Source organism: Eurosta solidaginis, chromosome 4, assembly GCF_040869045.1.
Source record: "Eurosta solidaginis isolate ZX-2024a chromosome 4, ASM4086904v1, whole genome shotgun sequence".
Lineage (NCBI taxonomy): Eukaryota > Metazoa > Arthropoda > Insecta > Diptera > Tephritidae > Eurosta > Eurosta solidaginis.
Window position 1 is genome coordinate 179913017 of NC_090322.1, and position 72089 is coordinate 179985105.

A 72089-nucleotide genomic window follows, 5' to 3' on the forward strand; every position below is an offset into this window, starting at 1 on the left:
AAATTTTTTCTTCATGCAAAATCGTGCATTCAATTATACGTACTACATACATGCATAAGGACACACAAATATTTGCTAACTTATGTATATTTGCAATCAATTAAATTGGAAACAACATACTTACGCAATCATTATTCAGTCCTTCAAAAATATGTCAGTTAATGTAATTTTCTGTTTAATTTCATATAAATCAATATTTAGTTATACTCATAGTTATACTGCTGGTTATAGTTATATTGAGACCTTTTTTGTATAAATTTAGTACAGAGATCGTTAGCAAGTGAAGAAATAATTCGCGCTCACTGCACACATATTGCTATCCTCTTTTGTTTTGTAAACGCTGAATAATGAGAGGACATTTCAAAAAATTTTACAATCAAACGCGCATAGTTTTGTTTAATCTAAGAAATATATTTTTTATATATATTTCTTAAATTTTTTTTTCAAGTGCAAGCAAACGAATACTAATTTCATAGCATATTTGCAAATTGTTTTTTGAGTGTTAACAAACTTACGTGCATACATCTTACCTCGTTGCACGTTGACGAACGACTAATCCACCACCACAATGACGATTTTACTCTTGCCAATACAGCCATAGCTAAAATTTTTGTGACCACTGACTTAGCCACGATGTGGACGCTGGTTATCAAAACCTTACCAACCAATCGTTTGACGGGAGACCCGTTAAACTTACGTTCTACGCAGAGGACGTTGCAATTGACACAAGTGGAAAGTATTTTCCCACAATTAGCTCTTCGATGAATTGGACGCTTCAGGATATACACACCTCTACATCTAATGTCGGGTTGAACGCCAATGTGGAGAAGACTGATATGTTCGAATTTACTAAGAGGCACAAGATCCCAAATTGGACTATGCCTAAGTTCGAAGAGATGACCCTGCAAGAGAAACCCTGCACAAAATATCTAGGAATCATTCTATATATTAAGCTATCGTGGAAACTCAACGTGGAGAAGAGAGTGAGGAAGGCCTCGACGGCACTTTATTCGTGTAACAGAATGCTGTAGTGTACGCGAGGCTTATTGCCCTATCTCTCTCATCGCCTATTTACAGCGATTATAAAGCCTATCCTATACTATAGAGTCCTTGTTTGGTGGGCAACTACACAAAAAAGAACCTACCTCAAACAATTTGAGCGGGTATGCAAACTGTCAATGCTTAGCATTACGGGAACCCTGAAAACAACCCTACCAGTTCACTGTATACCTTGCTGCACATTCCAACTGCGGATCTGGTGGCAAAGAACATAGCGTTAACAACTGCAACGAGGCTCAATACCTCGGGGCAGCTTGAGTGCGGACCATACGGCCATAGTAGTAGAGCGTCATCAATTAAAGGACGAACAGACTACCTAATACCGTCTCTGCACTTTGAATAGGTTCTTAGAGCCACAATAGAGGTGGATCATTGACGTAAGTGTGCCCAAATGGCGAAATAGGTGCTACCAGATACAAATTATTTCGGGCTATTTGAGAAGAGCATCATCGGTTTCATATTGCTAAGATCTGATACCCCGAAGTTATTGTTTTATTATCGGATTTTATCGGTAACAAATTATTATGGTCTAGCTACAACAACATGGCCTAGCTATCGATTTCTTATCACCTTTTTATTTACGAGTTATAGGTTTGTCATTAATTTTATATATCTGTTTCAAAACAAACCAATGAGTCATCGATAACAGACATTCGATAACACGCCAAATAGATAACACTCCGAAAAAAATTATAACTTTTCGACATTAAATGGATAATTTTTTGGTTACATTCGATTCGATAACATATTAATAGCACGCCATCCGATTTCGGTACCGGCTTCGATTTTGACTTCTAAGCTATGTAATTCATTAACATTATGTCTGTATTTATTTATTTATTTATTTATTTATTGATTTATTTATTTATTTCCGAAAAGTCAATAACAACACCGGTTCTTACTGACTAAAACAAATTAACAATATTACTACAAAACAGAGTCAAGTAAGTTAAGGAAAATAGATTTAGAAAAAGAAAAATCAAGCGTAATTTAATTAGAGATCTCACTGAACTCGCGCAGAGCACGCAATATAGGAGCATTTCGCGCATAGTTGGTGGACGTATGTTTAATATAAAATGGATAATAAAACCGTAGAAGCCTAGTTGGTATAAGAAAGTTAAGAGAACACAGCAAGGATGGACAGTCAATGTCACCAGTAACAATTCCATAACTCAGAGACAAAGCAAGCGTCGTCCTTCTAATCTCTAGGGATTGTAAATTAATAAGCAGCAGACGGAAGGTATAGGAAGGGATTGGGTCGGAGAATTGTAGATATCTAAGAAAAAACTTGAGAAAAACCTTTTGTACTCGTTCAATTCTGTCAATTGCCAACTTATGGTAAAGGCTGCATGACCTCCAAATAAAGGCCGCACAATTCGCGTTGAGTTTTGATCCATTAATTTAAAAGTAGTGTTTAAATTTGTTTAACTAATTTTTTTATTTGGCACACCGAAATGAAAACCACTTACAATTTTATTCATATTTCACAATTCAAATACGTACATGTATGTATTTATACAACAACTTCTGGAGCTGAATATGTGGTGTGGAATGGGGAAGCAAAGAAGAAAAGAAATAAGAATTACGAATAGTGGTTTCTGATCATCTGTGTTGAATCAAAATCCGCACTTCATGTTTGCTACTGTGGTAACAGATGTCACGGCAACAAGTTGCTATGGAATATTAAGAGCCAACAACCATATGTCAGCTTCAGCATAATCGTAAATCCGCGTAGCTTTGTTACCTCATATGTGGTATGCACAAAACTTCATGCAAATTTATGTGCATATGTAGAGATAAGTATCTAAACATGTATATATACGCAGGTTGCTCATCGGAAAGAGGGAGTAATACCTTTTCAAATAAAGTTAGCTCAAATATGTGTTAGTATTTGAAACCATAGGCTGCAGTGATTTTGGGGAGACTTTAAGAGAATATTATACTCAAATATCTGTACTGCTTTGTTGATTTGAAAACATTAGGTAGAACTGAATTCGAGACATTTGAAAAATGCAGTACTATGGTGGAGACGGTGAGGGAGTGGGAGAAGGAACGGCAAGGAAAAAGGGAGAGGGAAAGGGCGAGGGGAGGGAGATTGAGAGTGAGAGGAAAAAGAAGAGGAAGGGTAAAAGCAAGTGGAAGATGAAGGAAGGGGGGGAGGATTGAGAGGGAGAGTGAAAGCGAAAGGGTGAAGAAGAAGGAGGGGGTGATCTTATAGTTAAACTTTATAAAAAGTCCAGAGCTTCTACAATTATACCAATGTTGTAACTTATTATACAGAAAAACTTGATATACGACCTGCCGACAAAATGACACTGATACGCGATGTATTATATGTAGGTCCATCTGTTGCTTCGGCGGGTTATATTTCTAATAACACTGCTCGCAGATAGAAGAATCACCACTACCCTCCTTTGCTGTTGGGCCAAGTGCTCCCATTCGAAGAATGTACGTCCTACCACACCATCGTATAAATTTCCGAAGTACAGACAAAATTTTCGACCTTACCCATTACGTGGAGACATTGGCAGAAGTAACCATGTACGGCTAGAAAATAGGTCAGGTAAAGGTCAAATCCTTCATGTGCTCGCTTTCACGATGGGTTCACTTCAGGAATTAGTTCCCTGGTCCACTTTTAAGTGGTTCTGTTGCACAACGGTTGTTGCCAGCATCGAATGGATTGTTCTTGCGCTTGTGTGACAACACCAGCTCTACCCGCTTCAGACTCAGACACAGAGGAACCTTATGCATCAGGTCAAATACATATATCGCTCGCAATCAAATTGGGAAAGCATTCCTGAAAATATCGTCCCATACAAACAGTTGGAGTGTTCATGTGAATCACGTATATTCCTACAATAATGATATATTATAATTAATTATTTTTACATAAAAGCTGGTACAGAGAGGATTGGAAACACGTCCTTTCCAACCGTCCGATAAGAGTGGCTCATTCCGCTGAGCTGCTAGCTTTTGGGTTGACCGGAATCAAATGCATTCCGACAGCATAAATAATAAAATTGTGTAATCATACGTTTTGGAGTAGGGCAGGATTGAGAACACGTCCTTCCAACCTCCCAATGAGATAACTCCAATACTCGCCCGTTGGGACAACCAGATCCGGTGCTGATCGGAATCTCATGCATTCCGACACTCCAAACACTAGAAATCCTATTATTATTAAAATGTATTTAAAATTTATAATAATCTAAGTTTTTGGCTCAAAACGCCGTAATAATAAATAAATAATAATAATAATATTGCTTTACTTTCCCTAGCTAGACGATACATCGGTATGGTTTCCTCGACAACCAGAAAAGTTTCTGCCAACATCGTGCGAGAAGTCTAAGCCATTTGTAGTGCCTCTATTCTCGAGGTACATCCGAAATAAATAATATAGAATCCTAGGGTGATGCAAGGCCTAATTTTCATCTACCAGGTAATCTCATAAGATTTATAGCAAATATTGCAGTACCTTGAACGTGCTTTCTATTGTCTCACGCATGTTGCTAATCCTGGCAGTCGCATTTCGGTATTGTTTCAAGATTGTTTCAGTATTTAATTGGGATCATTGCTTGACTGTTACGGGATTGAATCGGGGTTGTTTTAAAATCACATTTGAATTGATTTCAGGTTAATCTCGTGGTTTTTTCGGTACTGTTTTGTGATTGTTTTCAAGCTCCTTTAAAAATTTCTTCGGAACTGTTTTTGGAATTCATTCATCAACACATTCTCACAAAACAGGGTTTAACTAACTAACGAACTAAGAACAACAAAAAAAGCGCCTAGGAATTGTGCACACCAAATTTCTTTAAGCGCAACTGAAAACAATGAATTAAGACGATCGAACATTTATAATTCCAAAAAAGTATTAAGACGTCCTGCTGTGCCTCTTGTCACTCGCCATAGATTGTGTGTCACACATTTTTACATACATATATGTACCTTAATCAAAATATTCAACAACAGGGAGCACATGCGCCGGCTTTGTCACAAAGTTCACTCAATTTTCACTTATTTAAAAAACAAAATAAAATAAAAAACAATAGAAAGTTATAATAAAATGTGGATAAGTTAAAATTTATTCGTGACAACTTTTCCTATTCATCGTTCAGGCTTTAAAATTAAATGCTACACCATGTAGAGCTAGCAACTTTTTTATTAAATCTTTATTCATGTAGTGAGGCTAAGCTAGATGCCATAAAGTTAATCCAGTCTAGTTTCTTGTGATTTAAATGCTCCAAAAATATTCCATTACTATAGTGCAAATCATCATCAAACACTGCGAATACCCCCTTTCAAAATAATCTCAAAATAAAATGAAATCTTTATGGAAAAAATCCAAAAATGAACCGGCGATAGTCTTGAGGTGCGGTTCAAATACCCATCGGGGAAAAAGTTTTATGAAATTGGCCATAAATGATATTAAAATACTTAAAAAAATATCTCGAAAGGCCTTTAAAAAAAATCTTGAAACGGCCCCAACGCATACAAAACGATCTCGAAAACAACCCTGAAATTATACGGAGATAGTCCCGAAATGGTCATGAAATAGCCCCGGTTATAATACTACGAAAATAGCCAATTTTTGAAGGTGCTCTCAAAGTAATCTCGCATAACATAACATCTAAAGGTATGTTAGAACGTAAGAAATCCATGTAAAAAATCTGAAAAGGGAGAAGCATACATCCACGAAGCTTGTACCTGAAAAGTACGAATAAGATTGGGCGAGATTATGGGAAGGAAAAAGCTGCACACGAACGACTAAGAAGAAAATGCATGATCCAAGCGCGGGGCTGCTAATCGTCGAAGATCATGTGCAGGTCTTAAAAGCTATGGCTGACACAGTTACTTTATTTCTTATTATTATTTAAAAGAGGAAACTTTAGGCTTATGGCGAGTATTTTGACTGAACAATGTGTACTGGCAAGTCATGCTTTCAAAATTGGCCAATTTAGTGATAACAGATGTATAAAGTGCATGTTGGAGAAGGAAACGATTCAGCTATTAGAAATGATACAACTATCAGATCTAGAAACAGCAAGTGGCATAAGTCCTAGACACACATGTAGTAAATTTCATCATGATATCTTCAACGACTGCCAAATTACAGCTTGCAAAACTTTTAAATAACCTTCTTTTAAAAGTGGGCGGTTCCACGCCCATTGTCCAAAATTTTTCTAATTTTCTATTTTGCGTCATAAGGTCAACGCACCTACCAAGTTTCATCGCTTTATCCGTCTTTGGTAATGAATTATCGCACTTTCTCGGTTTCTCGAAATTTTCGATATCGAAAAAGTGGACGTGGTTGTAGTCCAATTTCGTTCATTTTAAATAGCGACCTGAGATGAGCGCCCAGGAATCTACATACCAAATTTCATCAAGATACCTCAACATTTACTCAAGTTAACGTGTTTACAGATGGACGGACAGACGGACGGACGGACGGACATGGCTAAATGAATTTCTTTTTTCACCCAGATCATTTTGATATATAGAAGTCTATATCTATATCGATTAGTTTATGCCGTTACGGATTACCGTTATGCGAACAAAGTTAGTATACTCTGTGAGCTCTGCTCAGCTGAGTATAAATATAGCTTGTCGTTCTCTCAGTGGGCCTAAATAAACTGAATTTCCCTAAAATTACTGTTTTGGGAAAAATTGCCTATTGCTACTGGGTATACAAGGTTAACTTCTACCAAAGCTTAGATTTACGACCTACTTACTTACTTACACTCGTATTTTATTTAATTTTTTCTTTATGAAACTTTGTCGGCTATTTAAAGGCTTGTGTGCTTTTTTTCTTGTGACAATCAATGAAGCAGCAAAAAAGTGTGGTCGCATAAATGAATACACTTCCGTAAGGATATATAATAATTTATGTTTGTGTGCTATAAAGTGTATCCCCACCTACTAAATTGAAAAGATTTAAGACTTCGAATTATCCGCCAACCGATTTGCCCTCATCAATTGGCGCTTACATTATGCAACTTTCACTTAACTTTAAACAGAAGTTAGGCGCTATATATCTCAACTTTCTTTTCCCACCTTTTTTTATTCTGTACCATCTGTTGGCGGTATTGTTGCCTCTAAGCGGCCGCTCATTTCACATTTAGAAAGCAATTGTCGATTATTTTTTAACCACTTTTTCTTTATTAACAAGTTTAGTAAGTTTTAAGTTAGACAACTATTTATGATTCTTTTAAAGAGCAGTTGTGCTTTAATGCTCATATTGTCATTTGAGTCAATTTTGCTAAATTTCCTACAGACTTCCACATTTCTTCTGAAAGTACGCAGCGCTACCGAACAGGCAATTGTGCTGTTCTAAGGGCGATATAAAAATGCTCCGCAAACAACAGGAGCAGATATAGTAAACTTAGCCTATAATTCCTATACGGTGGACCGCATCGTTATTTTTCTCTTCAGTTAAGCAAATCATCTCACACTAGAAAATTTTCAAGGATTTCACTTTGAACATCCAACTTTCATACTTTTTTGCTACAATTGTTAGATATACTCAGCTGAGCAGAGCACACAGAGTATATTAATTTTGTTCGCATAACGGCACCCCGTAACGGCATAAACTAATCGAGATAGATATAGACTTCTATATATCAAAATGATGTGGGCGAAAGAAGAAATTAATTTAGCCATATCCGTCCATCCGTCCGTAAACACGATAACGTGAGTAAATTTTGGGGTATCTTAATAGAAATGGGTTCCTGGGCACTCTTCTCAGATCGCTATTTAAAATGAACGAAATCGGACTACAATCGCGACCACTTTTTCGATATCGAAAATTTCGAAAAACAGAAAGAGTGCACTAATTCATTACCAAAGACGAATAAAGCAATGAAACTTGGCAGGTGGGTTGGCCTTATGACGCGGAATAGAAAGTTAGTCAAATTTGGGACAATGGGCGTGGCACCGCCCACTTTTAAAAGAAGGTAATTTAAAAGTTTTGTAAGCTTTACTTTGGCAGTCGTTGAAGATATCCTATTACTATATGCGTTCTAAATAAAAATTTGCAAAATCGGATAACAAAGACGCCCAGTTTTGAAAAAAAACAAAATTTTTAAGTCAAATTTTAACAAAAAATTGAATTTTTTACAGTATATAAGTATATTATGTCAACATTCAACTCCAGTAATGATATGGTCCAACAAGATACAAAAAATAAAAGAAAATTTCAAAATGGGCGTGGCTTCCCCCTTTTAATTTGTTTAGAATACTTTTAATGTCATAAGTCGAACAAAAATTCACCAATCCTTGAGCAATTTGACATATGATGGTATATGACGATGGCCGTTTTGTGTGAAAATGGGCGAAATCGGTTGAAGCCCCGCCCAGTTTGTGGGCGAAATTCGACTATGACCACGCCCACTTTTTCGATATCGAAAATTTCGAAAATCAAAAAATGCCATGATTCTTTACCAAATACAAAAAAGGGATAAGTTATGGTGATTAGATTGGTTTTTTGACGCAAAATATAAATTTACAAAAAAACTTTGTAAAATGCGTGTGACACCTACCTACCATATTAAGTAGAAGAAAATGAAAAAGGGCGAAATCAAAAGCCCTTGGGATCATGGCAGGAATACTGTTCGTGGAATTACATATATAAATAAATTAGCGGTACCCGACAGATGATGTTCTGGCTCACCCTGGTCGCCATATTGGTCGATATCTCGAAAACGCCTTTACATATACAACTAAGGGGCACTCCCTTTTAAAACCCTCATTAATACCTTTAATTTTATACCTTTATCGTACAAACACATTCCAGGGTTACCCTAGGTTGATTTTCCTACATGGTGACTTTCCCTAATTTGATGAAGGAAATCGTTCCAAAAAACGTCACCTTGGTCTACAATTTGGTCGATATTTCCCAAACGTATGTGATATGGGATTAAAAACCGCTTATAAACCATCTACGAAACCCTATGAAACCAACGCAGCTATAATTATACTCAGATTAGCAGAGCTCACAGAGTATATTAATTTTGATCGCATAACGGTATTTTGTAACGGTATAAACTAATCGAGATAAATTGAGACTTTCATATATCCAAATTAAAAAAATACATTATTGGCATACGGCTCATAATTTTCACGTTATAGGAGTCATATATGAGTCTTTTATGATTATAGGTTTAGACTTTCTCGAGGCACATATTTCTCACATATTTCGGACTCATAATTAGGAGCGCTTCGAAAATATTTCAGGGGTGATTTACAAAAAAAAAATTATAAAGAAATGCAAATTTAACCAAATTTTCATATTTAAAAAAAAAATATTCAAATAAAACGAATTGATAACTGAAGACAGATACCACAGGCAAGTTGCTCCACTTTTTAGTATTACCATTTATGTGTATCAATGAAAAAGACAATTTTGCCTCCAAAGCTCTCAGCTGAGTATGTAATGTTCGGTTACACCTGAGCTTAGCCTTCCTTACTTGTTTTTGTTATGGTTTTGAATTTAAAAAATACTTAGAAGAAGTTTTAAAAGACTTAGTCAATAATATTTTGCAAGTCTTGAAACAAAGTATCTGCACGTGGCAGAGATAGTAAAACAAATTCTTTACATTACTTACTTACTTAATTGGCGCTTAACCATCTAAACGGTTATGGCCGTCCAACAAGGCGCGCCAGTCGCTCCTTCGCTCCGCCAACCGGCGCCAATTGGTCACACCAAAGGAGTTTAAATCGTTTTCCACCTGGTCCTTCCAACGGAGTGGGGGGCCGCCCTCTACCTCTGCTTCCATAGGCGGGTTCCGATAGAAACACTTTCTTGAACGGAGCATCATCTTTCATTCGCATAACATGGCCTAGCCAGCGCAGCCGCTGCGTTTTAATTCGCTGGACTATGTTGATGTCTGCGTATAGCTCGTACAGCTCATCATTAAATCTTCTTCGGTACTCGCCATCGCCAACGCGTAGAGGTCCATAAATATTTCGAAGAACTTTTCTCTCGAACACTCCCAAAGCCGCTTCATCTGCTGTTGTCATGGTCCATGCTTTTGCCCCATATAGCAGGACGGGTACGATAAGTGACTTGTAGAGTATGATTTTCGTTCGCCGAGAGAGGACTTTACTTTTCAATTGCCTACCTAGTCCAAAGTAGCATTTATTGGCAAGATTGATTCTTCGCTGGATTTCAGTGCTGATGTTGTTGCTAGTGTTGATGCTGGTTCCGAAGCGAAGTCTTTTACTATTTCGAAATTATGGATGCCAACAGTAGCGTGGTTGCCAAGGCGCATATGCGCTGACTCTTTGCTGGATGACAGCAGGTACTTCGTTTTGTCCACATTCACCATCAAACCCATCTTTACCGCTTCTTTTTCCAGTTTGGAGTAAGCAGAACTAACAGCACGGGTGTTTAGGCCGATGATATCAATGTCATCAGCATATGCCAGTAATTGCACGCTTTTGCAGAATATTGTTCCAGTGCGGTTAAGTTCTGCAGCTAGTATAATTTTCTCCAGCATCAAATTAAAGAAATTGCACGATAGGGGGTCACCCTGTCTGAAACCTCGTTTAGTTTCGAATGGCTCGGAGAGGTCCTTCCCAATTCTGACTGAGCTGATGGTGTTGCTCAACGTTATTTTGCACAGCCGTATAAGTTTTGCGGGGAAACCAAATTCAGACATAGCGGCATATAGGCAGCTCCTTTTCTTGCTGTCGAAGGCGGCTTTAAAGTCGACGAAGAGATGATGTGTGTCGATTCTTTTTTCACGGGTTTTTTCCAAGATTTGGCGCATTGTGAAAATCTGGTCGATGGTAGATTTACCAGGTCTGAAGCCGCACTGATAAGGTCCAATCAGCCGGTTCACAATGGGCTTCAATCTTTCGCACAATACACTTGAAAGGACCTTATATGCGATATCAAATTCTTTATATAACATTTTAAAATTTTCCCATGCTTCTCGAAAACGGCATAGAAATAAGATTAAAATTCAGCACAACTTTTAAATACGCACAAGTACGGTTGGCCGATGTGATTTCATTAAGCAGGTGCAGGAGGACGGAACATACGTATCGAAGCATGAAGCTATCATTTTTCAATACTATTTGCATTTGTTTAAATATAACTTTTTTAATTTCTTCCTATTTATGCTGTCAGCATAGATTTGTAGGACAAAAAAAGTTTTTTGTTACTGCAGAGTTCCCAAATAACTCTCAACAAATTACACATATCTCTGTTATTTTGAGAGCACCTAATTTCGATCTTTCAGTAATTTCTTTTGAATTCACTGGCCTTGATAAATCGGCGAAAATTTGTACCACTTTAGATTTATTTAGATTTATTTATTAAGTCTATGGTTTAGAAACCCTACGGACTAAAACGTACATAGGTTATTAATTATATTAAAAATAGTATATACAAAGTTTTTCTTTAAATTCATTGCGATTTACAAATATATCAAATTTTTTTCTCTGCATAACAAATTAAATTCCGATAGCAGTCTGATAACACTGGTCGACGGCCAAAATTGACCAGAGACGACGTTATGAAATTCGTATGAAAAACCACCCCCTGATTTCAAAAATCGAGCTCATTTTTGATTCTATGGTACCGTTTTTGAGATATTTGCAATTAACCGTTATTCGAAGAAACCAAAATTAAATTAATTACGTATATCTCACGAACGGGTGAAGCAATTGCAAAAAAGTTTACAGAATCAGAAAGAAAATTTGTATAAATGCATCATATATTGTTCTTTGCTCAACCAGATAGTTTTCGAGATATTACCTTATCATTTCAGATTTTTGTTTTTTTTTTTTATGGTAAAATATAAAAAAAATTACTTTTTGCGAGGGCAGCATTCCAAAACCACAACTTTTTTACAGATATTTTTTCTTTGTGTAAAGCTCTGTTTAATTAGAAAAAAGACAAGCTATCACTGAAAAAAATCGATGAAAAACTATGTAAGTTATAAGCGATCAAATAACAAGTAAGGAAGGTTAAGTTCGGGTGTAACCGAACATTACATACTCAGTTGAGAACTATGGTGACAACATAAGGGAAAATAACCATGTAGGAAAATGAACCGAGGGAAAACCTGGAATATGTTTGTATGACATGTGTATCAAATGAAAGGCATTAAAGAGTATTTTATGAGGGAGTGGGCCATAGTTCTATAGGTGGACGCCATTTAGGGATATAGCCATAAAGGTGGATCAGGGTTGACTCTAGAATGCGTTTGTACGATATGGGTATCAAATGAAAGGTGTTAATGAGTATTTTAAAAGGGAGTAATCCTTAGTTCCATAGGTGGACGCCGTTTCGAGATATTGCCACAAAGGTGGACCAGGGGTGACTCTAGAATGTGTTTGTACGATATGGGTATCAAATTATAGGTATTAATGAGGGTTTTAAAAGGGAGTGGTGGTTGTTGTATAGGTGGTCGCCTTTTCGAGATATCGCCATAAAGGTGGACCAGGGGTGACTCTAGAATGCGTTTGTACGATATGGGTATCAAATGAAAGGTGTTAATGAGTATTTTAAAAGGGAGTAATCCTTAGTTCCATAGGTGGACGCCGTTTCGAGATATCGCTATAAAGGTGGACCAGGGGTGACCCTAGAATTTGTTTGTTCAATATGGGCATCAAACGAATGGTGTTAATGACTATTTTAAAAGGGAGTGGGCCTTAGTTCTATAGGTGGATGCCGTTTCGAAATATCGCCAAAAAGGTGGACCAGGGGTGACTCTAGAATGTGTTTGTACGATATGGGTATCAAATTAAAGGTATTAATGAGGGTGTTCGGCCGGTGTGCGTCTAATACTGGAGAGGTGGGCGCACCAGGTCGATCTCAGCGGGAGTAAGCGGGTTGGAAATGAAAATAAGCAAAATAGACGAGATTTCTCGTTATAATATATGTGATTTATTGGGTAAATGTAAAACTAGCAATAGTTACAATATTACCTGAATAAACGCAGAAATACGGCAGAGATCGCTGGCGACAGATGTTAACTGGTTGGCTGTAGAAATCAAAGAGGCCGGTTGTATAGCAAGCCACAACCGTTGACCCGCAAAATCCTCCGTTTTGGAGGGGAAAGGCACCCACACATCAACCACGACATGCATATGCATGAGTGCTGACAAAAAGCACACATACACGTGCATGTACGTGCAGGCACATGCATGTGGCGGCGATGGTGTGGGTGGTTACAAATTAATTCGAGTGTCGATTTGCAGAGTTGCATTGGGGGGGTCGCAATCAGATGCGGAAAAGTTAGGCATCCTGCCTAAACATGCCGGCCCCCCTTGCGATACGCAACATCGTTTTTCGCCATTGACCTCCGCTGCAACGAGAAAAAATTAATATAAGACTTACACACTAAACTTAATCTAAATGAAGACTTCGTCTGCGACGCAAAATGGCCGGGAATCCTTTTCGACTTGCTTAGCATGCCACCTGAGCTAAGATGAAAGAATTAGCGGTTATGAACAGTGAAGTGAATATTTCTTGCCATTGAATTATACATAATTCTTAAATATAGAAATTCAGAATGTAACATTTGTATTGTCGATGGCCAGTAAGGCTGGACGAAGAGGCCGAGGTCTCCGTTCCAGAGTGGCACCATTTTTTGTTATTGTTTGGTTTTTTTTTGTCGTTCCGGATGGAGAGGCCGAGGTCTCCATTCCAGATTTGCGGTTTTCTTTTGTTGGTTGGACGAAGAGGCAGAGGTCTCCGTTCCAGACTCGAAGGTTTTGAGGTTTTTCTGGGCTGGACGAAGAGGCCGAGGTCTCCGTTCCAGCGTATAACGTGTCGTGTCGCTCTCAGGGCGACTGTGGCATTTTATGGATGTGCCAGGGCGAGTGGCCGTGAGGCTGGTTGGGTGATGAGCGTTTTCGCTGCAGCGCATATATTTCGTCAGTTGTGTATTATATTATTACCCTACAAAACACTTGGTCACAAAACTTACCCACGCCCATGCAAATGTGACTAAGAATATAACCTATCATCGTAAAATGACTAGTCAAATGACGTGGAGTGACGAGAGCGTTATTGCAAAGTAGTTAGTGCTGTGATTTCGAGCAGCTTATGCATTTCAACAAAACCAGCAAGATTGCGGTGTGTGGGAGGTTGGAACGGACGTGATTCCAAGCCACCCGCGCAAAATTACTTGTTTTCGTGATACGCGTGGTGTTTATTAACAAACGTACGTTAAAATAGGTGAATAAACCGAGTTTAAAACGAAGCGTAGAGGCTGACGAAGGTATGCATTTAGTTTTGTGCGATGAATGTAAAGAGGCCTTTATGCGCTGCCGTGGAACATTCTTTGTGTTGATTTGGGCCATGTTGTGTGAGAAACCCAAATTGTGGGGTGTTTGTTGATTTAAACACAACCCTGGCGGGAAGAGCCTATACTATCGAGTGTGGAAATTTGTAGAGCTGTCAATTCATTGGAGTGCGACAGCTGTGCGGTGCTGCCAATTTGGCAGCGTAACGATACCTAATGGTCCTGTCGCGAAAGTGTTTGAGGACATTCCCGTTTGAGTTCTGACGCGACGTGAATTCTGAAATGTTTCATTTTGTTTGTGGGTTTCTCTCATAAAGTTCATGTGGTTGAATTATTATTTCATAAAAGTTTCTGAACTTTCCGTTAGTTATTTTTATTAATCTTGAAAATTGTATCATAATCTCCAACCAGCTTTTTCGCAGTTAAGTTTAGGCTAATAACTTGAAAGGTCTCCTTCGAGAGTTATTTCTTCGGAGTTTAGGAGACACTCTTAAGCTAAGTTGGAGTTTAGAAGAAGGCTTCACTATGGAAAGTGAGTTACGTTTTTTTGTTCATATTTTGTTTTGTGAAATTCTGCTTGCCGTCGACCGCTGTTCATGTGACCAGCGCGTTTGGTTTTACTCATTTGCTGTTGTTTGTCTGGCAGCATTGTATATTTGTGTTGTTACGTTGTTACACTCGCTGAGTCTGTGCACATAACAGGCATTTATAGCGAGACAAGCGAAGTGGCAAGTTGCACGCAAGGAGAGAAAACATGTGAGTATATGAGTTGTAGTCCCTTTTTTTTTTTTTTTGGTTATGGGATCATCTTCCATAATATAATGGTACCACTTTCTTTCCTTTTCGTTCAGGGCATCGTTCGAACTTAGTCCCAATCTCCGCGTCACATTCTTGAATGTGCCGCGGGACTACAACCGCATAATATTGAAGGTGCGGTATTATGACGAGGGACCCTCGTGGTACAGCCGTTTTTATCGGGGTTATGAGGGGGTCCTTTGGGTGCTGGCAGACTCACCGGGCGGCCAGGAATTTGTGTGCCGGGTGTGTGGGCACACGTTCAGCTGTTTTACCACATTGAAAGCCCACCTCAATCTCCACATGGGTTTCGCATCCTATAAGTGCAGCTGCGGAAAGCGATACCCCTCGGCTTCCTCGCTGGGGTTGCATCGCCGGCGAAAGCATAGCTCGCAGTAAGCGGGATTACGTCGGTCTCTGCCTTGTCGGTGTGTAAATATATTTTTGAACAAATAAAATGTAATTTTTGGACGGTGAATGGACAAAGTTTTTCCTTTTTTTTTTTCTGTGTCCCGAACCATAGTGGTTGGTAGGGTGCGTCGGGCACCTACCTAGCTCGCGTAGGACTTGTTTGGGTTCCAGGCTAAAAGGACTGACGAAACTTGAGGTCGATTACCATTTATCGGAACTTCAAACCACACAAAAACAATTTCTGTCCTGGAAGCGAGACCACTGTTCCCCAAAGCTTAGGAATTTTGACATGTTTTTCTTTATGTTTGACATTTTGATTTTTCACTAACCTTTTAACAAAGAAAAAATGCAAATAACACCGAAAATTATTTCGGTCTCGAGTGGTTCACTTTTTTTTCACAAGAAAGCTGATTCTGATTGTGTTTTTAGGCACCACATTGTCAAAGTAAAACAAAATTTTTAATTTGTCGAAAAAGGTAAAGTTGTTCGGGTCCTAACACTCGAGTTTGTTGGATCCCGCGGATCCGATTTGTGATCCCATGGGGTCGCGCGCGATGTGTTTACGGCGTAAGAAAAAGACAAAAGCAGATGTCATCGAGTGGCAACCTTGTTCCGTTCATTCACAATGTCATTCATTCATGGGAGTAAGTATACACACATTTTAGAATGAATTTCCAGGAAACGTGGATTTTTTTTCTTATTTACTGACTAGCTCGACTAATCACATTTTTTTTTCTTCTCATTTCAGATTGCCGTCCATTTACGGATAGTAAAAATATAAAGTTGAAATATTAATCTAAGCTGGCCGCATACAAAGTATACATCGCAACATATTTCATAGATCGTGGCCGTACGTTGATTCAAAGATTTTATGATGAGCATATTTCATCTGCTGAAGGGCTTAGGTTGCGTTGTTAACTCGTTTGATGAAAACTGCTGGCTTTCTCGCTGAACGGCTTTACCCAAAATTTCATTTTATTTATGTGTCAATGTAGATTTTAATTAAAATCCATTAAATAGTTACGACATTAAGTAAGGAAAAAGGCACATATGCTCAAATTATGAATTAAAGAGTTGAATGTACCTTCAGCGAACAAGAGACTGTGACTTCGAACGCAACATTCCCCATGGAGGGTGCTCTGCAAATGGAGCAACACAGCAATCACAATCAATCGAGACGAGTTAGAAGAGAGATTTGAACGAGCATACCTAAGCCTACAACAGCAAATCACTGGATTTAATGAGAAAGATAGGCATGACATTTTGTCACAACTAGTATGCAAGGAGAAGCAACATGAGGATATTTCAATAGGATTTTTATATACCATGCTTACTAATCCAGTAATTGCACCAAAGGCTTGTCGAGACTTAACACTTGTCGCTCGTGATGGTATGAATATGGTTGTATCAAATCTTACTATATTGGTAGCTGAAAAATATGGCACATTAACAGAAGTGGCACGACGTCAACTCATTTGGTTATTGTGTGAACTCGTTAAACACCAAGTATTTTGGTGAAAAATATTGTATGGAATTGCCTTAGGCAAGTTGGTGGTGGTGACGTTTCGGTAAAAAAGGATTTTTCTTGTCGAGGGATTGCTCGATATTTTCATCGAGTGCCGTGCCTGGCTTGAGTCACAAGCCTTCCTCATGCAGACAGTATTTGACAGCTACGTACGACTTATAGAAGATCATGCTAGTCCATCATTGAATACGCTACGTCAAAAAGAAGTAAAATTTATTATATCATTAATACGTGAGCGCTTTTTGGATATAATATCTTTAGGAAGAGATTTTGTGAGGCTTTTACAAAACGTCACACGGGTTCCCGAATCCGAGCACCTGTGGCGTGACATTCTACATCACCCCGAAAGCTTACGTTCACCGGGATTTGGCAACTTTTACAACCTCGCACAAGCAGAAGGTTTTTTTGCAAAGCCGTTTAACTCCAGAAATCGAAAAAGACTAACATTTCTGGCATCATCAGTCAAATTTGGTAATCGAAAGCGCTATCAGGACTGGTTTCAGGACAAATATTTCGCAACACCAGAATCACATAGTTTGCGTTCGGATTTAATACGCTTTATACTAAATGTAATACATCCTGCAAACGGTATGTTTTGTTCGAATATTATCCCACGGGGGGCCCTAATCGGTTGGCTTATATCATCTTGTACAAATCCGATTGCATTGGCGAATGCTAAGCTATCATTATTTTACGACTGGCTCTTTTTTTTTTTTTTGATCCAATCAAGGATAATATTATGAACATGGAACTGGGCATTTTAGTAATGTATCATTCAATACGTAATCATCCCTTTGTTAGCAGCACATTATTGGATTTTCTTTGCCGTATTATGAAAAAATTTGATGTAAGGCATGAGGATAAAATACGTACAGGCGTGTATAATTCATTGAATAAGATACTCGAGAAGCAGGTCATTCCAAATTTACAGCCACTATTCGAATTACCAAAATTAGATCGTGAGCTGCGTAATTTAATTCGGGAAAATTTTCGAGAATTTGTCTCACAGTGCAGTGACAAGCAATCCTTTAATAGCAACACTACGGTCATGGAATTCATAGGAAATGATTTTTGTGCCGTTAGCGGTGCGGATGGTCGTATAAGCATACTAGAGGTAAAGCGCGCAGTTTAAGAAGATCTTTTGAAGCAGAAACCGCAAAGTGACATTTTTCACAAATTTGATGGCAGCGGAGATGCAGCCCCATGCACTGGTATTTCAACGTAGGAAAAGGAGATAGCTACCGTTCGCGAAGATGGACGTTTGAATATAGTCAATGCTAATGGTGTGCACACTGTATATCGCACTATCGGTGCGGACAGTGTATCGCTTATGGCTGTAAAATATATTAACCCGCATGAGATGCTTACAGCAAATCGTATGGATGGCATACGCATGTTTGTTGTACGTAGCTGCAGTGGGTGAAGTAGCTGTGACTGCTTTTATGACGTCTTGCGAAGAAGAGAAACGTTCCAATTATGGGTCTGCTCTTTTTCACATCCCCCACAAGATGGGTTGCGGGACTATGAGCACATTAATACTTGAAGCATAATTAATATCTGACCGTTATCGGAAAAACCTCGTTGACCAGGTAATTATAAACCCAGTAGCGCTGAATTTGATGACGAATTAGTTTCTCAGTCTTGTTTTGAAATTTGCAGGTGTGTACAGGAAATACGTGCGAGGCAACTACACAAACAATTGCAGATCAAGAATCACGTTCCTCAAACGATGCATTAGCGATTGGACCGACATTGCGACCAAGAACGTAAGTCGAATTTAATTTGGTGGAAACGACCACGTTAGTTTATAATAAGTTCTTTTATACTGGTTTTAAAACGGTTTGACAAGCCAACCTAATGTAAACGCACGCAAGTCATTTTCAGTCAAAAATGTCTCATGCACATACAACTTGTATGAGAGCAGGCCAAATTGAATTTGCTGCGTGAAAAAAAAAAATGAACTGTGCGAATAAATATTGATTTGAAAAATGTAGAAATTGCACACAACTTGAAATGTCAAACTAAATCAGATATCAGATCAAGCAAACTTGAAAAATGCATTTAAAACTTTTGATAGTAAAAGTTAGAGAGCTTAGGTCAGTTAATTTAGCCTGTTTAGATGTGATCTCTGTATCGTGTGACGTCATAATAAAAAGCTGTATAAAACGGCGCATCTGTTAACATCGTCGTTGACGGATGGAATGATTGAGCGTCATATGAGGAAATATCTAAACCAGTCGGAAAGTTCGACAAAATGCGTATGAAAATGCTTTTAAATGTAAAAATTATAGCGCTAAGATCAGTAAATTAACTAAGCAGAGATGAGATATTAGATCCCATATCATCGTGTTAAACCAAAACCAAAGCTTTTTAAAGTATATCACGTGAGAGATCATAGCAAATCGTATTAAATGAAGTCACGTCGTATCATGTGTGTCCAAATCAGTTGATGCAGATCATATGATTCAATTTGAAACAATGTTCGCCCATATGGCGATGTAAAACGTTTATGAACGTCGGGTCATAGGTACACCCCGCACACGTGCAGTAGTATGTGCGTCAAAATCTGAGAGGATGTTCATTGATTTTTAGTTGATGAACCTCAACGACGTATGCTCTTATCGACAAATAGCTGACACTTCCACTATTTGCAAATGTCAATACTTCCAATGATGTAACATTGGTTTCAAGTAATTATCCTTTTCAGAAGCTGGCGCCCGTGGCAGACCGTGAGTCTGCGTCAGGGTTCTCGTGTCCTCGCTCTGGGTGAGCGAGTGAATTTTGGATGGGTTTTTGAAGATTATTAAATATAATGGGCCGAATGCCTTTAGGTTCTGTAGCGGATTGCGTAACTGCGTTAGGATTGTTGGTTGGCCTCGTTTAGGGTGAACGAGAGCTGGGATATCGGTGTGTTGGCCTCGTTCGGGGTGAACGAGAGCTGGGTTATTTTCTGGTGAAGGGAGGGATATGGAGGAACGGAGGGATTGTTAGGAGCACGTCGCCTTCTCGCAATCCGTATCTTCCGGTGGAAGAAGGATCAGTTTGACCAAAGGTCGTCTGACTTGACCCTTCTCGGTTTTGAGGTCGACTACGCGTGCTCGGTTATCTTCGCCGGGGTGTACGTTGACGACTCTACCTAACCTCCATTCGTTGGGAGATAAGTTGTCCTCTTTGAGGACGGCGAGATCTCCCACTTGAATGTTTTCTTTGGGATGCTTCCACTTCACTCGTTTTTGACGTTCGGATAGATATTCCACCTTCCATCGCTTGCAGAAAGTATGATGGAGGGCTTTGAGTTTCTGCCACCGATTTATCATCGAGGCAGGGCTCTCACTCGCATCCGGCTCTGGCGGAGCCAGTAGATGGCTGCCAGTGAGGAAATGTCCTGGGGTGAGCGGCTCTAGGTCCGTCGGGTCATTGGACGCCGGGCTGAGCGGCCGCGAGTTCAGGCATGCCTCGATGCGGCACAAGAGGGTATGGAATTCTTCGAAGGTGAATTTGTGTGGTGACGCTATCTTTTTGAAATGGCTTTTGAAGCTTTTCACTCCAGCCTCCCACAGCCCTCCCATATGGGGAGCGCCCGCAGGGATGAAATGCCAAGTGAGTGACTGGCAGCATGAGACATGGCGAGACAGCATTGTCCCGGGCTTGTGAAATGAAAGTTTTGAATTCCGATCGTAGGGATCGTGAAGCTCCGACAAAGTTTGTACCGTTGTCGGAGTAGACGTTTTTGGGACATCCGCGTCTAGATATAAAACGGGCAAAAGCCGCAAGAAATGATGGGGTGCTGAGGTCAGTAGTGGCCTCCAGATGAATCGCTCGTGTGGAAAAACACACGAAAAGGCAGACATAGCCTTTGGATAGTCGACACCCTCTGCCGCGGTAACTTTTAATGTCGAAGGGTCCGGCGAAGTCGACTCCAGTATTCGTGAATGCACGGCTGAATGTCGTGCGTTCACGAGGGAGAATACCCATAAGTTGGGTCTGAGCACGCTTTCGGTGTATCGTGCAAACTTTGCAATTATGAATGGTTGCCCTAATCATGGTTTTGATGTTAGGTATCCAGTATTGGGTGCGTATCAGACGCAACATGAGTTGATTTTCCCCATGCAGACTTTGTTGATGAAACATTAGGACTGTAAGCCGGGATAACCGACAGTTGTATGGGAGGAGGATTGGGTGGCGTTCAGTAAAAGCTAAGTCCTTTGACGCCCCGAGTCGCCCTCCTACCCGAATGATGCCATGTTGGTCTAGATAGGGATTAAGTGAGAGTATTGCACTTTTCCCTGCAATTGGTTTTCCGGCCTTTAGATCACTATATTCGGAACTATAGTGTTGTTTCTGATAGATTTTAATTAAGATTTGGGTTACTGATTTGATCTCATCAGGAGAGATTAAAGGTGACTCGACCTGAAATGATTTTTTTGTTTTGGGGTGAGTTCTTCGGTAGAACCTCATTACGTATGAGAGCACCCGTAAAGCCCTAGGTAGGTCTGAAAAGCGTTGAAGAACATCGATAGTATTTACTGTTGTTGTTGCGCAGGTCTTCGCCCTCTTTACCTCTACGGAGGTGATGTAGTCACTTTCTTGTGCTGGCCATTGGGAAGTGTCTTCTTGCAGCCAAGAAGGTCCCTGCCACCACAACGAATTGTTGACCAATTCAGACGCAGGTAATCCTCTGCTACCTAAATCTGCTGGGTTAGATTCTGAGTTTACGTGCAACCAGTCCTTATTTCCGACCATGTCGATGATCTTGGTGATCCGATGTGCGACGAAAGTGGACCAGGAACACGGCGGTTTCCTTATCCATGCGAGGACGATAGTTGAATCCGTCCAAAGGTGCACGTTCACTGGTCCCAACTTGAGGTTCCTGAAAATTGATTCGGTGATTTCCGCTAACAGCACGGCTCCGCAAAGTTCCAAACGTGGAAGAGAAAGAGTTTTCACTGGGGCTACTCGGGTTTTGGCTAGAAGCAGGTTCGTGCAGACATTATCATCCGTTTTGACGCGCATGTAAATGGCTGCTGCATAAGCCTTCTCGGATGCGTCACAAAATCCATGGATCTCGATGTCGGTTCCTGGTGAAAAGTTGACCCATCTAGGTATCCGGATTTTATCGATTTCATGGTATTGGTCGGTGAAGGTTTTCCATCGTTCCAGCGTACTGGTAGATACTGGTTCGTCCCAAGCGGTGCCTTCCAACCAAATACTCTGCATGAGTATTTTTGCCACAATGACCATTGGTGCCAGCCATCCCAAGGGATCGAAAAGTTTGGCGATTGCTGATAGTATCGCTCTCTTCGTAATGTTTTCCGGGTTGTCCAGCGTCCCTGCTTGAAAATAAAATAAGTCGGAGAGGGCATTCCATCGAATGCCTAACGCTTTAACTGAACTGGTATCTTCAAATGCCAGGAAGTTTTCATTGAGTAGGTCTGCTTTGGGGATGTCCCTTAGAATGTCCTCTGAATTGGATGTCCATTTGCGAAGTGGAAAGCCCGCTGAGTGTAGGACTTGACGAATTTCATTTCTGGCTTTAATAGTCGATGTGATCGTATGTCCACCCGCTAACACGTCATCTACATACATGTATTCTCGTAGTATGTTAGCCGCTATAGGGTGTGAGTCTGACACGTCGTGTGCCAGTTGTAGGAGCGTTCTTATCGCGAGATATGGAGCGCAATTCACTCCGAAGGTAACCGTCTTTAATTCATAAAGACTAATAGGGTCATTCGGGGACTTGCGATGCACCATACGTTGAAATTTGGTGTGCTTATCGTTCACCCAAATTTGTCGATACATCTTTTCGATGTCGCTATTGAAGACGAAATGGTATAGTCTCCAACGTAAGATAAGGATGGGTAGATCGGCTTGTAGAACTGGGCCTGGGAGGAGAATATCGTTTAGGCTATTACCGTTGGCCGCAGGGCTCGAGGCATTAAATACTACGCGTACCTTTGTTGTGGTACTTTCTGCTTTAATAACGGCGTGGTGGGGCAGGAAGTAATGATCCGAACCGTCGGATGGGATATTCTTTTTTAATTTTCTCATATGTCCAAGCGTTTCATATTCTGACAACACTCGAACATATTCTTTTCCTAAATCTGGGTTTTTTATTAGCCGCCCCTCATTCCGGAAGAATTGAGAGCATGCACACTTCAGGGATGGTCCCAAGTTAATATTGTTAGGGTAATCCTGACGGAATGGTAGTGACACGGTGTACCTTCCATTCTCACTTCGCTGCGTTGTTTCTTTAAATAGTTGTTCGCAGTACCTTTCATCCTCATTTAATATTTTATTTTTGGGTACATTTTCTACCTCCCAGAAAGCTTTGAGTTGGTTGTCTAACGCAACCTCGTTGTAGAAAGACATAATGCTCTTCGTTGGATTCGGTGATTCGATACGACCGGTTAGTATCCAACCGAACACTGTCTCTTGGGCTAAGAGTGTGTTTAGCACATTCTTCTTTATACCGCTCATTATAATTTGGGGATATATGTCTCCGCCAAGTATGAGGTCTACGTCTTCGTTGACGTAGAACCTCTTGTCTGCCAAAACCAAGTCTGGGAATGCCTGCATAGTCATTGCGTTGATATGGCAGGATGGAAGATTCCCAGTGAGTTTCGCTAGAACTAGTACGGGTGTAGTCAGGCTGAAGCAGGGATCCACTGGTGAACGTAATTCGATGTTGGCTGCTTCTTTCACCTGAGCTGACACCGCATTTGTGATGCCTGAAACATGGGCATGCATTTTCCTCGCTGGCAAATTGATTCTGCGTTTCAGTCTTTCAGTTATAAAGGAACATTCAGACCCAGAATCAATTAATGCCCGCGCGGAGAAGTCGGTACCATTATGGTGAATGTGTACGCGAGCAGTTCCTAATAGCACGCCTGTGCTGGAATTGGCATGGCAGGATTTCACATTCTGATTCGCAGAGGAAGGTGGTTTTCCCGATTCCTGTCTTTTCCTTACCTGTGCCGAAGTTGATGGGGCATTATCCGCATCTTTGAAGGGATTTCGTACCGCCGGTTGCTGAAGTGTGTCCGCATGCAGGAGCGTGTGGTGACGAGAGTGGCATTTGGAACAGTTGTATGAACTGGTGCACCTCGTCACTGTGTGTCCTGGGGATAAACAATTCAGGCAGCCATTTGTGGATTTGACGAATTTAATCCTTTCTACTGGGTTTAAATCGCAAAAACGTGAACAGTTGCGTAATCTGTGCTCCGTAGATTTGCACATTTTACACATTGATTTTGTTGTTTGCTTGGTTACTTTGGTTTGAAAAGCACCAAGTCTTTTTGTAGGGTTGTCCGTCGACTGGCGCGACGTGTTTGATTTTTGCACTTTAGAAGTGGCATTCCCTGTAAAACCAGACACGGTTTCAAGTGTCTGGAAACGATTTGACAAGAATTTGTCCATATTCTCCCACTTGGATATGTCCGTCTTGTGATCAATGCACTGCTCCCATAGAGCCAACGTGTTTTCAGGTAATTTTGTCGAACATAAATAGGTAATAATCGCATCCCAATTTGAAACATCGATCTGATGTGTTTTTAAAGATGCCAGGCAATTATTTATGTCGCGCTGTAAGGTTTTGATAGAGCTGCCGCACTCGCTATCTATCTTTTTTAGATTAAACAAAATTTGTAGTTGTGAGTTTACGAGAATCCGCTTATTCTCGTATCTCTCACATAGGTTTTTCCAGGCTGTTTCGAAGCCTTCATTTGTCAAGGGACATTTCTTGACGATGTCCTTTGCCTCACCTTGAGTTTTCTGATTGAGGTGGAACAACTTTTCTACCGGGCTTAGGCGACTGTTGTTTTTGTATATGGCCGTGAACAGGTCACGAAACGTAGGCCAAGATAGGTAGTCGCCCTTGAACACCTCAGTATCACAAGCTGGCAGGCGGATACTATGTTCGCGCGCACGTTCTCCCTCAGGTTTGACTGCCCTATCTTTTTCCTCCTTCAATTTGGCTTGAAGTTCAGCCATGTTCGACATGCATCTTAGGAATACGGCATATGCCGCTTTATGCTTGATCTTGACCGCTGCAATTTTCTTTGCGTCGAGCGTGTCAGAGCCAAGCAACTCCTCTAGGGCGTTCTCTGCTTTTTCCCACTCAGCTTGCAACTCTCTTTGCTGTATTGCAAGAGTGTGCACAGTGTGCAGAGCCGCATTGATGTCATTAAAATCGGCCTCGAATTCGATTATTCGATCGGCCAATCTAATATATGATTCCATGTTCATGGATTAAAATTTGTGACCAAATTAAAAAGGGGTTATAAAACTGAAAAAACCTGTGCGAATCACCCAACCAACAATGATTAAAATATAGAAAAACTCTTTATTTAACGCTTTCAATTTGTTTATTTTTTCACTGACTTTGCAGCTTATTTGTGCCGTAAAACAGGGAGCAGGGGGAAGCAACACCAATGTGTTTTGTGTAAATAAAGGGGGCCACTCGCCACTTCCAAGTTAAATTGTATTGTATACTAAGTGCGCGCGTTGATATAAACTCGACGAAAAGTGTGAAACCGTGAAATAGATCTTATGCAACAAAGAACAAAAAACTGTGTAACAAGACTGATTAAGGAAATTAGTGAAAATAATAGTGACGCAAAAGAAATTAAATTTTGCCGCAGTCAAATGGCGTGAAATTTTTGTGAAAGTGAGGTTATGTGCACCTCTTCCCTGTGCTGTGTCTGGAGAGCCTTACCGCTGGTGGGGGGACAGACCAGATAGTCACAAGGAATCTTAACCGACGTTAATGCAACGCGTTTGCACTTATTTTCTTTTTTGGCACTACACAGTTTTTTCACACTTTTCGCGGTTAACTACAATCACGTATGGCACTTTAAATGATTTTTCGCACTTTTTATTTATTGTTTTTAACCAACCAAAAAAAATGTGGCAAGAAATATTGCACTTACTCTTCTGGCTTTTTATGGCGATTTGTATAGTGGTGCTTATGTGGCAAGTAGTTTGTGTGATGCAGTGGCTTCCGCTGGCTGTCGCTTGCTCAGTGTTTTGACGTTGGTATTAAATAATAGACTTTTTTGTTGGTGGGCAAAATACTTTTCCTGATGAATTTTTCAGGCTAATTATGTTGTGGACTGTATTGCTAAGGTGCTGTTTCCAATTCCTGGTGAGATAGGACCAAATGTTCGGCCGGTGTGCGTCTAATCCTGGAGAGGTGGGCGCACCAGGTCGATCTCAGCGGGAGTAAGCGGGTTGGAAATGAAAATAAGCAAAATAGACGAGATTTCTCGGTATAATATATGTGATTTATTGGGTAAATGTAAAACTAGCAATAGTTACAATATTACCTGAATAAACGCAGAAATACGGCAGAGATCGCTGGCGACAGATGTTAACTGGTTGGCTGTAGAAATCAAAGAGGCCGGTTGTATAGCAAGCCACAACCGTTGACCCGCAAAATCCTCCGTTTTGGAGGGGAAAGGCACCCACACATCAACCACGACATGCATATGCATGAGTGCTGACAAAAAGCACACATACACGTGCATGTACGTGCAGGCACATGCATGTGGCGGCGATGGTGTGGGTGGTTACAAATTAATTCGAGTATCGATTTGCAGAGTTGCATTGGGGGGGTCGCAATCAGATGCGGAAAAGTTAGGCATCCTGCCTAAACAGAGGGTTTTAAAAGGGAGTGGTGGTTGTTGTATAGGTGGTCGCCTTTTCGAGATATCGCCATAAAAGTGGACCAGGGGTGACTCTAGAATGCGTTTGTACGATATGGGTATCAAATGAAAGGTGTTTATGAGTATTTTAAAAGGGAGTAATCCTTAGTTCCATAGGTGGACGCCGTTTCGAGATATCGCCATAAAGGTGGACCAGGGGTGACCCTAGTTTTTGTTTGTACAATATGGGTATCAAAAGAAAGGTGTTAATGAGTATTTTAAAAGGGAGTGGGCCTAAGTTCTATAGGTGTACGCCTTTTCGAGGTATCGCAATAAAGGTGGACCAGGGGTGACTCTAGACTTTGTTTGTACGATATGGGTATCAAATGAAAGGTGTTAATGAGTATTTTTAAAAGGGAGTGGCCTTCGTTTTATAGGTGTTCGCCTTTTCGAGATATCGCCATAAAGGTGGACCAGGGGTGACTTTAGAATATGTTTGTACAATATGGGTATCAAAAGAAAGGTGTTAATGAGTATTTTAAAAGGGATTGGGCCTTAGTTCTATAGGTGGACGATGCTTCGAAATACCGCCATAAAGGTGGACCAGGGGTGACTCTAGAATGTGTTTGTACGATATGGGTATCAAATTAAAGGTATTATTGAGAGTTTTAAAAGTGAGTGGTGGTAGTTGTATATGTGAAGGCATTTTCCAGATATCGACCAAAATGTGGACCAGGGTGACCCAGAACATCATCTGTTGGATACCGCTAATTTATTTATATATGTAATACCTGCCAAGATTTTAAGGGTTTTTTATTTCGCCCTGCAGACATTTTTCATTTTCTTCTACTTAATATGGTAGGTGTCACAACCATTTTATAAAGTTTTTTCTAAAGTTATATTTCGCGTCAATAAAACAATCCAATTACCTTACCATGTTTCATCCCTTTTTTCGTATTTGGTATAAAATTATGGCATTTTTTTCATTTTTCGTAATTTTCGATATCGAAAAAGTGGGCGTGGTCATAGTCGGATTTCGTTCATTTTCCATACCAAGATAAAGTGAGTTCAAGTAAGCACGTGAACTAAGTTCATTAAACATATGCCGATTTTTGCTCAAGTTATCGTGTTAACGGCCATGCGGAAGGACAGACGGACGACTGTGTATAAAAACTGGGCGTGGCATCAACCGATTTCGCCCATTTTCACAGAAAACAGTTAACGTTATAAAATCTATGCCCATACCAAATTTCAAAAGGATTGGTTAGTTTTTGTTCGATTTATGGCATTAAAAGAATTCTAGACAAATTAAATGAAAAAGGGCGGAGCCACGCCCATTTTGAAATTTTCTTTTATTTTTTTATTTTGTTGCACCATATCATTACTGGAGTTGAATGTTGACATAATTTACTTATATACTGTAAAGATATTAAATTTTTTGTTAAAATTTTACTTAAAAAAAATTTTGTTTTTAAAAGTAGGCGTGGTCCTTCTCCGATTTTGCTAATTTTTATTGAGCGCACATATAGTAATAGCAGTAACGTTCCTGCCAAAGTTCATCATGATATCTTCAACGACTGCCAAATTACAGCTTGCAAAACTTCTAAATTACCTTCTTTTAAAAGTGGGCGGTGCCACGCCCATTGTCCAAAATTTTACTAATTTTCTATTCTGCGTCATAAGTTCAACTCATCTACCAAGTTTCGTCGCTTTATCTGTCTTTTGTAATGAATTATCGCACTTTTTCGGTTTTTCGAAATTTTCGATATTGAAAAAGTGGGCGTGGTTATAGTCCGATATCGTTCATTTTAAATAGCAATCTGAGATGAGTGCTCAGGAATATACATACCAAATTTCATCAAGATACCTCAAAATTTACTCAAGTTATCGTGTTAACGGACGGACGGACGGACGGACGGGCATGGCTCAATCAAATTTTTTTTCGATCCTGATTATTTTGATATATGGAAGTCTATATCTATCTCTATTCCTTTATATATGTACAACCAACCGTTATCCAATCAAACTTAATATACTCTGTGAGCTCTGCTCAACTGAGTATAAAAATACCCAGGTTGCGCAATTTCAACGTATACCTCAAAACGTATGTATGGTATAAAGAGTGAAATATCTAGCTATGCTCTGTTTCTATTTAGTTAAAAGTTCAATTTATGAATTAAATTACCCATATGTTTAACTTTTTTTTAAATTTATTTATGTTTATACTATATCCTAACAATCTTTATCAGAATTTGATTTTACTATGTAGTCGAAATAATTATGTGTTCGACTTTGACGCTTATTCAGTTTAGGATCGGTTTCTCTTATGAGAAACCAGCAGTAATCACCCATCATTGCGACGTCCCAGAATCCTTGATATCGAGTCTCAATTAATTTCATTTGCTGATGAAACCTTTCGCCATGTTCGTCACTTTCTTCGCCAAGATTTGCCGGAAAAAAGCTCAAATGTGAGTGCAGAAAGTGAGTTTTTAAAGACATATTTACGCCTGGAGAGAAAATATTAGTTAGGTAAACAAGTTACAGAATTTTGGAAAATTAATTTTAATAAGCCTTCAATATTTACCCATTTTCGCATAATTATTGATTAAGTCGTTCACTATCTGCTCGTAGTTAGGGCTTTTGTGTCTACCGAGAAAAGAAGTAACGACTTTTCAAAGGATTCCCACGCTGCTGCCTCAACTGATGAGTGTAGTCCTTTGAATTGATTATTTTTGATCAACTTTTTTATTTGTGGTCCAACAAAAATACCTTCCTTTATCTTGGTTTGAGAAATATCTGGAAAAATTGTTTTCAAATAGTCGAATGCTTCGCCTTCTTTGTCCAAACCCTTAACAAAGTTTTTAGTGAGACCGAACTTGATGTGTAAGTATGGAAGTATGATTTTCTCTTTCTTGACAAGAGGGGTGTATTTGATGTTATCCACACCAACGGTAAACTCGACTCTTTCCGGCCAATCCTTTCTGACGTAGTGGTCCTCACGAGCTCGGCTATGCCACTTGCAGAGGAAGCAGGAGTGCTTGGTATAGCTACTTTCTAGACCGCACAGCATTGCAATGACTTTGTGATCAGAACATATTTTCCAATCATGCTCTTCGTATTTGATAAATTTGGGTATTTTTTGCATTTCCTCGTAGGTTTTCTTTGTATTTACTGCATGTGCTAGCGGGATAGAAGGCTTTTTGTTACCAATATGCAATAATACAGCCTTTAAACTCAGTTTATTGCTGTCTATGAACAATCGCCACTCTTTTGAATCATATGTTTGACCAAACTCTTTGCATAAAACAGGAATGTCGTTGCAGTAGCATATACTGTCTTTCTTGGTATAGTGTTTGGAAAATGGTTCGTGACGAGTTCTACCATATATCACCTTAACATCGGGTGACACAAATTTAAATTGTTGCATACGAGAAGTGTGGATTTCGGCCTTTTCCTTGGATAGTTCCAAATCTCTTATCCAATCATTATGTTATGCTTGTGACAGAACGTTTCTCTCGTTCCCCATGCGAAATTCAGTACAACTTGATTCCCCGCACTCAGATATTACTGTTGACAATAGAACTGGATCCGCAACTGCCGTTGAATGTAGTACTGGTAATGTCACTGTAGGTACGCTGGCATAGGTTACTCTTCTTGATCTTCCAACGCCAATTGCTTTTGTTTGACAAATGTAACACTCTATTGAATGGCTAGTAGGTTCTCTCCATATCATTGGTGTATCAAACTTTATTTGTTGTCCTGATTCCGACTGAATCAATTCTACTCGACACGATGTACACAAAGTGTTCGGTGTCCATGGTTTTTCAGCATTTTTAGGCTCAATGCCAAAATGCTTGGAGTATAAATTTTCATATGAACTGAGAACACTCGTCGTCGCCTTATGATAGTATATTGGCCACACATGAAACAGAACATATCTGGATCGTTATTACACTCAAATTCTCGCGCCCTTTTACTCATTTTATTTTTTTAATAAATCACGGTTTTGAAATTTGACTTATGAACTGAACTATCTCCGGCGAGCCTTGCAGATGTTATGAAGTGTCAAGGCGCTCTAACTCATATTTATACTCGGAACAAGAATAAAATTGAAAAAATCAAGTCTTACCTAGATAGAAAGGTTCCTCTTTATACGAAGCCGGGAAAAGAAAATACTACCTGCTTTAGATGTAGGCTTTAAAAATTTCCTTTCGATGCAACCACTCTACCTACTATAAAACAATTCGAGTATTAAAAGTACTATTTGATTTATTTAAAGAAAAAGTATTATCATAGTTATGGTGTTATTCGTTTATCCGGACTTTTTACCTTTACTTTGCCCTCATCAATTGGCGCAAATTTAATATATGTATGTATATATACATTGAAGTTGCGCAACCTGGGTATTTTTATTTGATCGCTTATAACTTACGTAGTTTTCCATCGATTTTCTTCGATGATACCTTATATTTTTTCCAATTAAACAGAGCTTTACGTAAAGAAAAAAGATCTGGAAAAAAGTTGTGGTTTTGGAATGCTGCCCTCGCAAAGAGTAATTTTTTCATATTTTTTCATAAAAAAAAAAACAAACATCTGAAATGATAAGCTAATATCTCGAAAACTGTCTTGTTGAGCAAAAAACAATGTATGATACATTTATAGCAAATTTTACCGTCCTTCCGATTCTGTAAACCTTTTTGCAATAGCTTAACCCGTTCGTGAGATATACGTCATTAAAGGGAGCCATCTTTTTGGTTTTTTCGAATAACGGTAAATTATTAACTCAATTTTCGAAATTAGGGGGTGATTTTACATACGAACTTCATAACGGCGTTTTTGGTAAAGAGAAAAAGTTGAAATTCGTGGTCCACTGTAATTGGTTCATTTTGAGTATACCTGGTTTTGCAGAAGTCAATAGCAAATAAATCATAATGTCGTAAGTTTCTAGCTGGAACAATGAGTTTAATACAACGCAATAAAAACGGACAATCAATATTCCCATTGAGAACATCACGAATAAAAACTAAGCCAGATATAAATCGCCTACTGGCAAGAGTATGCAGACTGATCAGTCTGCACCGCGGAACATAAGATGGAATAGGCATATTAAACCTAATACTGGATAATGCAAATTTAAAAACTTTTTTTGTATATGTTCAAGTCTATTGGAATGCACTTCATAAAACGGATTCCAGATTATAGAAGCATATTCCAATTTGGACCTTACAAATATACTAAACAGCAATTTTTTAGTATAAGGATCCTTAAGTTCTGAACTATTTCGTCTAATGAAAGCTAGAGAGGAATATGCTTTAGGTATAATGTAATTCAAGTGATCAATAAACGTGAAATTAGAGTCAAAAACAACCCCAAGGTCTTTGATTTTGTAACCAGAACTGAGGACAGAGCCAGAAATAAAGTACGAAGATATGAGTAGCAATAAAATTTTGTTGAAGGTGACCGAGCAGTATTTTTCGATATTGCTCATTAGCATATTGCGATCACACCATTCCTCGAATTTGTTAACCTCATTTTGCATAATTTGAATATCAGAGAAGGTTGTTATTTTTTTTTTTTTTGTTTAATTTTAAATCATCGGCATAAAGTAGATATTCACACAAGGAAAAACACTCTGCGCATCGTTGATGAAAATAACAAAAAATAGAGGACCAAGGATACTACCTTGAGGAACCCCAGAGGTAGCTCTATACGAAAATGATTTTACGCCATCAACAACAACATAGTTAATTCTATCTATTAGATATGATTTTATCCATGACAAGAAAGTAGAATGAAAGCCAAAATTTTCAAGTTCTTTAATTAATAAGTCGTGAGACACTCTATCAAAAGCTTTTGACAATCAGTATAGATTGTATCTACCTGAAAGCCCTGCACAAAGGCTGAAATACAAAAATTAGAGAATACAGTTAGATTAGTGACCGTAGATCTGCCCGGTATAAAACCATGTTGAGTATACGAAATATAGGGCTTGATAGCAAATAATAATTTAGAGCTAATGATTATTTCAAATAATTTAGCAATATTAGTAATTTTAGAGATAGGACGATAGTCTGAAACCAGATTCTTACTCCCACTCTTAAAAACTGGAGTAACAGAAGTCACTTTCCATTCATCTAAAAAACAACCTGACCTTAGAGACAAATTAAACAACAAAAGTAGCGGATACACTATAGATGACGTGCATTGTTTGAGATAGCAGAGATATTATTTACTGAACGAAGTCAAGACAAAGGGCTTGCTGCCAACAAAGAAGGAATCAGAGCACTCGCGACTTGGTAGCCATGATAGGCTTGGCTAGGTTAAGTGCGTGGGTATTACCCACACTTCCGCTCGTAGACATTTGTGTCCATTGTGAGTCCCCTCAGTAAGTGCAGGGTGGTGGAACATTCGCTTAACCCCATTACCTCCTATTGGTCCCGAGATGGTCGGCTAGAACCTCAATGGTGCTTGTTACCGGAACGTACCAGATCAATATCCGGCAAAGGACCATCACCATCGATAACACTCCCCAAAACCTTCGAGGAGTCTTTTTGTCGTTAATAAAACAACAACAACAACCTCCTAGTGGTCCTCAACGAACCACTTACTTTCCCTGATGAAGCCAAGAAGAAGCGAGACGTCCAGCTTCCCAACCTCTGCCAGGCTGTCGAAGAAGCGTGAGCCCAGAAATCTAAGTCTTCTTCTTTGAAGCGCCGGACATCGGCAAAGAAAGTGGTAGATCGACTCCAGTGCTTCCTTATCCTGACAGCAATGACCTGTCATGACAGCCGTAAATATCCTCACCGCAGATTCGTTCAGTTTGACAAGAAAGCTGGTGCCTTTCCTTCCATGCATGGCCATTAGGACCTAGAGACTTCGCAGTCAAACCTTTTGATACATAGCAAGTCCGTTACCCTGTTCTCATATTCCTCGATTCCCCCCAGGAGATAACTCAGCGGGTGTCGGACGGAGCTGTCAACCTCATCTATGTTCAAATCGGAACCTTTCCTAGCCATTTCATCTGCGAGTTCATTCCCCTCAATACCGCTGTGTCCAGGGACCCAGCAAAGGGTTCTGCTGCTCTGTCTATGTCACAGACTTCGGCCTGGAATACACTGCATGCGTCAGGAAGTAGGAATGATTGGCTTAACTGTAGATGTGTTAAGTACATCCCAGCTCCAATTCCCTTTTCCATATTCGACCCGTCTGTGTAAATTGTAATGAAAGAGACAGGTTGGACTTGATAGATGAACCAAAATCACGCTTTATAACTCTAACTTTACATCTATAACAACCTACAGATCGGATTCATCAGTGATGTCAAAGAAAGATGTGATGGCCCTTGGTGTATTCGGGAAGAAATCTCTCATGAAAATTTAAGGTCAATCCAGTCCCGCCAATGTCGTACATCGGAGGAAATTTTATGATAGGCACTACGAGTTTTACCTTGGTATGAACATAGGAAACCACATAACGTCCTAAGGGCTTCGCTGCCTAAGTCATACTATGCGAATGACGGAGGACACTATAGAAGGAGATCTCCGCTGAGTTAAAGAATTTACTACGCAAGGGTAATAACCAACAAAGCGGAGGTTCAGCACCAATTAATGAAGGAGCGAAGAAACTTTCAACCTTTTCCAAAAGGAATAACATTTATATTGCAAACTAAAGGCCGTCGGAGGTATAATAAGTCAATAATAATATGAAAACCCTCTGAAGTTCAATACTTTATAAATATTTATAGATGGTACAGAAAAAAAGCTTGAATACAGGGCCCAAGCATTGACCAGACAGTTCGTGATGTGGGCAAAAGAAACATTAAATAAATTAACTTTTAAGCGGTTTTAAAGTTTGGTAAACAATTGAAATGTATTTCTGCCATGAAAAGCTTCGAAGCGAAGGATCAGCCGCTTTATCTTCTCTCGACGCCGTCTATGATTCAGAATCATTCATCAGGATAGGTATAATGAGCGACTTGTAGAGCGTAATTTTTGTTCGCCGAAAGAGGATTTTACTTTTCAATTTCCTACTGAGTCCAAAGTAGCACTTGTTGATAAGAATTATTCTCCATTCGACTTCTAAGCTGACATTGTTTTTGTGGTTAGTTCTGGCTTCCAAACAGCTGAAATTCTTCACAGTCTTGAATTTATATTCACCAACAGTGTCATGGCTCCCAAGGCTAGAATGTGCCAATTTATTCTTGGATGACAGAAAGTACTTCGTCTTGTTCGCAAGACCCACATCATCTTCTGCACTTTGCAGGGAGCTTAGCTTAAGACATGGCAGCATACAAGCAGCATCTTTTCGTGTAGCCAAATGCCGCTTTGAAGTCGATGATAAGATGGTGAGTGTCGATGCTCTTATCGGTACTCTTTTTCAGGATATGGCGCATCGTGAATATCTGGTCGATAGTAGATTTACCAGGCCTAAAGTCGCACTGTCATGTCCCAATCAATTTGTTGACTATGGGCTTCAGTATTTCGCACAGTATGCTGTATAGAACTTTATACACGATATAAAGCTGGTTGATTTAATAACAGCATATGAAATAACAACAACAACAGATATAGCAGCTCCTTGAACAACCACATGCTTTCAATGAAAATAAATACTTTTAAGTACACAACACATTATTGTATCGAATCATGAGCCGTTGATAGTGGGGTAATATTGCCAATGGCAAAGTTATACTTACATACATATTGATATTTACTCTTACTGTATTGTGGGTCAGTATGTTGCAGTGAGCTCTCATGTCTGCGATTGAATTATATGTACTTACATAGTGAAGAAAACACAAACAGGGTTGCAATAAAACCACTTTTACTTTTGTAGTATTTTGAATTTTTACACAACCTGGAAAAAATTGTGCGAAAACCCTAAAGAGAGTGGTCTGCGGCTGATCTCTTTTGTCTACATTGTGGTATACTTGATCTCCCTTTGGTACAGTTGGGATTTGGTTAGGTTAGGTGGTAGCTGCCATGGTAGAGGAAGCTCACATGGAAAGCATGAAGGTCTGTTGTGATATCACATAAAAAACGGTGACATAGGCTGTAGCTACTTAAAGAGTCGTTCCAAAGCAACGATATAGCTTCGAATAAGACTGGTTTCGATCTTGGATAAATCTTCCGTAGATCCAACTAAGTCGAGGCCCAGATACTGCAGACAAGTAAGAAAAGTAACTCGATGATTCCACTTCATTATCCTCCATACAGCAGCAGCAGTATGTGGTTTCCAGTATACTGAGACGTACCGCATGTGTTCCCCTTGGACAATGTCCTCTCGAAACCCCAATAAAAATTGATAGATGAGCTTTAGTAAACCAAATCAGTTGGGCAGACCTCTTACCATCCACATCGTGTAGGAAGAATCTTGCTACCCTGCATAAAGTGACGTCCGCCCAAATCTTGCTGAGCTGACTCGAGGCCCATCTATGCAGGAGCAGACCACAGTTGGCCAGCGGAGTCACGAAATCCCTACAGCTGTCTTTATCCAGTTCAGTTGTATCGCACTATACTAATTGAACTCAAGGCCTTGAGAGCTGCTTAGCTATCCGAGTAGATGGTAAATTCACTAACCGTAGTAGAACTGGATTACTTTTCATCCACTGAATCCTTCCTAGAGTGTACGAACTCAGAAAGTCCATAGCCCATATCACGAAGCCTGGTCAAGGACCGGGCCGCAGCTGCCTTGCCGAATTGAATTGAAGAAAATGCAGAGCTCTATACCTAACCTCAAATACTAGGATCAAAATTGTCGTAATATTTGTTTAATTTTTCTAATAGGGGGAAAAAATCAGAGTTTAGAAAAAATTACATAGCCAGGGAAAATTCCCGTAAGGGTAGAAAGAGGACCTGTCCGATAATACACATTTTCGAATAAATGAAACTTTTCCGACATTGGCCGTAGAGGTAGAGGACTAGTCCGAAAATACCTATAGCTATACAAAGAGGACCTATACTGCACCACCCATAGGGGGCAAAGAGGACGTGTCGAACAGTATCGGAAAGGGTATAAAGTAGAATAAAAATAGGTACCCGTAAAAATAAAATACGGACCCGTCCAACACCACCAATTCAGGCATTGACAGGTACAATTGGTCTCTTCATTGAAATGCTCAAACTAAAGAGATCTCTTCATCCCATATAAAGAAATTAAAACTGGCTATTTTTACATATTATTTTGCGACTCATCCCGCATTAATCCTAGACTAATTGCATTTTTTTAGGGCTTACGTTTATTTGTATACATATATCTATGTGTGCGTAAGTGGGTGTGTGTACAAACAGAACATCAGCGCATAATGATTACGTAGTGAGTTTAACGGTTGTTGATTATAGCAGATGCTGCGCGTATTGGTTGTTTGCTTTTGTTTGTTTACTTCAAGCTTTCGTAAGTGGATATGGTATCGCGTTATGTGAGCTTCATTATTTGTGTGGTTTGGAAATTTCAGAGTACTCTTATTGATAAACAAAAAAACCTATGGTAACGTCATCATTGAAATTGTGGGAGCTTTTTATAATTATTTGGTAGTAAAAATCTATTGTTGCAACATAAATTTCAAACTTCGCTAGAATTTTAAATAGGAGCTGGCGTCGAATTTGTATCCTCCCACTATATTATCTTTAAACGTTTTCTATATTTCCTCTATGATTTATTTATTTCCCCAACTTTTTCCTTTTATTTTTTCCTCTCAATCGCTATCCACCTCTTCATATTCATTTCACAACCTTTTCTCCATTCCTCTCTTTTTAGTTATACCCTTTCTTTCATTTGTCCCCTTCTTTCTCCCTCAACTATTTCATACTCTTTTACTTCCTTCCGCCTTCCATCGCCTCACTCCTTTCCGCCCATACTCTTCCTATTCCTTTTATACTCCTTCACTCGTCCCTTTTCCTTCACCTTCCCATTCCCTCTCCCACTCTCTTTTGTCTTTCTCAACTTTGTCTCACTCTCGCTTTCTGCCTCTGTCTGTCTCGTTTAAGCGTTGTGCTACTTACTTACTTATTAGGCGCTTAACTGTTTAAATGGTTGAGATCGTCCAAGAAGGCGCGCCACTCGCTTCTTCTTCATGCTAACTTGCGCCAATCGGTAGCACGGAAGCAAGGAAATTTAAGTCGCTTTTCACCTGGCCTTCGAGTGGAGTGAGGCCGGCTCTCTTCCTCGCTTTCCATAGGTGGGTTACGATAAGAATACTATCTTGGCGGGGGCATAATTCTAAAACCGCGAAACGTCGCCTGAGTGCGTAGAAAGTTATTCAAATAAGGCGAATACTTTTTATAACCACTTTTTATTTGAGAATCGTTTTCTTTTTTATTTGGAAACCGGTTACTATTTGGGAACCAGTTTTTCGCTTAGACTAAAACATATTTTTGGGAAAACTCACTTATTTGTAGGAGGCTGCTTTCTTGGAACAAGTATCTTTTTGGAAAAAATTAGTGTTTTGAAACCGGTTACTTTTTTGGAAACGGTAACCTTTCTGGAACCGCTATCCTTTTTTTAACCGATTATTTTATGGACCGGTTATCTTTTCGGAATCGATTACTTTTTTCGATTCAATTACTTTTTATGTAGAGCTTAGTTTTATGCAACCGGTCAGCTTTCTGCCCGTTAGTTTTTTGGAACCGGTGACATTTCTGCTACACGTTAGTTTTTTAGAACCGACTACCGATGAAGTGGTGATTGCCTTCTTTTGCAGACAATTTGAAAGCGTTTTTAACTAATACAGTCGTCGGGGGTTCGAAGTAGTCTCTCATAACTAGCACCTTTCGTACAACTGTGGCTACCATCATCATTATGGATGAAGGAAGGATGGCTTAAAAAATTTTTTTCCACATCCCCGTTATTATGAAAAATTAAAATTCGCTTTATCTCCGCGATTATTTGAAGAAGGTATTAAAAATTTTAGTGAGAGTTGGAGTGGGAGTTTGAATGAGGATGGGAGTGAGAGTGCGAGTGGGAGTGGATTATAAGTGGGAGAGGGAGTGAAAGTCAGAGTGGGGTTGGCAAGAGATAAATGGAACAAAATATCAACAAGACAAAGAGGAAAATAGAAGACGAATTAGATGGGAATTGTATGGAGGTGGAAGAGGAGAAACGAGGTCCACTTGATGAATGTAGAAAATCCAATTTTCGGAGAGGAGTAAGCTTGGCGGCTTAGGTTTTATTACTTTTCTTCGCTTGATTTCCACTTTTCTGCCGTTTGGTCAAGATAAGCATAAGGACGCCCTAGGTAAAATCCGCACAAAATCGGTGAGAGTTTTTGTCAGGATGTGCTCGGTAAACTCTGTTATCCACATACTATATCCTGCTCTTGCAGAAAAAGAAAGCACAGTACAAAGGGAGACACGGGTCACCGTGGTTCAACTTCGTTCTGAATACTGTAACTCTTACCTGTCCAGAATCAACCCCGACATACGTAAGGTCGTTTACATCGACTCCTGTTAGAGGATTTTGATGACACTTTGCGAGTGGTCGCGCCCATTGAATTCGTTGAAGCACCGTTAACATAACATTATGAAGTCATGATAAAATGTATATACATAAAGAAGAATGTATGTTTGTATACAGCTTATGGACTCCCAACAAATTCTATTACGGTTCGATTGTTCTGAAATTTGGTACATGGGTAGCCTTTTTTCTGGACTAGAAGCAGATCTATAAGGGATGGAGAAGTATACAAAGAACTAGGGCGAATGAAAAAGGGAAGGAGAAAGAGATTGAGAAAGAGATAGAGTTAGAGTTAGACGAAGATAGAGAGATAGGGATAGATCCGAATGGGAGAGGGAAAAGGGGATGGAACAAAAGATAGAAAAAATGTTAGATAAAGAAAAGGCAGAAAGCGGGTTAGGGGGTTAGAATATACCCGCGGCAGGTATGCCTGTCGTAAGAGGTGACTAAAATACCAAATAAATTCAAGGGGTTGTGTACTGCAACCCTTTCAAGGGGTTGCCAGTGCAATATGTAGCTTCACTAACCCAATTGCCAACCTCACCTAACCGTGGTGGATCCATTTTCATTAACAGCCGAGGCCCTGGCGACCCCGAACTTCTCATAGATCTAGGGGGTGGGAGGGCGGTTATGGCCTAGCGGGTCCCATGTGGTCATAGCAAATCGTTCTCGAGATGGTCGGGCTTGGTACCGGCACGTACCGGATCTGCATCCGGCAAAGAACCACCAATCACGATAACACTCCCCAAGGCCTTCGGAGAAAGGAAGGGGGAGTGAATAAAAGAATAAGAAAAATGTAGGGTGATAGACCAAAGTTGGGGCAGAACAGGATCTGCCGAGTCTGCTTATATTATAAAATACTGCTTAACTAAACAAATGATATTCTTTATTTCATCTCATTGTTCCATTTACTCAAATATAAGAAATTCTACAGTTTCTCTATTAAGAATTTAAGAATAAAAATAAATTCGTAACTTTTTATCCAAAAACTATTTTCTCTAATTTCTGGAGGATAAAAAAAATAAGCACGCAACTTTAACCATGTACAGTTAACTTATTAATTTCTTATTTTTCTTCAGAACATTTTTCTTTTTGTCGTCGCTATTTTTGGCCGAAAAACTTGTTCACTATGAGAAATTTTTCCATTTCACGCCTCTTATCTAATTTCTTTTATTATTGTTTTCATACTCACAGTCTGCACGTGTTCCTCCTCATTCATTATGCATAAGAGTAAGTTTCCTTTTGCGGCCACCGTGGTGTGATGGTAGCGTGCTCCGCCTATCACACCGTATGCCCTGGGTTCAACTCCCGGGCAAAGCAACATCAAAATTTTAGATATAAGATTTTTCAATTAGAAGAAAATTTTTCTAAGCGGGGTCGCCCCTCGGCAGTGTCTGGCAAGCGCTCCGATTGTATTTCTGCCATGAAAAGCTCTCAGTGAAAACTCATCTGTCTTGCAGATGCCGTTCGGAGTCGGCATAAAACATGTAGGTCCCGTCCGGCCAATTTGTAGGGAAAAATCAAGAGGAGCACGACGCAAATTGGAAGAGAAGCTCGGCCTTAGATCTCTTCGGAGGTTATCGCGCCTAACATTTATTTTTTTTTTTTTAAGTTTCCTTTTGAAGACAGTCACACATACATTTTCTCCATTATCTTTAGCATTTTTCTTAAATTGAATTACATGTTGGCTGACCGACCGACACAATTACTGACGATAGGATCAGCTAAAGCAAATGAAAAGCATACAATCCGAAATGGCACGTATATTGTAGAATACCTACATACTTAAGTATGTTACATTTCTTAATACATATGTGGACATAATTGTATATGTATGTATGTACATATGGAGCCGGTGAGCATATTTTTAATGCCAAAATACAAACAGTGCACAAAAATTATAATGGGACTCATGCATAAGAAAAGAGCATTTGGTGACACTGGATTTTTCATGTAAGTAAAATATAGCTTAAGCTGCAACCTTGTCAACTTTTATATTGACAGTCAAGCAGCAATTAAGGCAATAATCTCGCATAGCACAGCATCTAAATGCGTGTTAGAGTGTAAGCAGTCTCTGGAGAGAATTGGGACAGGGAGAAGCATACATCTATATTGGGTCCCAGAGCATATGGGAATAGATGGGAATGAAAAAGCGGATGAACTAGCTAAAAGGGGCGCATACCTTTAAGCTTTCTCCGTGGACGTCCCAACTAGACTGGAGGAGATTAAGCGAAGGCGAGAGGTGCACATGATCGACCAAGCGGGAAAGGCGTGGGTTCAAACGCGGGGCTGTAAAGTGTCGAAGATTATGTGTAGGTCTTACAACCTTAGGTGGTGTTGTTCAACGTCAGTTTTCACAGCTGTATCAGGTTTTTTTATCATTACTAATACAGCCAAAATGGTAGTTTTTATTGGTACTTGGTTATTTTGCATTTGTTATTGCCTTTTGAGCACTGAAGTTGGTTTCTTATTATTTCGTTGCTTGACCAATTATATTCCAATAAAGTATGATTATCAGTTTGCCAAATCTGGAGAAGGTAAAACTTTTGAAAATAGGGAAAACTAAACTATAAAACGAAATATAGACCTTCTCAAGACCAAATTACAACAGGTCAGCTCTAAACATAATTTTTACTGCATTTCCAACAACAAAAATAAATGAGTAAAAATTTCTTCAAGGCCCCTGTGAATAAGTTCGCATTTAGGAACGGTCTTCTGCAATTTTTCTATACCGTATTCGCACGACCCAGGGTAATGTGAAGACATACAGAACAGAGTCCTCACATACGACACCTACTGTCCTGCATAACATATGGTTACCGTTACTATGCTTATACATATGTACATGGAAACTTTTACTTTTCTTTTATTTGTTAATACTTCAAGTTTTGCTTCCATTTATGTGTTCATTTCATTGCTTTATATTTAGCAAATACTGTCACAAAATAAAATAGCAACACGTTCGACGATATAATAATATATACATAAATATATATATATATATACTAGAAGACCCGGCAGTCCTGCCCTAAATTTGGCCTATGTGCATACATTTTAATAAGCTTTTTCCCTCTGACTCTGCCCTCCCCCCTCTTCACTTTTTCATAATCCTTTTATTCACTCCTCCCTCCGTCTTTTCCCCTTCATCTATCTCCACTTTCGTCTCATTCTATCTCTTTCTCAATCTCCTTCTCTCTTCTCTCAATTTCTTCTAATTCTTCTGCATCCCTTATTGCCTCTCCCAGAGGGTGGTATGTATTTTATTCCAGTCCCAGTTCCACTCCGATTCTCTGCCCCAGTCCTAGTCATAGTCCCAGTCCCAGTCTCTCTCTGGATAATATATTACTCTGTTCTAAATCACTCATTAACAGCTTTCATTTGATATCCATATTGTATAAACACTGTCTAGGCATTCACTGGCCCAGGTTTTGGCCTATATCTCGAGACCCTAGTCACCCAGGGGTGTGAAAATTACGCTCTACACAACCAAAGACTCTCCTGAATTAAAAATAAATGTCATAGTACCTCTAAATCACGGGCCACCTCAGAAACCCCCCACCCTCTCGCGATCCCGGTGATGTGCTATACTTGATATCATTCGCTATAATATTTTTTATTGATAATCAGGTTGCTTAATTAAACACCAAGCAATTACACGGAAGTATATCCGCACCACCTGAAAATGTGAGTGCCGGTGCGTATACGTAACATTTTATTATTACGTATAAACAAATCAAAAAATTTGCAATAATATAATATTGCGACTATAAACTGAGATAATACCCATCCTATCTCTCAAGTTAGATCAAACTACACACAGGGTGCAAAACAAATTCAAAATCGGTTCAGTAGTTTAGGAGCCTATCGCGGCCAAAAATGTTGTGACACGTGTTTTTTATATATTAAGATATAGTTACATGTACTTCATAGCGTTCATAGCGTAATGCGATGACAGGACAGTTTTTTGTAATGACAAAGAACGTTTTTAATATATTATTTTTGAATCGGTGTTTCAAGGCATTTTTAAAGATATATAAGCCCTTAAAGTTAAGCCTTCAACAGCGTCCACTGCTGAGTGATGATCTACGTAAAAAACTGTTGTACATTCGGACGAATAATCCAAATGTTTGTTACAAAAATATGTCGAAAGTCACAGGATCATCCTACATCCTCGACAGTGTCCGAAATACTATTTTGCGCTTCAACAAAGGCAGCTTGGTGAGGACAAGCCAAGAAGGGACCGCCCAAAGCCATCAGCAGACCACCAGTTGGAGAATAACGTTCTATCCGTAACTAAGAACAACCGATCCCTGTTAACAAGAGAGACGAAAAGTATTTGAAAATGGGCCTAAAAACACTGTCAGGTAAGAAGAAAAGTTCGGCAGAAAAGCTCTGATTTAGAAAAAAGTTGAATCTAAACCAAGAGCCTCAGTTTCGCCCAAATGAACGATGCTGTTATCTGGAGAAAGCAAAAACTTTAAAAATAGGGAAACCAACCAAATACGATGCAGATGTAAGAAGAAAGTGGCGAACATATTCGCATAAAATTGGACATTGAAAAAACTAGATTTCGGAACTCTTCATACAAGTTTGATAAAACTGGTTAACCCGTAATTAATAAATGTTAGTATGTACTTCCGTACTAATAAAAACAAACGTACAAACACATTTACTGCTAACACTTTATGAGCCTAATGGTATATATATTTGTGAACTATTGGTATATGTACTGTTTGGAGTATGTGTTAGCACAGACGATCATGGAAATGTTGAAGGAAACGTTTGTATGTTGGATTCGATAGGAAAGATTCTCGAGTTTGTTATCATTGAACACCTAAGCAGACCGTGTTAAGCCTTGACGGCCTGTCAAATAGTCACATTGGATTTCGCAAACCAAATCCACGACAGATGCAATAAAAACGGTTGTCAGTATAGCCCATGAAACCATAACCGGATGGTAAAATAAAAGGAAACTGTGTGCACTGTGATTACTTTGGTTAGTAGAAATGCTTTCAACACCTCGAACTGTATGCAGATAATGAAGGTGTTGGAAAATTGTGGTACACCTGCTTACCTGCTCGGAATAAATGGTAGCTATTTTACCGAAAGAGTACTTCTCTTTGATACGGATGAGGAACCAAGACAACACAACATCACCGGCGGGTTTCCTGAGGGATCTCTTCTAGGGCCAACGCTATGGAATGTGTTGCTTGACGGTGTGCTACAAATCGACCTTCTTGGATGCACGCATTGTCGGCTGTTATGATGATATTGCCGTAAAAGCAGTGGCCAAGAATCTGGATCTGCTACAAGCATTATGTAATGACGAAGTAGGAAGAATAAAGAAATGGCTAGCGCAAATGGGGCTGGAAATGGCTAGCGATAGGACAGAAGTAGTTTTGGTAACCTCAAAATTCACTGTGAATGAGTTAGTCCTAACCATATATAAAATAAAGTCATAGTTGAGCAATAACTCGGAAAATAAATAAAATATGGGACAAATTTCTTTGAGTTTTCATATAATATTCCAAGCGATTATCACTCATCACATCTAAGTATTTTGTGAGCGAATTTTTAATTAAAGAAGGACTCGGTTTTCAACTTAAAAAAAATTATGGACTTCTTCTTAATTTTTGTAGCTAAGGGAATTCGCAATGATCACCAAACCACTCGAAAGAATTTGGAAAAATTTCGATTTTTGATAATTTTTAGTAATTTTTCCCAATATATAATATTTAAATATTTCCTGAATAGTTTATATACCCACTCAGGCTTTTCTCGCCGGAATCGGAAAGTTCAGAAAATTGAGAGGGTATGCAGAGTATCAATGATTAGCATAACGCGAACCTTAAAAACCACCCCCACAGCAGCATTTCATGCCATTCTACACATTCCGCCTGCAGACCTAACGGTCAAAAACATCGCGTTAGCAACGGCAACAAGGCCTAAGGCCTCGGGGCAGCTTGAGTGCAGGCCTTATGGCCACAGCAGTATAGCGCCATCTAATATAGGGCAATCGGAATATATGGTCCCGTGCCTGAGCTTCGATAGAAATATTGGGGCCACAATTGAGCCGGAGAGTTGGTGCCGGGGAGCAGAAATGGCAGAACATACTAAACACGTGTATACGGAATAGAGCTTACGATTTCTTCTCGAACACAAGCCAGATTTTCGAGACCCGAGAAATCAAAAACTCAACTTCTCGCGAGATTCTCGTGTCTCGAAGTCCTTGTAAATCTCGCGAGCTTCTCGACATTCTTACTTAAGCGCTGTAAGGACAGTATTTATACACTTGTTTTCTTTTCACTTGTGATATTTTTGTAGATTATATTGCTTCAATGACATTTAACTCACATCAAATTTGTTATACATATAATTTTGTTCGCAATATTTTATTTCTCAACGACACATCAAGAACACGGCTTCTCGCGAGATTCTCGAATCTCGAATTACTCGTAAGGCTCGCGAGATTTTCGTATCTCAAATTTCTCGTAAGGCTCGTGAGATTCTCGAATCTCGAATTACTTGTAATACTAGCGTTCTTCTCGACTTTCAATTCAGCATTGGCAATATTATAAACATTTTGGGGTTTTTTACTTGTAGTTTTGCGGACATTTTGGCTTGTGCTCCAGAAGAAATCTTAAGCTGTATTTAAAACAGCCAACGAATCGATTAAATTGAATGTCGAGAAGCTTGCGAGCCTTACGAGTAATTCGAGATTCGAGAATCTCACGAGCCTTGCGCGTAATTTGATATTCGAGAATCTCGCGAGAAGGCGAGACTCAAGAGAAATCTCTTCTCGAACATGTTCGAGAAATCGTAAGCTCTAATACGGATATTTCCAAATTAACGGAAGGCGCCTACTGTTTACTGAGTCGACCCAGAAATAAGAAGATCCTACAGGCTGCAAGATTACTGCAGCGCATTTAAGGCTTAAATTATAGCAGTGAAGAAGCAGCAGAAACTCTGGAGGAAGCGTGCTTAAGCTGCAGTCGCATTAATTCATATATTTATAGTCAGGCTGCGATTAAGGCAATAATCTCACACATTACTTCATCAAGAAGTGTTATTCAATGCAAGGAAACATCGCAAAAACTTCGCTCAGGCCGGACCATACATCTTTACTGGGTTCCCGATCATAAAGGGATAGAAGGTAATGAAAAGGCCAATGAGTTGGCAAAGGAGGGTGCAACACTCGCTGAGTCGACGATAGACGTCCCAATCCGTTTGGGAGAAATCAAAAGAGACAGGAGATGCATATAATCCACCAAGCCGGAACGGCGTGGACAAAAGCGTGGGGCTGCAAAGTTTCTAAGATTATGTGCAAAGCCTCACAAAGTGGCTCACATCTCTGAAGAGAGAAGAGATAAGGCTCACGATGGGCATACTAACTGGACACTGTCTTCTGGCATCACATGCTTATAAGTTAGGCTTCGTCAGTAACAGCAAGTGTAGTAAGTGTGAGCTGCAGGAAGAAACGGTTGGGCACGTTCTGTGTTTATGCCCTGCTCTCGCCAGGTCAAGGCTCCAGCTATTAGGGGCGGCAGAGTTGCCAGATCTCGAGGCAGCAATTAAGCTGGGTTCTAGAAAACTGCTAGTATTTGCCAAGAGGACGGAATTATTCTATAACATATGTTCGGGCACCTGATTGGGGTTCTTCCGTTTGGTCGTCAAACAAATTCTGGTAATACTATGGACACATTCGGTCTATTTGAGGTCTTTATTGACCGGGCAGTTCAACCTAACCTAAGCCTTAAAATTAACAATTAAATTCAACCAGGAAGACACATTTGGTACATTTGGTAATAAATAAAAATCGAACGTTCGATTTTAGTAAGGTATTCGAATAATAAGTCATAGACTTCTGTTTGTTCCAATAATCTAAACTAATCAACTGTTGGCATAATGAACTTTGATAAACAAACTTGTGAAAATCTAAAATGGAATAATAGAGTTATTCGAATGGCTTCAAGTGTTCTAGTTCAAACCATGGAGGGGCCAAAATTTTAACTTTTTTTCTCTCATACATTGTGATACGCTTTTTCCTTCTGCTGTGACATTTTGTTGTAAGTAAACATACAATTTTTAGCGATTGAAATACAAAATTCCTATATTCTCTCTAATCAAATATTCGAGCAATTTCGTACCTTCCTTCATTTAAAAAAAGAAATTGTGACTAAAAAGCCTTGCTCTGCCGCTACCACTTTCTACTTAACATTACATATACATAGTGATAGTAACCGGGTAAAAGAATCAATGCTAGTACTCATACTCAGTAAAAGGTATCGAGTATGCTCGATCCAAATGAGTACTACGGCATTTTTACCAAAAGTGAAGAAAATTTTTTTTTACATGAGCTTGTCTATTTGCCGAAAACAAAATAAATAAGGAAGTTTAAGTTTGGGCAAAACCGAACATTATATACGCAGCTATGTGCTCTCACATAAATAAAGAAAAACGTCACGAGCTTAAAATGATTTAAACGCTGAAATGAATACTTCCATAGGAGATTTGCGATAAAAATACTTTTCCATGCGGAGCATCATCTTTCATTCGCATAACATGGCCTAGCCAGCTTAGGCGCTGCACATTACTCGCTGGACAATGTTGATGTCTGCGTAAAGCTCGTACAGCTCATCGGTAAATCTTCTTCGGTACTCACCGTGACCAATGCGTAGAGGTCCGTAAATCTTTCGAAGAACTTTTCTCTCGAACACTCCCAGAGCCGTTTCATCTGATGTCGTAATGGCCCATGCCTCTGCACCATATAGTAGGATGGGTACAATAAGTGACTTGTAGATCATGATTTTTGTTCGCCTAGAGAGAATTTTATTTTTCAATTGCCTACCTAGTCCAAAGTAGCATTTATTGGCAAGAGTGATTCTTCGCTGGATTTCAGTGCTGATGTTGTTGTTTATGCTAATGCTGGTTCGTTTTGCAATTTCAAAATTATGGCTACCAACAATGCCGTGGTTGGTCCTCATTCACCATCAAGCCCTGGAGGGTGGAGCCGTGTGAAGAAGCCCACGCAAGTACGCAAGTGGGAAAAGTTTCTGACTGCCGTTCACCTAGGAATGACCAGAGCGACTCTTTTGCATGTGATTCAAGCAGCTCACTACTTCTGACTGCTTGTGGCCAAATATCCTCCGGGTAGCCACTGTACATCCGTTCAGTGTTCATGTTAGAAGACGGAAACGTGGCTAAACCACTCTAACATCCTCGGTTTAAAGGCTAGCTGGGGTATTTTTATCCGCAACGTCTGTTCACCACAAGGTGTGGCTGAAAGCGACCGTCTGTCTTGGATCAAGCGGTTCGCTATATAAACGTGAAAGTAATATTTTCATACCCGCTGAGCAGGTTGTGCGCTGGGCTTGGGTTCCGCCACGTCAAAACACACTACCATGACAGTTACACGTTTAACCTATTTTGTTTTTTTTTTTTTAACACAAATCTATCTATTCTTAAGAAAATTATTTCTATAACCAGTGAAAAATAAAAAATTTTGAGTTTTAAGAAAAATACTTGTCTAGATTGAGGAAAGGATTTCTATGGCACAAACTCAACCCCAATTAGTTTGGCAAGCACATTGAATGCATTCTACCAAGACAAGGTGCACGATGAAAATCCACCTACCTTGCAGCCGCCCTTGGCATATTATATGTTGGTCCCGTCCCGCCAGTTTATAGGGAAAATAATTGGAAGAAAATCTCGGTTTAAACCAGACCATATTTACGTCAAATCGTAAATGATATCACCGACTTTTGATTCACGGCTTGCAAAAGTTTTAAAAGTTTCTTCTACCAAATGTGAGCGGTGCCACGCCCTATTTACAGAATTAAAATAAATTTATTTTTATATTTTGTTTTCATAAAGCCTAAGAGAATTAAACGGGGGTACCCTAATTCTGTTAAATTTTTACATATAAAAGCCCCCAACCCCACCAGAACCAGTTATTAACATTTTCTACGCCGACGACTGCACGGCGCGCAGTCCTCCAACAGACGAACTAGTTTCTGTAACAAATAGCTATCTTTCCAGTTTTTCTAGATTCTTCACCTCGGGCAAAGTTGCATTATCACCGACTAAATCCGCGGCCATTCTACTTACGACATGGAAGGAATATATGACGCAAATATTGGATGTACTCGTCGATGATGTTCCGCCAAACACTTAATGGGCAACGTTCGGTAATTCTCTCACCCTCAAGGCGCATTCCACCGAAATTGTACCTAAAGTACAAAGCCGCAACGAAATACCCAATGCGCTTGCCGGCAGCACTTAGAGAAAATATAGAGAAACATTGCTAACCACGTACAAAGCAATTGGCCGGCCGCTCACTTACTACGCCTCACCAGTTGGGCCGTCTGGTCTCGAAAAGACATATTGGAAGAGGGTGCCGGCCTGCCAATATGCTGCTGGTGAACATCATCAATATATCGAGGGAAAAGAGCTCAACATTGAGGAGCATATCGAGGTTTTTGCTTAATTGTCACAAACCGGGGGATCCTAGGAATAAATTGCTTGATTTAGCACCGCCTCCTTCTCCATAAATACCATGATGAGATCCGGCACCTGCCAACATATCCGGTTGATTCAGGCGAGCATAAGAAAGCCCTAGACCAAATCCATACACCATCTGTCTACACCTTTGCTAGAACGCATGTGGTGAACCCCGTCATCGATATTCAATATCCTACTCTTGCAGCTGAAGAAAGCGAAACACGAGTCACGCAGGCCCAACTTCATTCTGAATACTTTAACACCCACTCACTTATGGTCGAACCCTGTTGAAACAGCTGGTTTCCTTGGACTGCTGTTAGAGGACTTTGAGAATAGTTTGTGGGTGATTGCACCCATTGAATAGGTACAGCACTGTTAACCCAACAACAACAATATTCACTGAAACTTCTGCTCATAATTATTCGTCTATTACATTTTATTTTGAAATATTATTTTTCATTTTCTTCTGTGTATTTCGTATTAGTTTTGCCTTTTCTGTTGTTTCATTTCATTTCAGCCACAATAATTGACACACTATCAGACCATCAAACTATCTAGTTTAGCTGCTTGGTTAGTCTGCAACGGTTGGCTATATGCTTGATTGCTTCACAACCTATTTTATTGATAGTTCTTCAGCCGCTTGAGGTACTCGAATTTAATTCATTTTAGCTTGAATCGATTATGCGGCTGCATTTTATCGTCGTTGATGTCACTTTTGATTATACGCACGACTGATTTATAAAACGTTTCGAATTGGTTGGTTGTGCTGTAAATTTTTGTGTTTAAGATTTGAAGAAAGGTTTCACGTTTGGCTTGCGACCTTATTTCAAGTACATAGACAGAAATATAAATCAATTTATAGTTAATGGCTCCGAAAGATATTCATTTAGTTTAACCTTTAAATCTTTTTATGCTCTTCATTCCGTTTTTAAATGCCGTTGGTTGATTATGATGGTGTGCGGGGCAAGAGAATCGTTGACCGAAAGGGTTGCCAGTTTGCTCTTTGTATACTCGAAGTATTTGTATATACGTAAACTGTGATAAGGATAGTTGTGTCTTCTTTGGATCATATGGACTTCAATCCGAAAATTATCAGAAGTAAAAAAATCCAATGAAAATGTTTGCTTTTGTTTGTTAACCCTCTTAATAATAATAAAGTTCCGAAGTATATTAAGGTGTTAGGCTTTCTAAAAAATATTCCTAAAATAAAAAAAATAACATGAAAACGCCTTGTGAAATTGCCTAAAACTAGGCTTTTTTAGCAGCTTCCGAAATGTGGTTTTTTGAATGAAAGACACTTATACGCTAACTTTGGCCAAACTCGTCATGCCAAGGGCAAACCGATCCCATTAAGCGCATAGATAATTATTTGTTAATTTTTTTGTTGTTGCCACGTCAATATATGAATTGACAGGCAGGCGACGATAATCTCACACAGTACTTTATCAAGAAATGTTCTGAAATGCAAAGAAGTATTGGAAAAACTTCGCTGAGGCGGGACCATACATGCGTTCCCGGTCATAAAGGGGTGGAAGGTAACGAAAAGGCCGGTTTCTTTGGAAGCACACTCACCAAGTAACAACCGCTTACTAGAGCTAATGTAGGAAAATTAAGAACCGAAATCTCTAAACTATCATTAGTCGATGAGTCAGCAACGGTTAACGCGAAGTTCATACTTAAAATCGGCCAGCGGCTTAAGGCCCATATGGTACTCCTGCGGTCAATCTTGCCTGTCATATGAGGCAACAACTATACATAGACCGAAAATGTGAGAGATAAAAATAAAAGTTTCCGCTACTGCCTTCATAGTACCAAAGCCCACTGAATTCATACCCAAGAAATTACTGTCCAGCTTTTTAACACTTTCACAAACTTTCGCCTAGTGTCCTTGCATTTACAAAAATAACAATAACAACCATAAGCTTGTTAGAACATAAATACTGCGTTTTGTGGGTCGTTTAATATGTAGTTTTGGCCCTATGGGCTTTAGCACATGATTTTAACTTTCAACCCAGCTTTGTTGGACACAAATCATCTATTGCGACTCGTGGTTTCTTTAGAAGTTACAGCATCTTAGCTAGCTGGCTCCCCATAAACGAGCTCTTTTTCGACGGAAATTCTTTTTGCGTATGTTGCTGTTCTTGTAGCGGTCCTTTTAATGCGAAGGAGATACTTATGTCTATTCACGGACTATCATAAATATTTTCCATTTCAAATTCTAGGGACATACATATATTATATATCGAATGGATAGATTGAAAGTATAAAATTCTGATCTTAGGTAAGCCACCGAGTGGCCTTAAGCAGAGTGAATTCCTCTTTCGCTTAACAATGCTACTAAGCGCTGCCTGCGATAATAATCGGACAAAATGTGATCATTGGATCAACCGGCGACTTTATGTGCTATTTCTTATGGTTATGAAAATGCCCGCCAATGCGCCTCTAAGCCAGGTCCACCTTATGGAGTTGTATATTGAGATATCCTGCAAGGAGACAGCCCAGCAAAAGCAGCATGTTAAACCAAGAGTTCAAGTTGCGAAACGGTAAGTGGTGGAATAGTGCCATAACAACCGGTGGAGATAGATCGATGAATTATGAACGAACACCAAAGTAATTGATGAACAAGTTAGTAGCTCTTTGGTTAATACCCTGCGAATCACCCTAGTTCCACACTGCTTCAAAACAATCTCGATAAGAGATGGTATTTGCTCTAATTTTGTCCCCATGCAGTCCCTTCGAACGCATTTTTAAACGGTTATGCCTTTGAGTAATTAATTTAAATTCATAAAGATGATACTCAAGCGCTGTTGGTTCAAGTGTGGCTACCAACGGTCTCGTTTTGACACCGATTAGCACCAACTTAGAGGTAGTCATTAAACCTGTAGTGCAAAACCCACAAATTCTGTAGGAAACGATTTTAGGATGCGCTCACGTCAATATATACATATATTGATAGTCTCGAAACTTCGCTCAGGCCGGACCATACATTTATTTTAGGTTCCTGGTCATAAACGAATAGCAGATAACGAAAAGGCAAATAAGTCCGGAGGGTGCAACACTAGCTGAAACGATAATAGACATCCCAATTCATTTGGGAGAAATTTAGAGGAGACAGGAGTTGCATATGATTCATTAAGCAAGAAAGGCGTGGACAAAATCGCGGGGCTGCAAAATTTCAAAGATCATGTGCATAGCCTTGGAACTCGTCAGTAACATTAGGTGCAGGAAGCGGAGGTGCAGAAAGAAATGGTTGAGCACGTTCTGTGTTCGTGTCCTGCGCTCGCCAGCTCAAGACTCCAGTCATTAGGGGCGGCAGTATTGCCAGATCTCCAGGCAGCAATTAAGCGAGTTCTTCTGTTTGGTCGTCATACAAACTCTGGTAACACTATGGATACATTCAGTCTATGCGAGGTCTTTATTGAACGGCCAGTTCAATCTAGTCTATCCTAGGGTGGTGGTAAATATTTGTGATGCCACTGAAAGCAACAATACAAGTTGCTTAGATCAGTCGGGTGGGCGCATATATAAAGAAATGGCCGCTTTTTTCAAGCCATTACCAGCTAGAAAATGTATGTACTCCAATTTAACACTTCAATTAGGTTCCTTTTCATGAACAATATATATATTTCTCGATTTACAACTAAAAATTAGAATTCTCAACAAAAACACTCAATAAAGGACAATGCTTTCATGGATTATAAGGAAATAGAATAACTTTTTTGTTACATTTACTCCCCTTCATAGATTTGCCTCCAAGCAAATAAGGCAAATAGCTGTACAGATGATTAGTTAGCATTTGCGTTTGTTGGTCTAATAAAGGGACCAGCGGATGTTTGGTCGGTTCGTTTGGAGTGACGCTTTTTGTTGGTCGATTTCCATTCTGATTATAATCACGATTTTTGCTCAATCTGCATGAAATGATCTGCGCCGTCATCAAAGTCCATTAAACGGCGATAATGGCATAAAAATTCAGGCGCAAGCAACTTGCAAAAGCAAAAAGAAAAAAATGCAAAAGTGACTCAAATCGCAGATGTGAGTGAGAGTGAATGGTGAAATATTTTAAATTTATACGAAGTGTAATGGCTATAAATGCAAGAAAGTAACTCCCAGTTATTTTTGCTAAGTGACAGATGGTACAGCGTAACGGAAGTTTACAATTCGTCGCCTAACGCCCAGTGTTGCCAGGAAAAATATTTCTTTGGAACTAGAATCTAGGAAAAAAGGGCTAGAAAGAGCTAAATTTCTTCAAGAAAATCCAAAACCCGTTGCAAAAAGAGCTAACAGTATATCTATATTTTTCAATGTAAGTTTTCACATTTATTTCAAATCAAACTTAAACAAAGTTATAAATAAAAAGATGATAAAAAAGTTTAAGGACTACCTTTATATAAATGGACCAAAAAATAGAAGGCAATTTTCCTTTAATACAGACATAGTCTTGTTGAATTTTGACTAAATAACTTTAACAATAGCTCTTGTAAAAGATTTTTTTTAGTCAAAATGCAACAAGACTATGCCTGTATTAAAGGAAAAATTGCCTTCTATTTTTTGGTCCATTTATATAAAGGTAGTCCTTAAAATTTTTTTATCATCTTTTTATTTTCAATTTTTTAGTACTGCCTACAAAAAGGCAATTGCAACTTTGATTAGTAATTTAAGTAATTCCTAAGTGAAAATTCTTATCTTTATTTATTTGTTCAAAATAGCAAGATTTGAGAGATTTTGTGGAATTTTCGCTTACAACACTGGAGAAAACAACAGAATTCCACCTCGCATCACAACAAGAGAATTCCACCTCGTTTATCAGCTACTTAATTTGCACAGCTGAAAATCGTGGTGAAATTCGCATACGCCTGAAAGTCTAAAAGAATCATGGTGAAAGTCGCGTACGCCTAAAAGTATGCAAAGACGTGCGTTGAGTTGGGCCTTCAACGAGGTGGAATTCTACAACGCCTGCAACAATATTGCATTTTTACCGGGTTCTGACTTAAAGTTTCATATCTCCAGCTCACCGGAAAGTTACTCAAAAATCGGTTGCAAAATTCCCTGCGTTTTTTCAGGGATTTTCCTTTATCTCGATTCGGCTGCCATCTGCCGGCATTTTGTTTTCCACGAATTGTAGTGCCGTCGACTCGCAAACTATGTGCTAAGTTTCAAGTCTCTGGATCACCGAGAAGTTAGTTAAAAGTCGATCGCAAAATTTCCATTTTAAAATTAATTTTCTGTATATCTCGATCCCTGCGCCACCTAGCGAATTTTTTTCACTTACATTGTAATGTCTCTCAGATTTGAACTATGTTCTAAGTACCAAGTGTCTAGCTCAATGGGAAGTTACCGAAAAAACTTTTCCGTGGGTGAAAAATTCGTATGGAAATGACGGGACAAACATGAAAGCGACTTAATATAAAGGTAAAAAAAGGTACAGTAAACTCACAAAAAAAATAAATAAGGTACAATAGAGGTACATAAATAATACTGTTTTTATAGTTCATTTTATATTTTGAACAACAACAATACGTTTTATTTTTTAACTTTTGTTTTGGCATTTGGCGGAACGTATCGTGCGATATTTAAGTTTATGTTGGGACGAGATATATATGAAGGGCCTTAGACTACAAAATCTATGATTTTGTCCTCAGAAGATGAATTATTATTATTGCTACATTCATAAGTGTTTTTTGTGTTCATTAATTTTAAGGGATCGTTGTTTATTTCAAAGTCATTACAGCATTTATTCAGCCACTTCTTATTGTCAGAAGCGAATTCAACATAACTAAATTCATTTTGTTTCTTTTTGCTTTCAATTAAACTCATGTTTGAAAACGTTCTTTCAACTTCAGCATTACTTAATGGCAGCAAAAGAAATGTAAGCACAAAATCGAGAAGCTCTTGGAAAGGGTTTTCATTTAACGCGCTCTTAAACTCTTTAACCTCAAACCAAAAACTTAAAGTTGAAGTCACATTTTTCCAATTTTGGAGATAGATGTTCTTCAATTGCATTTCTAACCTAGTTATTTCATCAGTGTTATACTTGTTTTTTTCATTTGTGAAATATGAAAACAATTGAGGCTTCACAATTCCCAATGTGTTTTCAACTGAAAAGAAATCTATTTTGCTAAGCGTTTCTATATTTTGGGCAAGCGTTGCCTTAATTGCTCTATCAATTTAATAATGAAGTCGCGACATATATTACGTATCTTTCTTTCAATAAATTCGTACATACAATTACCTTCTTTTTTAATTCGTATATATTTTTCAAAAGTATAATGAAAATAAGGTACGGGAGAAAAAAATTTATTATAATCTGAAGTTAAAGGGTCGAAACTCTTAGAAGGTGACACTATGCTGTTGCACAAGCTGGAAAGCAAATATACAATCTCATGACACAGTTTATCGATTAAAGTTTTTACAATTTTTGATGTTATATCGGCCTACTGATTTGTAAGATCGCGGGTTCGAATCGAGCTCAAGGCCTAGCAATAATTATTTTATCATTATTATTGACATAATAAATATAAAACACATTACAAATTTCACAATACGTATTGCAGAAATAGATTTGGAGCCAAAAAGGGGCAAACATTTTAAAAAGGCCAAAAAAAGAGCTAGGTGCTAAACCGGAATTTTTGGAGCTAAACGCAAAAAAAGGGCTACATCTGGCTCCAAAAGCACCAAAATGGCAACACTGCTTATGCCACCAAATCAACGCCATTGCAATGCCAATGATGTTGTTGTAACTGACGAGCAGTCAAGCAGTAGTGAGAAAAAAAACAACGCAAGTGAAAGCAATGTTTAGTGAGAAAGAGAGAATGATAGCCCAAAAGCAAATGAAATATCAGAAGTGGTGTCTACGTTTAGGTGTAATTGCTCACCAAATACTCAGCTGAGAACATCTATCATATAGTTAATTTAGCTTTAGTTTTTTGACCCTAAGTATTATTTGCTTTTCTCGTTCTCGATACATCACTACAGCGTTAACCATTTAGTTGAATAATTATTGGCGCCACTTCACACCTATTTGTTATGGTCTTTCGCCTTTAGTTGTCGCTCAACAAGCAGAGTAGCAACATCGGTTGTTGGTGTCGCTTGTTTGCGTACGAATATGCTATTTATGCACAAAATTTCGTAATTTTGCGCATAAATAAACAAAATTCTTGCATACGATTTTGCCTCGTTGCTTGCTAACAGGCGAATTAATCGCGCATCAAATGATTTGTACGATCATCGCGCTCTCACTAATACAGCCACACACTTAACTTTGATTAACCCTGCATCGCCACGAGTATACCACCCGTAAATAGGTGCTGCATTAATAACAGCAAAGCAAGCAATCACACATATATAGACAGCAGCTAAGAGCGCGGAAGAGAGAAAGAAAAAACAGACACACATACATGTACACAGCAATAAACTGTAATTGTAGTGTTGCTTGGAATACACCTCACTTCGAATGCTTTTAATGATACAAATATACATACACACAAACGTTCATATTTTACTGACCCAGATAACCGCTTGAGTTCATTTCCATTTGCCAAACCGTGCAATATATCGTATCGACTACTCACACCAAACAACTTATGTGCGGATCATATTGACAATATGTAGGTCACTACAATAATATGCTGACAAACAATTATTTATTATGAAATCATGCACTTTTTAGTATGAAAGCCTTAATGTAATTTTGTATAAATAGAAATGCATTTCTTTAATAAACAGAATAATAATTTTACGCTACATATCGGCCTTTCAGCTAATTCGCGTTTTTACATATTTCAACATAATACTCAGCCATGTACACACCAACGCATAGAAGGCAACAGTGAGAACGCATAACAGCTCAGACGATATTACACACACATATATACAATAGCTGAAAGCGCAGAAGTTAATACTCACACATATACAAGCATATAACTAGAAGACAAACATGTATATGGATACAGAAATGATAAATACATAAGCTACTGTTCGTGAAAATTCTATACTCTAGGATAAATAGGCGAACGAGGGAACTGAGAGTACAAAAGCAGCGCAAGCTGAGGAATAATCAAAAAGTATGCGAGTAATTTAATTGTGAAGTACTACTACCATAGTAGTGTTGTAAATAAAGAACATTTTACTTACTTACTTACTTAATTGGCGCTTAACCGTCTAAACGGTTATGGCCGTCCAACAAGGCGCGCCAATCGCTCCTTCGCTCCGCCAACCGGCGCCAATTGGTCACACCAAGGGAGTTTAAATCATTTTTCACCTAGTCCTTCCAACGCTGACTCTTTGCTGGATGACAGCAGGTACATCGTTTTGTTCTCATTCACCGTCAAACCCATCTTTACCGCTTCTTTTTCTAGTTTGGAGTAACTAACAGTCTATGATATCAATGTCATCAGCATATGCCAGTAATTGCATGCTTTTATAGTATATTGTTCCAGTGCGGTTAAGTTATGCAGCTAGTATAATTTTCTCCAGCATCAAATTAAAGAAATCGCACGATAGGGGGTCACCCTGTCTGAAATTTCGTTTAGTTTGGAACGGCTCGGAGAGGTCCTTCCCAATTCTGACTGAGCTGGTGGTGTTGCTCAACTTCATTTTGCACAGCCATATAAGTTTTGTGGGGAATCCAAATTCAGACATAGCGGCGTATAGGCAGCTCCTTTTCGTGCTGTCGAAGGCGGCTTTAAAGTCGACGAAGAGATGATATGTGTCGATTCTCTTTTCACGGGTTTTTTCCAAGATTTGGCGCATTGTGAAGATCTGGTCGATGGTAGATTTACCAAGTCTGAAGCCGCACTGATAAGGTCCAATCAGCCGATTCATGGTGGGCTTCAATCTTTCGCACAATAAAACACTTTGCTATACCGAATATTTGAGTTATTTATTCTACAGTTCAGCGAATCGAGCAATCTAAGATAGCGTAAAATAATCGAAAGTTTCTAAAATTCGTTACAATAAAAAACTTATTTTCATCCGATTTCTTTGCAAAATGTGTGCACCGAATGTTGTCGATATAAATAGACCAGCTGGTCGGCGTGTTATGGCCCGGAAACGTTGGAATTTGTTTTGTCAGATGTGGACTGTGTCACGCCCATTTCCAAATAACTTTTTTTATCATTATTTTCTTATAAAAATGCTTTTTAAGTAAAATAGTATTGATATTGAAATGTTTTTCGCCAAGATATTGCCAGTGACACATTCGCTTAAGATCTCCTCCAAAATATTTTATACAAATATGGGCGTGGCTCTTTCATTTTACCAAGTATTCAATAATATTGAACAATTTATTTTGTCAGAAGTGGGCGGTGCTACCCAAAGTTTTTTTTAAAAATCCTTAAAAATTTGAATAAGGGGCTAGTATTCCAACCTATGCAAAAAATTTGGTTATTTTAGCTGTTTTATTTACTGTATAATCAGGTTTTTGGTGTTTTTTAAAATGGTATAGATATAAAAAGTGTGCGTGGTTATCGTCCTATTTCACTCACATTAATTAGCGTTGGGAGATGATTACCAAGGAACCCACATATCAATCAATATATCTGAAAACTTACTGGAGTTATCATCGTGTTCGTAGAAAGGCGGAAATATGGGTGGATATGGCTTAAAGCTTTTCTTTTTTAAAATATGGAAGTATTTATTTGTTTCGATTAGTTTATGCCTTTACAATATACCGTTGTGCGAATAAAGTTAATATACTCTGTGAGCTTTGCTCAGCTGAGTGTAATAAATAAAAGCGAGCATAAGCAAAGACATATGACCCGTCGTACAGCCTAAAAACTTGAAAAACGAAGACAAGCAAACGGAGGAGAAAACAGAATCCGATTCAAATCTATTAATGGTTGCAAACTGTCAGTCTAAGTGGCGTTTGAAGATTCCCGATAGTTCATACAAACAGAATGGTTAATGGAATGCAAAAGTAGTTCATCTTAGCCCCATATATACATACGCAGGCAACTATGTATGTAGCAGTATGCCTAGGGATGTAAAATAAGGTTTTAGGAATATGAGCGAATAGTCGGGGTTTGTACAGGTGGGTTATTTTAAAATAGCCAGGATGGCCAGTATTGGTGATTTTTATACTAAGTTGAGCAGAGCTCACAAAGTATATTAAGTTTGATTGCATAACGGTTGGTTGTACAGGTATAAAGGCATCGAGATAGATATAGACTTCCATATATCAAAATCATCAGGATCGAAAAAAAATTTGATTGAGCCATGTCCGCCCGTCCGTTAACACGATAACTTGAGTAAATTTTGAGGTATCTTGATGAAATTTGGTATGTAGGTTCCTGAGCACTCATCTCAGATCGCTATTTAAAATGAACGATATCGGACTATAACCACGCCCACTTTTTCAATATCGAAAATTTCGAAAAACCGAAAAAGTGCAATAATTCATTACCAAAGACAGATAGAGCGATGAAATTTGGTAGGTGTGTTGACCTTATGACGCAGAATTGAAAATTAGTAAAATTTTGGACAATGGGCGTGGCACCGCCCACTTTTAAAAGAAGGTAATTTAAAATTTTGCAAGCTGTAATTTGGCAGTCGTTGAAGATATCATGATGAAATTTGGCAGGAACGTTAGCAAAATCGGAGAAGGACCACACCCACTTTTAAAAAAAAAATTTTTTTAAGTAAAATTAAAAAAAAAAAAATGTATATCTTTACAGTATATAAGTAAATTATGTCAAAATTCAACTCCAGCAATAATATGGTGCAACAAAATACAAAAATAAAAGAACATTTCAAAATGGGCGTGGCTCCAGCCTTTTTCATTTAATTTGTCTAGGATATTTTTAACGCCATAAGTCGAACAAAAATTAACCAATCCTTTTGAAATTTGGTAGGGGCACAGATCTTATGACATTAACTGTTTTCTGTGAAAATGGGAGAAATCGGTTGAAGCCACACCCTGTTTTTATACACGGTCGTCCGTCTGTCCTTCAGCATGGCCGTTAACACGATAACTTGATCAAAAATCGATATAACTTTACTAAACTTAGTTCACGTACTTACCTGAACTCACTTTAACTAGGTATAAAAATAGCCGAAATCCGACTATGACCACGCCCACTTTTTCGATATCGAAAATTACGAAAAATGAAAAAAATGCCATAATTCTATACCACATATGAAAAAAGAGATGAAACATTGTAATTGGATTGGTTTATTGACGCGAAATATAACTTTGGAAAAAACTTTGTAAAATGGTTGTGACACCTACCATATTAAGTAGAAGAAAATGAAAATGTTCTGCAGGGCGACATAAAAAACCCTTGAAATCTTTGCAGGTATTACATATATAAATAAATTAGCGGTATCCAACAGATGATGATCTGGGTCACCCTGGTCCACATTTTGGTCGATATCTGGCAAACGCCTTCACATATACAACTACCACCACTCCGTTTTAAAACTCTTATTAATACCTTTAATTTGATACCAATATCGTACAAACTCATTCTAGAGTCACCCCTGGTTCACCTTTATGGCGATATATCGAAACGGCGTCCACCTATAGAACTAAGGCCCACTCCCTTTTAAAATACTCATTAACACCTTTCGTTTGATACCCATATTGTACAAACGCATTCTAGAGTCACCCCTGGTCCAACTTTATGGCGATATCTCGAATAGGCGACCACCTATAGAACGAAGGGCCACTCCCTTTTAAAAATACTAATTAACACCTTTCATTTGATACCCATATCGTACAAACAAAGTCTAGAGTCACCCCTGGTCCACCTTTATTGCGATACCTCGAAAAGACGTCCACCTATAGAACTAAGGCCCACTCCCTTTTAAAATACTCATTAACACCTTTCGTTTGATACCCATATTGTACAAACGCATTCTAGAGTCACCCCTGGTCCAACTTTATGGCGATATCTCGAATAGGCGACCACCTATAGAACGAATGGCCACTCCCTTTTAAAAATACTAATTAACACCTTTCATTTGATACCCATATCGTACAAACAAATTCTAGGGTCACTCCTGGTCCACCTTTATGGCGATATCTCGAGACGGCGTCCACCTATGGAACTAAGGATTACTCCCTTTTAAAATACTCATTAACACCTTTCATTTGATACCCATATCGTACAAACAAATTCTAGAGTCAACCCTGATCCACCTTTATGGCGATATCCCTAAATGGCGTCCACCTATAGAACTATGGCCCACTCCCTTTAAAAATACTCTTTAATGCCTTTCATTTGATACACATGTCATACAAACAAATTCCAGGGTTACCCTAGGTTCCTTTTACAACATGTTGATTTCCCTTACTTTGTCTCCACAGCTCTCAACTGAGTATGTAATGTTCGGTTACACCCGAACTTAACCTTCCATACTTGTTACACCTGCTTTAGAAGTTCCTAATGGTTATAAATTAATAGAAGAGGTCAAGTCTGCTGTTTGCTGTGTTTAGCCAGAAATCAGTTGATCCTACAGGCTGTCAGAATACTTCACCGTCATTCAAGCGAAAATTTTAGCTGTGAAGAAAGCAACTGAGGTTCTGGTGAAAGTGTGCTTAACCTACAGTTGCTTCAATATATATATATTTTGATAGAAAGGTGGTCAAACCGTGTCCTGAAATGCAAATGAAGCATTGGAAAAACTTTGCTTAGGCCTGACCATACATCTACACAGGGTTCCGGATCATAAAGGGATAGAAGGTAACGAAAAGCCAATGATGGCACAGCACTCGCTGAATTGACGGTAAATGTCCCAATCCGTTTGGGAGAAATCAAAAGAAGACAGGACTTCCATATGATGAATCAAACAGGAAAGGCGTGGACAAAAGCGCGGGGCTTCAAAATATCTAAGCTCATGTGCAAATCCTACAATATTTGACTTACAAAGTGGTTCAAATCTCTGAAAGGAGGAGATTTAAGGCTCACGATGGGTATACAAACTGGGCACTGCCTTCAAGCGTCACGTGCTTTTAAGTTTGGTTTCGTCATAAACAGCAGATGTAGGAAGTGCGAGCTCCAGGAAGAAATGGTTTAGCGCGTTCTGTGCTCATATCACGCGCTTTCCAGGTCATAGTTCCAGCTTTGTGGGCGGCAGAATTTCTAGATCTCGAGGCAGCAGTAAAGCTGGGTCCTTCAAAACTTCTAGTATTTGCCAAGAGGATGTAGTTATTCTAAGTGTTGGCAATTGATTGAGGTTCTTACGTATGGTCGTCAAACAAATTCTGGTAACACTATTAACACATTCAGTTTATGTGAGGTCTTTATGGACCAGCTCAACCTAACCCAAAATTAAATAACCCATTAAAACTTAAAAAACAGTTTTTTGTAGACTGAAAAAAACGTCTAGTCTGGCATCTTGTCGTAGTGAGGGCTTACTCGAACTCCATGGCGCCCGACTATGCGTACCGAGCCTTTTTGACATTTTGCAGCCAGGGTGTATTTTTTGCTGTATTTGAAGAGAGCCGGGTCGCCTCAGGATGTAATGATGCCTTTTCAATAGCAACGACGCTGTTTATCCTGGGAGCGCTGCTGTGGCGGACGATTTTGCAACCGCATCAAGGAGAAAGAAGCCTCAAGAGGCAAGAAGAAGCGATCGACTGAACCAGAAAATTCTGCTTTGAAGAGGTAGAAGGAGGAGGGAAAATGCCTTAGTTCCTGAAATAGGAGGCGAACTAGCCGAAATTCAAATTTGAGCGAATTCTACAACCTACAATGCAGAAAGAGGACGAAAAAAATTGCATAAAAAGTAAAGATGTAAAGACTATTAAGCTAAAACAGGTAACGTTCCATTTACTCGGCGGTTTTTAGGGGAGCGGAGACCCCGGGTTTCACCACGAAGAAAGCTGCAATGTAGTCCTTGATTGTGGCGCTAGTAGATTGCAGCAACCCTAATGGGCAGATGTATATCGAAATGGTGATCTGTATAAGGGAAGCTTATTTGTGTCACGATCAAAATGATAAATAGTGAACCAAACTTCGAAATATTTGGATGGTGCAATAGAGCTGAATTGATGACCTGCTGAAGTATGCCCGTACTTGATTGGAAAGTACCTCCAGAAGAGGGGTCAGCACTACATCCTCCAGACCAATTTGGTATCGTAGGATGTGTTGGATTCACAGCTCGGGAGAATGTCCTGTGGCTCTTGCAGTATTTATAAACGCCTTAGGAAGAGAAGTGTTAATGACAATTCCAATACATTAAAAGCAGGGGAGGTAGAAAGAGGCTTCGCAAACCTGAAGTTAACGGCAAATGAAGAAGGAATATGCACATCGTTGGCGGTGTTGGAAGCGCAATACGTTAACAGCAGAAGAAGTAAACGGGGACCTCGAGAACATGAAAGTAGAGGCGGATAAGTTGGTAGTGAAAAAACAGCTTCATGATGCTGCAAGTCTTACAAATAATCATAAGACGCTGCGAGCAGAGGAGATAGAAATTAGCGGTAAAACTCCAATTCGTAAGCACAGTGGCGCAGTAGGTTTTGTGCTCGTAACCTGCGCTCGCGTCGTCAAGGCTCCAGCTACTAGTGGCAGCAGAGTTGCCAGATCTCGCAGTAATTAAGCTAGGTCCAAGAAAACTCCTTTTATTTGTCAAACAAGTTCAACTAAAGATAATCTAGCTTGAGCCTGAGTTGTGAAATAAAATTTACGGGTTTTTGGGCTAATTTATCATTTATTTTGAATTTGAAAAAAAAATGTTGAAAAAGTTATGCTAAGAATAAAAAATACCAAAATTTTAATATTGTAGTAAAAAAAAATTAGAATCTAATTTTATTGTTTATGTTTAAGTGAATAACAACTTAATAATAAACGGTATTGAATACATTATACCGCATCCATCCCGACTGTACTTATCTCGCTAGCTCTTTTAAAATGCGCATTGGTTTGAAATGATGTTGGCCTGTTTATTGCCGCGCTAAACGGAAACCTAACCAAACGGAAGCGGAAACGCTTGCCTGCTGCTTGGCTGGGCCAGACGATTGCTATAATGTTATTATTATTGTTGTTGGGCACACGGGCATCTTTAGCACAAGTAAGTATGCTGTTAGTTAGATGTTTACTGCATGGCAGTTGGACATTTATTGAAAACGTGGTTGGACGCTAGGAATGACTAAAAATTACTCCACACCACCCAAGAATGGCAGAAGAAATACGATACGAATTGGTGTTAATAGCTAACACAGAAATGCATAGATGAAAAAAAAAAAACAAAAAAAAGATCTAAAGTGGGGAATACGCGCAAAACAGAGTCATTAAAACTCTAACCAAACTGTTATTTGCCTTGCATTGATTCAAAAAAAAAAAAAATGATGTGGGTACGTGGCGTATGAACAACAAAAACTCCAATAGAAAGGCATAATCGTAAAGTATGTTAGTTGTATGAACACGAGTGGATACTTGCGGTTTACGCTCTGTAGCATCGACTCCATTGAATGCTGGTAATTGTCATTTCATTACTATTTGCTACAATAATTTGCATGTGTTACTATCAAATTGCAAATCAGTGACGCAAATCAAATTGATGGCAAATTGATGTGGACATTTTGAACATAGTGATCGCTTTTCGAAAGAAGTATTAGTTAGCAATTAGTCGTTGATTGATTTGTGCATGAGTAGAACACAGATAAATTATTGATTAACTAAACTAGAATTTAATTTAGTGACTTTTTCTGGGAATTGTGCTGAGGTAAATTTTAAATTTTGTATTTACAATAAATCAGTTGTACAGAAATATATAAAAAAAAAATATTTGAAAAGGAAATACTAATATTAAATAATTTTTAAATATATAAGAGTGTAATAAAACACATATGTAGAATTGCATCCCAATTTCCCGGTATTTTCAGCTGAAAACGCCAGTTACTCATCATGCACAATAAGACTGCATTGAGCTTTAGCTCATATTAGCGCTACAAATATCGGGATTCGGATGGTATTATTCGTATTTACCATAAAACCTGGTTTATGTACCTTAATTTCCTATAAACCGCTAAAAATTTATTAATGTCGTTAGGAAAAGTAAGGTTGAACTGGCCGGTTCATGGAATACTTACACAGACTGAATGAGTGTTACCAGAAGTTTGGTTAACAACCAAACTGAAAAACCCTGTCAAAAACCAGGACCTATATTTAAAATAACTTCATCCTCTTGGAAAGTACTAGAAGCTTTCTAGGAGCTATGTCACTTGCTACTTCCATATCTGGTAGCAGTGTTACTCCCAAAGGCTGGAATATTAACATGGCCGCCGCAGAATACGAGCACAGAACGTGCTTAATCCTTTCCTCTTCCATTCCACACTTCCCACATCTGCTATCACTAACTACGTCTAATGTGAAATCATGTGACGCCCGAAGGCTTGTTGTCAGAATATCCGACTTAAGCTTTTAATGCTTAAGCTTGGGATGGGACGTACATGTTTTATGCTGACTCCGAATGGCACCTGCCATGTCAGAAATACATTCGGAGTGTTTGCATATCACTACCGAGGGGAAGACCAGATTAGAAAAACTATTTTATAATTGAAACAACTTGCTTCTGAATTCTTGATGTTACTTTACCCAGGACCTCGGGTCGGTCTGGTAGGCGAAGTACACTACCACCCCAAATTTATGTAAAATAACCGAATCCATGGAACGAAATCAGGATAAAGACGTGATCAGCAAATAGCCGAATCTTCCAACATTTTGTGTGAATTTTGTTACGATATGACCTAAATGAAGCCTTCAGCTCATGTCGCTCGATTTCTTAAGCTTTTCCCCCAAGGTGAGAATATTGTGATGTAGAAAACGCGAACTCATCGAAAAGTACCCGTATGTACGGCTTGTGTAAAGGATACAAATATTGGAGGCACCGTCACACAGAAATGAAAACCTGCCTCCCTGTATGATAAATTTCAGTTGATTTAAAGGTATACGAGGCTTAAAGGCCTAAAAAAACCTTGTCTGCTTTCATGCGACTGTTATGTGTTAATAACTAATGCATTCAGGGAAGATTTATTTTAGTTCCTAAATGATTTTCACGTTTACTTCAGCAACTTCAGAAACTTTACGTTTACATGAGGAGTCTACCATCTTCCGCAATGAGGTTGGGGTATATGGGAATTATTTTACTTTGTCCCTTTAGCTATGTAACTGTACCGCGATGAAACTCTAGAGCTTCAAAGCAAAAACCCCAAATATTAACCCTTCTTACATCTTCCATGCTGTAAAAATTAGAAAAAAAAATTATTTGTTTGGCGCACGTGATTTTGATTAAATTTTTCTCTGGCACATCATGAATCTTACTCGGAGACTCAGTTTGGTCAAAAGTGCATAGGATCACTATATTCGGGCTAGTTAATAAAACTCATTGTTGCTGAATTTTCATGTGTATGGCAAAAACTGCTACTTTGCTACTACTTCCCAAAACCTTCTGGGATGAATCTTGCACTGAAACAACGCCAGTTTGGCAACCTAATTTCTAATATCATCAAAGTTGTAATCAAAGCGAAATCGGTATCAGGTGTTGTTATCCCAACAGCTAATTGCTTATTCTTCATAATCTTCCATATAACACATCGGTACAGCATTATGTCAGTTAATCGAAATCAATGAAAATTTTCTTTTGACTTGACTTTGAGTTCTTCTGCTCGGCGTATTGATATAATTCGCTTTGCCATCATCTTCTATTGATTCGCTTTGGTTGTAATCATACAAATTTAGCTATTAAAGGTGTATTTTTTTTCGACAAACCTTAGCTACGCATTTCATTCCTCCACAATTGAAAGCTTTAAAAATGTAAAAATTTAACAGGTACTTGCACACATACTTTACTCGCATATAAATTTCTCCATATGTATATGTAAGTATGTATATTTAAAAAAATCCACAGTACCTTTCATGTAAGCGCTGCAGCACTCGTCACATCATTGACTTTAACTTTTGCGCCACGGAACTACTTTTCACATTTTTTTTTTGCATTTTATGTTCCAACCTTAACGACAACAAACGAAGTATTTCACTCAATTTGCTGTGTGGAATGTATAAAAGAGCCACAAAGACCTGACCATACCCATAGCCATCAACCAACAACGATTTTTTCACTTTTCACCTACTTTTTTTATACTTTTTGGTATTTTTAACTTTTATTCATTCATTTATTTCTCACATTCTCATCTCAGGATGCAGGAATGTAGCCACCTTTTTCGACTTGTATGGAAATAATTTAATTACAAAAAAAAATATTAAAATTATTGCCACTCTTCAGGGCGAAAAAATTCCAACTTACTTTGCACATGTTCGAAAAATGTGTTTGTTTGCGAACAAGAAGAAATTAGTAAAAACTTTTTCATGAAATAAATAACGAAACAAAATTACTAGCGCAAAAAAAATAAACAACGCATATGTTGTTATACTCAGCGTGCATTGCGCACACAGAGTATATTAACTTTGGTAAGATAGGAGTTGGTTGGAATCGAGATAGATATAGACTTCCATACATCAAAATCATCAACATCGAAACAAAAATTTGACTAAGCCATGTCCGTCCGTCCATCCGTTAACACGATTACTTGAGCCAATATTGAAATATCTTCTCACAATTCGGTATACGGGCTTATCTATACACAGAATAGATTGGTGTTGAAAATGAGTGAAATCGGATGATAACCGCGCCCACTTTTTATATATATAACATTTTGGAAACCACGAAAAACCTAATTATTTAGTAAATAATACACTTGGAATGTTGATATTTGATGGTTGGATTGATATACGGAATCTTGTTACAAATTTGAAAAACTTTTTGAAAAATAGGCATGGCACTGCCCACTTGTGACAAAATCAATTTAACAAATATTTTTAATCATAACCCAAAACCCCGTTAAACCTATCATGCTTCGAACAAAAATTAACGAAATCGTTTAAGAACCACGCCCTCTTTTATATAAAAGATTTTTAAAGGGTCGTGGATGAATAAAATAATCTATATCTTTTCAAAAAAAGAGCTTTATATTGTAAGATCATTAATGCAACCATGTCAACTAATTAATAGAATAAGCAAAAATACATCACTGTAAAGGAAGAAAAAGAGAATATGGTGGACTTCCGGTTTATTATTGGATTGACGACTGAAGAATAAGGTATTAAGATAATTAATCCGGACTATTCTGCTATTTTATTAACCATCGAAGGTAGAAATTACATCTCAGGTGTGTTAACGAACCTCGCGCACTATTATAAAAAACTATTTTGTAAAATGGATGCTCGAGAAGGCATTATTAAAGTTTTAATTGAAAATAATGTGGATTTTCCTCCTACTGCCAACATTATACAATTACGCAGATTATTGCAAAATATAGTTCACGTGGGAGATAATAGCTCCGCAGATACGATGAATACCACTCCGAACACAAATATATTGGAGAACATTCCGGACGAAATGATTGAGATAAAAGCTGCCGTTTCTGTTGAGTCCTATGCCGCCATTACCGCCACTGTCGTTCCAACTGCCTTTACTACCGACGTTTTCGTTGAATTCAATTCAACACCTGCTGTTCACGATGTTTTTGCTGCCGCCACATCAAACTCTGCCCCAATTGACGCAAGAGCCACGACCATAAGTGTGGATGACGAACTGGTGGCGCTACGAAAACGTATGGAAATATTAAAATTAATGAAAGAAATCGACGAGCTAAGAGCTAGTACTGGGGTACAACTGCAACGCAGACTGGATTTTGCCGATATAGAGCATGCCATGCCAAAGTTCAATGATGATGATATATCAGTGACGGTGGGACATTTTCTTCAAGATTTCGAAGATATAATGGAATCGTCAAGAGTAGACGAACGATTTAAATTGCTGGCTTTTCGTCGCTGCCTGGTGGGAACATCCAAAGTTTTCCTTACCACCACCAAAGCGTTAAGCTATGACGAGTTAAAAAGGCCCTTACGACGGAATTTGACGTGCCGATACAGAGGAACAAAGTTTATAAGATGTTGGCAAGACGCAAGTGGGACAAAAAGAGCGAGTCATTATATTGCTACGTTCTATGGATGCAGGCAATAGGAAAACGGGCAAACATATGCGAAACAGAAATCATCGATTTCATAATAGACGGCATAGGCAATATAGTGCCAAATGCACATCTACTGTTACACCAAAACACACGATGAGTTGAAGGCATTAGTGAGCCGTTTTCAAAGAAAACATTTCACATTAGAACCAGACTAATATTTGTTAGAAATTAAGTTATACTGTAGCGAGGTCGATTACAGTGTCAGATTGGCCGAGCGGTAACTCTGAACACAAATAGCGAATTGTATTAGATTAGGTATTAGATTAAGAAATGTACGATAGTGAAGATAGAAATTAAATTATAATGTATCAAGGTAAATACAGTCCGAGCTGTAACTCTGAACACAAATAGCGAATTGTGTCAGATTAAGAAATGTACGACAGTAAAAATAGAAACTAAGATAATGTATCGAGGTCGATACAGTTCCAGGCTGGCCGAGTTGTAAGATCATAAATGCAAGCATGTCAACTAATTAATAGAATAAGCAAAATACATCACTGTAAAAGAAGAAAAAGAGAGAAGGTGGACTTCCGGTTTATTATTGGATTGACGACTGAAGAATAAAGTATTAAGATAATTAATCCGGACGATTCTGCTGATTTATTAATCATCGAAGGTAAAAATTACAATAGCAATGGTGTTTCATTTCCCCAATGGAATTATAACAATTAAAAACAAAACATTCAAATTTTTGAAAATGGGTGTGGCACCGCCCCACAGTGGTATTTTTGCATGATTTAGATGCAAAAAATGAATAACTCACTGAAAAATGAACATATTTCATTCAAACCAAGTGTATATGTTTGTATGCCTTACCCCCCTTCAGTGAGGATAGGCAAAGGAAAGTGGGGGTTTGGGGGTTGGACCCCCCCCCCCTCCCAAAAATTTAGAATTTACCCCAAACAAAAACTTTCTTATAGCCTTATCTTGTTCTTTTGTTCACAATTGAACATACCTATATTTAAATTTCTTATCTTCTTCAAACCATGGAGCAAACTTTGCAAGAAAATTAACTTTGGTGTAACTCGCTTAAATCCATCTCATAGAAAGTTTGATAAAAAAAATTCGAAATTTACTGCAGCATTCAACAAACAATCTCTCGTCTCTACTTACCCTCTTCCTAAAACAGTAAACAATTGGTCTAAAACGGCTTTATTCTTTTGCATTTGGTCACGTTCTGCAACCCACACTCATATAACTCCCTCGTTTTGATCGTAATTATATCAAAAGGGGGGACCTACGAGGATGAAAAATCGTTTGAGTTATATGCAATAATGTTGAATTACTGTAGAAATGCAAAAGTTACTGTGGTACAGCGTGGTTCAAACTATTGGCAGGCTTTTCTTTTCACGGTTTTATATATTTTCAGCACAAATAATACACATTAAAAAACTCATAATTTCGTAAGAAATACTCAACCAAAAAACGTTAGAACACACGCAAAATAATATAATTACGTGTAGATTTTAAATAACCAAAAAATATTTTAGCTTTTGTTTCAGCACAAAGTTTTATTTAATTTTAAACCACGCGTTATTTCACTTCGGTATATTGTACTAGAGAAGCTCGGCCTTAGATCTCTTCGGAGGTTATCGCGCCTTACATTTTAAATTGTACTACTTCGCGCGTCATCAAAACTCACAATTTGATAGCAGATTATGCAATGAAGAACAATAATTATAAGAAATTATAATTACCGTTATATACTGTGGACATTTTAAAAACAAACTGCATTCAAATGTAAAAAACAATTACTTGAAAATTTTTACATTTTCGCGATCAAGCAAAAATGCCACTGTGCGCCCAAGCAATTTTCTATGTTTCGGGAACCATAAGTCGAAGTTATTTAACGAAAGGTAATAAAATTGGGTGCACATATTTTCTTTATAGCAGAAAATATTTCTGGTAAAAATGGACGGGATCGGACTAAAATAATAAGCTATATCTTAGCGAAAAATAGTGTTGTATCAATTTTATTTCACTTACCCAGTTTCACTGTAAGAGGAAAACGGGGGACATAATTTTTTAATGAGCGATGCCACGCCCCTATTCCGATAAAGCATTACACAAAATTTCTAGAGCCTTGACAAAATAAATCTTTTTTTACAAAATTCGAAAAAGTTTATCTGCAATGAACTGTACAATTGAAACACACGCTAAGTATATAATATTCGGTTACACCCGAACTTAGACACCCTTACTTGTTTTGATAATGTTTAGTACTACACGTGATATGTGAATATTTTTTTTTTTCATATAAAGCAAGCCTATATTGCTAAATATTTTTTACTAACGTCTTTGTTTGCTAGGTTTACTGTTTGTTTTTTAAAAGACGTCCCATAGAGTTTAATTTAATGGCTGAAACGGAGTTTCCGAAGCGAAAAAAGCTTTATTATACTGTTTTAAATCAGATATTGCAG

The 72089-nt window shown here is 38.7% G+C and overlaps 1 pseudogene; it reads left to right on the forward strand.

The window, feature by feature from the left end:
* The first annotated feature begins 16599 nt into the window (after nt 1-16599).
* On the forward strand, nt 16600-49311 carry LOC137248739 (integrator complex subunit 3 homolog; annotated as a pseudogene).
* Nucleotides 49312-72089: the final 22778 nt, after the last annotated feature.